Raw genomic sequence first — 69714 nt, 5'->3', positions numbered from 1 at the left:
TGTCTGTCTGTTGTGTGTGTGTGTCTGTCTGTCTGTCTGTCTGTCTGTGTGTCTGTGTCCATGTCCGTGTGTGTGTGTCTGTCTGTGTCTCTGTGTGTGTGTGCTTCTGTGTGTGTGTGTGTGTGTGTGTGTGTGCCTCTCTGTGTGTGTGTGTGTGTGTGTGTGTGTGTGCTTCTGTGTGTGTGTGTGTGTGTGTGTGATCAGAGGACTATGCGTCGGTGTGTAACCTGCCCAGGCGGGGGTCCGACAGCCTGAGGGAGCGGCCGGGGTACGAGTACGGCCCCCCGGACGGCCCCGAGGCGCCCTACCTACCCCCCTACTGGGACAACTACCAGCCCGTCCCCCCCGGGGGGGGCTACTACAGCCCCGACGGCCCCCCCCAGGGCGTCATCCCTCTCTTCACCGACGACTCCGCCAACGACTACGGCACCCGGGAGTACCACCACCACCGCGTCCCCGTCCACCGGCCCAGGGACTACCAGCCCCACCCCCTGGACCGCTACAACGGTACCGAACCAAATCTTATTTAGTTTAAGTTTATTTGTAAAGGGACAATGCATGTTAATGCAAAAATGTAAATAACCCAGATTTAGCCAGAAGGCTAATTTTCATCCCTAGTCCCTCGCCAAGTTATTAAAAAGGTGCCTAAAAAGACACAATAACATCACACAGAAAAATCATACATAGCAAAGGTAATACTGTAAATCAAGTCAAATCAAAGTTTATGGGGGGTTAATGAGGGGTTTATGGGGGGCATAGCACATCCCTCCTCTCTCTCTCACTCATCCTTCCTGTCAGTCACTACTGTCTCTGTCCCAATAAAAGCAGAATGCCCAAAAAACATATGTGACGGAAGCTGGTGAAAGGGGGAACAAGTCGGCAACCGACCAAATGTTCAATGACACACTTGCTAGAAAATGTTTAAATTGGAGCTGGCTTGCTAGTTAATCTTGTTTTGTGAGCCTGGTAACAGTGTAAAGTAGTGTTATAGTTAACTAGGTAGTAGTGGGATAATCATTACTTTTCAACGTTGACATTTATTTGCCGACTTGTTCCCCCTTTCACCAGCTGCTGTCACATGTTATGTATATTTATTTTTAATTTTTAAAAAGAACATGGTAACTAGCAGCAGAAACTCAACAACAACATCGGGCAGCCTCCATTGTATCCGTGACAACAATGCTGTGTAATCCACTGCAGCAGATCAGACTGTTCTCATGAATCCTAATCCTGTTTTTTTCTTCCGTCCAATCAGAGCGCTACGACGGTTTCGAGGGCCTTCGGGCGGAGGAGTGCGGCATCCTGAACGGCTGTGAGAACGGCCGCTGCGTGCGCGTGAGGGAGGGCTACACCTGCGACTGCTTCGACGGCTTCCAGCTCGACCTCACCAAGATGGCCTGCGTCGGTAGGTTCCCAGTACTCTCTCCCCATCCCTCCCTCTCTCTCCCCATCCCTCCCTCTCTCTCCCCATCCATCCCTCCCTCCCTCTTTCTCTCACCATCCCTCCCTCTCTCTCTCCATCCCTCCCTCTCTCTCTGCATCCCTCCCTCTCTCTCCCCCATCCCTCCCTCCCTCTCTCTCCCTATCCCTCCCTCCCTCTCTCTCCCCATCCCTCCCTCCCTCTCTCTCCATCCCTTCTTCCCTCTCTCCCCCCATCCCTCCCTCCCTCTCTCTCCCCATCCCCCCCTCCCTCTCTCTCTCCCCATCCCTCCCTCCCACATACTCTCAGTACATTTCCATTTTTGGCATTTAGCAGAAAGCGACTTACAACCTCCATAGCGACTTACAACAAATACATCATCTATCCATCCAGTCATAGCAGGAAAAAGTAATCTATGCTAGAGACCAGGGGTCATTGGCAGTTACAATGCTAGAAGATGATGGAAGAATTAAGATGTATTTGTTTTATTTACAGTAGAGAAACCGTACAGGGGGGGTAGAGGTGATGGAGAGGTTTCAGGAGGGACAGTTAAGGTGTAGCCTGAAGAGATGAGTCTTCAGTCTGCAGTGGAAGATAGGGAGTGTCTGCAGTCCTGACAGAAGATAGGTAGTGACTCTGCAGTCCTGACAGTAGATAGGTAGTGACTCTGCAGTCCTGACAGAAGATAGGTAGTGACTCTGCAGTCCTGACAGCAGATAGGTAGTGACTCTGCAGTCCTGACAGCAGATAGGTAGTGACTCTGCAGTCCTGACAGAAGATAGGTAGTGACTCTGCAGTTCTGACAGCAGATAGGTAGTGACTCTGCAGTCCTGACAGAAGATAGGTAGTGACTCTGCAGTCCTGACAGCAGATAGGTAGTGACTCTTTAGTCCTGACAGAAGATAGGTAGTGACTCTGCAGTCCTGACAGCAGATAGGTAGTGACTCTGCAGTCCTGACAGAAGATAGGTAGTGACTCTTTAGTCCTGACAGAAGATAGGTAGTGACTCTGCAGTCCTGACAGCAGATAGGTAGTGACTGCAGTCCTGACAGAAGATAGGTAGTGACTCTGCAGTCCTGACAGAAGATAGGTAGTAACTGCAGTCCTGGCAGCAGATAGGTAGTGACTCTGCAGTCCTGACAGAAGATAGGTAGTGACTCTGCAGTCCTGACAGCAGATAGGTAGTGACTCTGCAGTCCTGACAGAAGATAGGTAGAGACTCTGCAGTCCTGACAGAAGATAGGTAGTGACTCTGCAGTCCTGACAGAAGATAGGTAGTGACTCTGCAGTCCTGACAGCAGATAGGTAGTGACTCTGCAGTCCTGACAGAAGATAGGTAGTGACTCTACAGTCCTGACAGAAGATAGGTAGTGACTCTCCAGTCCTGACAGCAGATAGGTAGTGACTCTGCAGTCCTGACAGAAGATAGGTAGTGAATCTGCAGTCCTGACAGAAGATAGGTAGTGACTCTACAGTCCTGACAGAAGATAGGTAGTGACTCTGCAGTCCTGACAGCAGATAGGTAGTGACTCTACAGTCCTGACAGAAGATAGGTAGTGACTCTGCAGTCCTGACAGAAGATAGGTAGTGACTCTGCAGTCCTGACAGAAGATAGGTAGTGACTCTGCAGTCCTGACAGAAGATAGGTAGTGACTCTGCAGTCCTGACAGCAGATAGGTAGTGACTCTGCAGTCCTGACAGCAGATAGGTAGTGACTCTCCAGTCCTGACAGCAGATAGGTAGTGACTCTGCAGTCCTGACAGAAGATAGGTAGTGACTCTGCAGTCCTGACAGAAGATAGGTAGTGACTCTGCAGTCCTGACAGCAGTGGGCAGCTTGTTCCACCAGCGGGGCGCCAGGACAGTGAAAAGCCTTGACCAAGTAGGAGGTTCTCTCTCTCTCTCTCTCTCTCTCTCTCTCTCTCTCTCTCTCTCTCTCTCTCTCTCTCTCTCTCTCTCTCTCTCTCTCTCTCTCTCTCTCTCTCTCTCTCTCTCTCTCTCTCTCTCTCAGCATCCCGTCTCACCATAGACCACCCTCAGTCACACTCCCCTCTGGTTGGGATCCAAAAAACTGTTGTTTTGGGGGGAATTGTTTTCTTGGGCGGGAATTCATGGAAACAAACAAACAAACATGTACTGTACAGAACCTTTTGAACCTATTGACACGTTTCAAATTACGTGCCGATGTAATAGCGTGCGCCTTGATCATTAAAACATGAAGAACCATCTCCCAGGGTTAAGGTCTATGGAGACGGGTCTTGGGTTCACTTCAATGGGGTGCTGCAATTCATCACGCAATATCACTCAGCCCCGAAAGAAAGGCTTTCCATTTTCCCCCTTAAATTGGGAAACCGATCAAAGTGCTCTTCAACAACGTATTGTTTCTTAACCCCTCTGGTCTGAACTTGATGATATAGACACACCCTGCCAACAGCACACAGAAAGAAAGAAAGAGAGAACGAGAGAAAGAAAGGCCTTGGCTCACGGCCACACCATGTAGTTACACGGACAGTACAGGTTTTCGACGGGGGCGGCTGTGTTTGTTTAGTCGGAAAGCGAAACCCCCTTCGTCTCATAACGATGTGCCGGAGATTACAGTACCGCACAGGAATCTGTCCGCCGCCGCCGTGCAGAACTAGCAGGGCCTCTGAGGCCGACAGGCTCTCCACCACAACACAGGCGAGCGGAGAGGGATCTGACTCGGTGGTTCTAATTGGTTAAAACACTTGTGGGGTAGCGTCTCCCTCCAAGAGTCATATTATAAATACCGCCGGTCGTTTCCAGAGTGTAGAGATGACATAAACAGAGGAGGGGGTCATTTGAGTTTGACTAGCGGAGGAATTACAATCAGAACCCCCCCCCCTCATCCGCCCCCCCGCTGCCAAACCCGCACATAAAAACCACATCAGGGCCAGCAGCATCGAGAAGGGATATTTTAGTTGTTTTTTTAGATTACATTTAAACTTGTTTTTGAATGTAGGCGAAAATATATCTGACTGGTCTAATAATAATGTGGCTGTTATGGCCAGCGACTCCCAACTCCTGCGGTCAAGTTGTATCAATCACCAAACACCCGATATAGCAACAACGTGCTTCGTGAGTCGTACAGTCAATGGTGAGTGTTAAATATGTCCTGCTTTCCAGATTACAGAATGATATTGTATAACGTATAGCCTAAACAAAGAGAGGGAAAGAGAACAAGGGAGTGAGAGAGAGGGGGGGCGTGAGAGAGACAGAGAGAGGGAGAGAGAGAGAGAGAGAGAGAGAGAGAGAGAGAGAGAGAGAGCGCAGAGAGAGGGAAAGAGTGAGAGACAGAGAGAGAGGGAGAGTGAGAGACAGAGAGAGGGAGAGTGAGAGTGAGAGAGAGAGATAGAGAGACAGAGAGACAGGGAGAGAGAGAGAGGGGGAGAGTGGGAATGAAGAGGGATATTGTGAGAGGCAGAGCATGCTGCTGGCGGAGGAGAGAGCGTAAGTGATTTCAGTGATATGAATCATTGGTAAGCGTTACTTATTCTATCACACCACACATCCCCACTAAGCCACTCGGTCAGACTCGACATGGCAGAGGGCATCTGACAGGAACAGCTGCAGCAGCTGTGGAACCCCTCTCTCCCTCTCTCTCCCCCCCTCCCTCTCTCCCCCTTCTCTCCCTCTCTCCCCTCTCCCCCTCTCTCTCCCGCTCTCTCCCTCTCTCTCCCTCTCCCCCTCACTCTCTTCCTCTCTCCCCCTCTCGCTAACACTGCTGTGTCTGTCTCCCTTCCTTCCTTTTCCCGCAGACATAAACGAGTGTGAGGACCTCAACGACAAGGTCCCGCTGTGTAACAACGGCGTGTGCTCCAACACCGAGGGCTCCTACAAGTGCACCTGCCTGCCGGGCTTCGTGGCCTCCGCCAGGCCACACACCTGCATCCCAGAGCTCCCAGCGCCCCCAGTTCTCCCAGCGAGAGAGCCTGCCGGAGGCCCCAGGGAAGAGGCTGGGAACTGAGAGAGGGAAGGAAACTCTGACTGTTAGCGGGTTAGCGGAGCCTTCTGGCTCCTAGAACAAGCCCCCCCCCCGTCCCCGTCGTCGACCCGTGTCTCCCCTCCCTCCTCATCTTCACACTGCTCTACCCTTCTCCCTCCCCTTGGCCTGGCTGGCACTCCTCAACCTCCTCAAACTAAAAAACTCCACGTGTCGTCGTCGTCATCGTCGGCCCACACACACATGCACACACACTCATACACACACACACGTACCTATACAGTACTTACATCTTCATGTCTTTCATGTCTACCACCTACCACATATTCCTCCATATTGTACACAGGGGACCAGGAGCTGTGCGGAATGTATTCCCTGGGAGTTAGTAGTATTTTGCATTTTGCCTTAAAGGGATTTGTCTGAGGACTGATCTCCCATTCAGTAACCCCCCCCCCCCTCCGGGCAGTACCATTATGCATACAGTACCTTGTGTTTTTTCTTTCTTCTCCAATTTTCTTCTTCTTTTTTTTTTGTTGTTTCTTTTGATTTATTATTTATTTCATTTACATGACAAGACTCTGCAAAGTAAGAATGAGAACCGTTTCAGAGGGCATATATGATTTTTTTGTCTTGTTTGTCAGACCAATAGACATGCTAATGATGTGGGGGAAATAGTGTGAGTGTGTTTTGAAGATGGTGAACCCGCAGTACGCTGATAGTCATAAGCATGCAGCCGCTCCAGTATACTCATATTATAACAGGAAACTGCAAGGTCATGGACATTATTTTTGTTAAAACCACTTTGCTACAGAATACAGGGAAAGTCACTTTCAAACCACTTTTGATGTGATGATATTTGGGATTTTGGGATGAACGATAGTCATCATAATCTCTCCATATATTAGAAATGGACGTTATTGTTCTCCCAGGATTCCGTAACCAAGGAAACACATAAGTCAAGAAAAATATCTGTTGTGGTCACGTGAGGAGGCCTTTTACATGGACCAACGACCCCCTCCCTTTGTCAACGATAACATGGACTGCTGCCTTTCTGTGTATCTTAGCTGAACATTGCATCGAAATGCTATTGTACAGGCTTGAGATAGTCATTTGTGACAGCGGCAGCTGGTGAAACCGGGAACAAAGTCGGGAACCGACGGACCGTTCAGACTTTTATTCTGAAAAATGTAAATAAACGTCAACATTGGTGAAAATCAATGACACATTCGCTAGTCAAGCCAAAACATTGCTGCAATGCAGTGGATTCGGTGAGTAATCCCCACTACTCTACACTAACCATGTAGTAGTGGTAGATTACTCACCGAATCCATTCCATTGCAATGTTTTTGCTTGACTAGCGAGTGTGTCGACATTTATTTCAATTCTTCTGAATAAAAGTCTGAACATTTTGATTGGTTGGTGACTTGTTCCCGTTTTCACCAGCTGCTGTCACATTAGAACCCTGTCAGAATGGCCTCCTGTCAGTCAGTCCACAGCCAGAGGAGACACCCAGCTGAAGAGGATGCTCTGGTGGCAAGGCTGCGTCAAGACCAAGAACAGACAACTAGCAGGGTTCTGCCCATCTTACGCATGCTGTCTCAGTGAACTTTGACCTGTTGCCAGAGTGCCAAAAGTGAAACTAGGAGCATTGTCTATCTATGGGCATGGAGAGGCTTTAAATGTAAACTCACTGCACACTTTATGAGGAACACCTGTACATCTTCTCATTCATTCAGGTGGTGTAATGGTGTGGGGAATGTTTTCTTGGCACACTTTGTTATTGTTATTGGTATGATTGTTCATACCAATCAATCATCGCTTGAATGCCACAGCCTATTTGAGTATTGTTGCTGACCGTGTGCATCTCATGGCCACAATGTACCCATCTTCTAATGGCTGCTTCCAGCATGATAATGCACCATGTCACAAAGCAAAAGTCGTCTCAAACTGGTTTCATGAACATGACAATGAGTCCCAGTCACTGGATCTGAATCCAATAGAACACTTTGGGATGTGGTAGAAGGGGAGATTCACAGCTTGAAAGTGCATTTGAAAAGTCTGCAGGGATTGCGTGATGCAATCATGTCATCATGGATCAGAATCTCAAAGGAATGTTTCCAACATATTGTGGTGGAATCAATGCCGCAATGAATTGAGGCTGCTTTAGAGCGAAGGGAGGCCCTACCCAGTATTAGTGTAGTACCCCTGATAAAGTGTTCGGTGAGTGTACATGATGAGTTATGTGATGTTTTTGAATAGGGTCCATTACCCCTCTCCCACTTGGTCATGAACAGGCCAGATGTATGACAACAGCTTGAGATTATTAGACAGCACAGACTGTGTCCCACAGCTAAATTCTGATGTTTACAATCAACCACATTCACCACTGACTTCAGATCCCATGTTAGAACATTCCCATGTATGCATCTCTGAATGTGAGTAAAGGCTTTGTTGAAGAGGTTTGGGATATTTTGTACAGATCTAGTACTATGTATTAATTTTATGTCACATATACATATTCTAATAATGCATATAGTGCAACCAATATTTTTGTTTGACAAAAAGGAAAAAAAAAGTTATTCATTCAGCATTACAGTGTAGCTATGTAGATTTATATATTTCTGTAAAAATGTTTTTTTTTTAAATGAGAAAATGTATGAGAAAAGTGGTTTACACTGTACCAGAGAAAGTGTATGAGAAAGTGTATGTATCCTGCCCTGTGGAGCAGACATTGCAATGTAATTTTTTGGAAATGGCGGCACTGTTCTTAACATAGACCCAATGTGGAGCCGTTGATCCTTCGAGTTCAATACCAAGACGAATGCCTATTGAAATGCAAGCGACAGTGGTTGTACCTTAACAACTCTGTGCGTAAATATCAGGCTGTGATGGTGAAATAACCAACATTATGTGCCTTTGTCATTAAATCATTAAACTGGGATCAGCAGGTAATATTATTGACGTTTCACATTCAATAAACTGTACACTTTTTCTTTTTTTGCATTTCCAATCAAATAAGTATGTTATCCTCCTCCGCGTTCAGGTAACATAAAATGGCCACAGATCTGAGGTTCTCACCCCCCTGTGGTGAGAGAGATGTTGCCAAAACCCAAACATAATAAATATCTTACACATTTCCGGAGGATGTCTTGCTTTTAACGACCGATGCCCTTGACCTGCATTCAAAGAGATGAAACCTAATGTGCAGCTGTTGCCTAGGTGGCGCTGTAATGTTCACTGTACTCTATATTGTATGATTCATCCCACCGCATACCCAGATCAAGTCTTACATTGAGGTAAAACAAATGGTGAACATTTATTGGATACTATTTAAAGTTTTGTAAACCACAGCTGTTGTGGTAAAGAATGTGTATGCAGTGATCTATACAAATGTCATGTTCATTCCTTTTGTTTACCTCTTGGCTGTAGTCATTATCAGTCATCGAAATAAAATTTGAAAGTATCTGTTTCTTTGTCTCCTTTTGCTGTGAAATATGAATACACCATCATATCAACTTTTAACAACAGTAATTCACAATACCAATAACACAATATGACATTACATAGGCAAGGAAACTTGATAAGTAATATAATCAGTTATACCAACGCCTCTTTAAAGTATATTAACAAAAAAGTATGTTTATTATATACTTACTATATACTTATACTTATGTTGATGATAAGACATCTTAATGTAAGTGCCACACATAAATGCAACACAGACATCACAGGGACTTGAGCATTTGCTGATAGATTGCAACACCTACTAAACATCTCTAGTGCTCTAGCGCCACCTAGTGTTTTTATGGCGCTGAACACAGTGGAAAGCAGCCTTGTCCCAAACCTTCCCATTGGTAGATCGAGGGTGAGCCTGGGATTTTATTTGAATGACGGGAAATTGAGTCCATACACCTCGGTTGTGCATTCAATGGATTCCGCAGGGAACTCCTAATCCCAACAACCAGTTGGGATACATGACAAAGGTGGACAGTTAAACAGTGTCCTATGCTTTCGCAGATCTGGCAAAAATACACCCAGGCTAAAGGAGCAGTAGATAGGTAGGGTGAGACCACGTCCACATGGTTTGTAAACATGTGCAGATGATAGTCTGGAGATGAAATGCTGTTGATGTCGCCAGGACAGCACAGCAGTGCTTGTCAGGTAAATATAGATTATTTGGACTAAAATGACAGACAGACATCAAATGTGACTGTACTTGTTCTCATGCACTTCTTGGTCAAAACGAAGAGTTTTCTACAGCCATTATGTTTAAACACAATTCTGCCTTCACTGGCGCATAAGCAGGCTGGAAGCTGAGATGGGTTAGCTTGCTTGCTTGTATACAGTCAGTGTTATATTTACAATTCAGTGGTTCTGTTCTGTTACAATGTTTCCTAACATTGGCCCACTGATATACAATGTAACGGAGTATAAACGAGTTGTTGATGTTGCCTAGATTGTTGCAGCAGAATAGATCATGTCACCAAGAAACGAAGCCTACCGACAGTCAGATCCATTAGATAGCCTACAGTTTGTTTGTTTGTTTGTTAGGTACAGTTAGATCATTCAGATGAAATGTTATTGTCATTGGCATAGTACAAGTACAGTGACAACCCAATGCATTTGGCATCCAGCCAGATGGAAGCCATAGGTATGTACAGGCAGAAGCCAGGTATGTTACAGTAGGATGTGCAACAGTTATTCTTGCTTGGTAAAGGGACGGGATCACAGACGACAGAATCGTCTTGTCTGGACTTTATTCCAGTGTTAACTCATGGCAAAGAACGATGCTGTTGAACCAGGGACCAGAACAGAAGAACCATCCTCGACTCTACGAAGCCGGAGACCTGACCTGAATGCAGAGAAGAGGAGCTCCTCCAAGCCCTCAACCCGTCACCATGAGCTGTCTAAGGACGGTGACACACATCCAGACAGACCATCCTCGAACGGGACATCAGCGAAATGTGTTGGGGAGGTGGAAGTCCCTCCTTCAGGTCACCATGGGACACACAGCACCGGTCACCTCATGCTGGTGGTGTTGCTGTCATTTTCCACACGCTTTTATAAAATCATGGAGCCTCCTCATGTATGGTGAGTGATACTGTAGTCTCAGTACTGTCTTGTCAATTGACACAAGTGTTCAATTGTGCATTGCAGCTTGAAAGCAAGGGCACATGTGACATGGCCATATAGACCAGTGGTTCTCAAACCTCTCCTCGGGGACTCCCAGCCGCTCCACATATTTGATCTGTTCCACCACCACCAGCACACCTGATTCAACTAATCAAGTGCAAATCATAATTGCTTTGTACTTGATTAGTTGAATCAGGTGTGCTGGTGGTGGAACAGATCAAATATGTGGAGCGGCCGGTGGTCCCCAAGGAGAGGTTTGAGAACCACTGGTCTATATGGCCATGTCACATGTGCCCTTTCAAGCTGCAATGCACAATTGAACACTTGTGTCAATTGACAAGTCAATGAATGTGCAATGTAGACCCGATAATCAATCACACTGTTGTTGTACCTCACTTTTTTTCAGCTGGGATGAGACTCACTTCGGGAAGATGGGGAGCTACTACATTAACAGGACCTTCTTCTTTGATGTCCACCCACCTCTGGGCAAAGTAAGGCATAGCTTTACCTTCTCCATTACAAACATTAATATATTACATGTTTAACTTGTGCTTAATACTAAAGGATAAAGTAGAAGCCGCACACTCTCGTTCCTGATGCAAAAAGTGTATATTTATACGGTTTCGTCCGTAGCCTTTGTCAAGTCTTATAAACAAACTGGTGCATGTCAGCCATTAGTAACCATTAATGATAACTTTTTGCATCTGGAACGAGAGTGTGCGGCTTCTACTTTATCCTTTAGTATTCTGCCCCGTTGCCAGCACCTCGGCCAAATTTTCTGCGGTGTGCGTTCTCTACTTTTTCAATTAACTTGTGCTTAATACCAGTAGCCCTACCTGACCTGTACACCATCTCTCAACATGTTCCAACCGGTTCTGTTTTTTGATTATAGTATGCTGGATGTGACTGTGTGTGTGAGTTTGAGTTTGACATGAGTTTGACATTAAATGGACAGATGCTGCTCGGGAATGCAGCGCAGGAATGTTGCTCAGTAAAGTCAGTAATGTCAGTAATGTCAGTAATGTAGTGATGTCAGTAATGTAGTAACGCAATTAAAATGCACTTCTTGAGTCAAAACGGTGAGTTTTCTACAGCCATATTATGTTTTAAAAACACAATTCTTGCATTCACTTGCGCACAAGCAGGCTGAAAGCTGAGGTAAGAGTTAGCTTGCTTGTGACACGTACAGTGTTGTGTTTACAATTCCATGGTAAAGTTCTGTTACTAACATTGGCCTACTAATTATACTATGTAACGGAGTATGAATGAGTTCAAATGAGGTTGCTGCTCAATAATTTTCCTCAGGACAAACCTGCTCACCAGTAAAAAACCTGCTCACCTGACCTTATACCCAACCACCATGGTTGTGTTTGTGCTGGTGAATGAATTAGGTGCTGGTGAATCTTTCTGACTGGTATTTCCCCCCATGGCACTGAGAACTGCTAAGGTTGTGAAACGTCTCCTAAAGAAAAGTGACCTGGGTCCTTCAGTGCTAAACAATTTCAGGCCAATTTCAAACCTTTCAAGTAAAATTCTTGAGAAATTAGTATTTAAACAGCTAAATGATTACCTCAGTTTCAGCTGTATATATGAGTTAAGTTTCACTCTGGCGCTCGTCCTCACCACAGCAGTGAGACAGCACTAGTTAAAGCTGTAAACGAAGCGAGAGTGAACATAGATGACAGGAAATCTCTCAGTATTAGTACGTTTAGACATAAGTGCTGCTTTTGATTACAGTAGATCACAACATCCTTATTAACAGAACTACGGAAGCCTCTCTGGCTCAGTTTTAGATTGGTTTAGGACTTGATTGATGATTGATTGATTTTCTGATTGTACAGTGTTATTGCGGCTGGGTAGAAAAGTTCTCCTGATTATGATTTTGATCCTTTCCCCCCCCCGCTATGCCAGATGCTGATTGGTCTGGCTGGGTATATGAGCGGCTATGACGGTACCTTCCCCTTCCTTAAGCCAGGGGACAAATATGAGCACCACAACTACTGGGGCATGAGAGGAGTAAGTGTATTCTTTTGCCGTGAACCTTTTTTAAATGTGTTTTTAGGGCGTTTCTGCTTCATTGGGGTAGAGACAGTAGAGATTGACAGGAAGGATGGGTGAGAGAGAGGAGGATAGAGACAGTAGAGATTGACAGGAAGGACGGGTGAGAGAGAGGACAGACAGTAGAGATTGACAGGAAGGATGGGTGAGAGAGAGAGCAGGAATGACATGCAGGATAGGTCGATGGGCGGTATCCATGCATGTGGTGTGAGATGATGATGATGATGATGATGATGATGATGATGATGTTGACAACGATGACATTTTGTAGTTATGATATATATATATATATATAAATTCTTCCTTCTGTCACAACGACTGCCAACGGCCCCAGGCCAGGGCAGAGATGAAATGTTCCTGCTACGACTGGTGGATAGATGATTCACTTACCTGACACGTATTCACTCAGTCAAATGTATTTGTTGTAGGTTGCTTTGGATAAAGGCGTCTGCTAAAAGCCAAAAAATATAAATGTAAATGTACATTGTGAGATATGGATTGGCCATAGATTGTAGCTTATCGGCCAATACTGTACAGCAAATGGAACAGAGGGGTGTTTTACAATCTTGTATGAGAGTAAATGCTATTCCAAATAGAACTGATTTACATTTACATTTGAAATCTTTGGAATTTAGCAGATGCCTTATTCCAAAGCGACATACAATCGATGCATTTGACTAAGCAAGTGAATCATCAATTCACCAGTCGTAGCAGGAAGAGTAATCTAGCTCAGGCCAGGGACCATTGGCAGTCGTCGTGCTAGAAAAAGAAAGAAAGAATAATTAATTTTTTAACGTTTTTTTAGACACAGGAGAAACAGTACAAGGGGGGGAAGTAGAAATATTAGAAGACACAGTAGAGGGGGAATCAGGTGTCTCAGGAGGCACAGTGCTGGAGGGTAGTAGATGTATGTGTGTGATTTGACTGGTTTGTTTACCTGTTTGTCTACCCTGTGGCAGCTCTGCGCGGGGCTGGGCTCCTGTCTGCCCCCCTTCGCCTACCTCACTGTCCTGGAGCTGTCTCAGTCCCCGACCGCCGCTCTCATCAGCGCCGCCCTGCTGGTCTTTGGTGAGTATCTACCTACCAACACAGGAAACAGGGCCGGCCGCTGGCATAAACAGTCTATGCAATCTATGCAGTCTATGCAGTACAGAACCTGGACTCTTTTAAGACAGGCCTAAAAACCTTTTTATTCAAAAAGGCCTTTGACTGTTGAACCTGTGTTTATTCTTGTGATTTATGTAAGCAATTTACCATGAGAGGAAGGGGGTTGTGGAGACATTTACCACTGTACAGGGTTTTACAGGGTTTTACAGGGTTTTACCCTGTACAGTGGTAAATGTCTCCACAACCCCCGCCCTCGAATGGTCAATTGCTTTTCTACAACAGCCACCACATAATATAACAAATAAATACACAGTTGTAACATAAAATTCATTCTTATGATGTTTTTAGGCTGTTTTTGTTTTTAACTTATTGGGCCGGTTTCACAGACAAGGCTTAAGCCTAGTCCTGGACTAAATCACACTTTCAATGTAAAATCTCCATTGAAGATGCTTTTTAGTCCAGGATTAGGCTTAAGCCTTGTCTGTGAAACTGGCCCATTATGTTTTAGGGTGTTTTTTAACTCTGTAGCACTCTGAGATTCTTTTCAATGAAAAGTGCAATACAAATAAAATCATTATTATTATTATTATGCGGTTGTTTTGGGGCCACAGCCACCACACTTTTGCCGTCAAGCAACAACCCGTAAATCATCACCCCTGTCGATGAAACACCCGTCAATTAAAAAGTCTGCTTGTCTGTTTATGACAGTCTGTTTATGACTTGACTGACGTGTTGCGCAAAACACGTGTCTTCCCAAACACAAATTAGTTAACCACCCCCTCCATCATGTCCTCGCTGGGCAAACCAGCAGCCGCCGCAGAGGGCAGTTCATTTCGGTACGCTCCCGGACGGAGCGATATAAAAAAATAATTTATCCCGGCTGCACTAAGACTGTTCAATGGCAACTAAAGTAGTAGTCGGGGTCAAGGCTCCTGAATTTGTATTTATTATTTATTATAACCATCATCATCACTTTTTAGTATTTTAATATAATAACTATAGCCATCTTTTTATCCACTTTTCTATCATGATCTCACTGTTTTTTATATACTATACATGGCTGGCCCACAGTGGTGTGCCGTCAGGGCCAGCAAGGCCTTCTCTGCTGGCCTAAACATCATCAGAATATACATTTTATTTTATATATTTTTTCCACAAATATGTATTAATGATTCCCCATAGTCTATTCTCTTCATTTCATAGCTTTCCTCTTGGTTGCGCTGCTTCCAGTCTCCAATTGAGATTTGGAGGGCTGGCCTTTATGTTAGAGCTTTTATCCAATCAAAATGTGTTGCTAGGGGGCTCCCAAATCTGCCCGCCTTCACCACAGACGGTGCTGCGAATTCGACCTGTAACTTAACGTTGGAACGAGAAAACCTGTGGCGTTCCTAGTAAACCTACGTAGATGCGAGCAAAATCAACAACGGCGCCTGCTGGAAGGCTCAATCTGATGTCAGCACCCAGCACGTCTTTTGATTGGATACGCACTATTGAGATGCGTAGCAAGGTAATTTGCGTATCTTTATACCGTCTGCAATCAGCTACAATGGCGGAAGGGGGAGAAGAGGCAGATGTGGTGGCAGATCTTAAAACAACGCCATTTTCTAGAAGAACTTTCCAGGAAAAGATAGACATTATCAGAGAACGGCCAACCCCGACTCTTGCGAGCCTTTCTCAGCGGGGAAAAGGGTTTGTCCGGCACTTTCAGATCGCTAACTACCAGCGGTACCCCTGGCTCACAGGCTCCGAAAGGCACTGCAAATTGTACTGCTGGCAATGCCTGCTATTTGCAACAGATCGATCGGGTGTTTGGAGCCACACTGGTTTTGCAAACTTGAGTTGTCTAACCAAGGGAGCAACGAGACACCAAAGCACGAGACCATGGGGCAGCTTTACAGTTTGGCATGTGTGGCAGTGACCATCCCTGTGTCCACTGCTTCGGTCGAGCGGTCATTCTCGGCCTTAAAGCGAATTAAAACGTATGCCAGAAATGCTACTGGACAGACTCGGCTTTCAGCATTAGCTTCCATGTCAATTGAAAAGCACTTATTGATGGAGCTGAAGCGTACAGATAAACTCTACAACAGAGTAATTGAAGTATTCCTGAGGAAAGAAAGGAGGATGGATTTTGTTTTCAAATGAAGTTGTTTTGGTGAGTACAAAGCATTTTATTTTTTATTTTATTTGTATATATTTTTGTCATTTTATTTCGTTATTTCATTTTATTTTCGTTTCAATATTAACGAATTAATATATAGGTAATTAAAATTCATTTTATTTTCGTTTCAATATTAACGAATTAATATATAGGTAATTAAAATGACAAATATAGGCTTATAAAATAAATGTTTGATGCTTCTGTTGCAGGTTGCAAGAGATGTGGAGATTACGTGGGTGGCGCACGTGAATCAGCTGTGCAGTAAAAGTACTCAAGGAGACTTGTTGAATTGTTTTGTCACGTTTCTTGACGATAAAAGTGCCTTTTATTTAAAAGTTTTGACAGTATCCAAGCGAAGCGATCTTAAAGATCACACTCTTCATTGTAAATGCGGATTTATTGATTAAAAATGCTTCGGAAATATTAATATAACTCTGTTGTACTTGTCTGATTATGTTAAGGTGATGCAACGCCCGGTTATACTGTGTTTCTGTCTAGTTTCTAGAGCCATTGCGTCATAACGATGGTATTAAGAGGTAGAATAATTCAGGTAGGACTGTGTCGGACATCACTGAAGGCCTAGGTGTGAAATGCACCGCCCGCCACTGCTGGCCCAGTATTATTGTCTGTCCTTTATGTTGTGTTGTTATGTGTTGTTTTTAGAGAGTGGCGTGGCAAAATGAATTTCCCCACGGGGATAAATAAAGTATCATTGAATGACGCCACCTCACCCTCGTTATAGTAACTGGTTATTCTTGATGAACTTGAATGAATTCTTATGACAAGTTATTTTGTTGTTTGGCGTTAAGACTGTATTGTGTGTGTCCCACTTAATCGCTAAATTAATACTTACCTCCACCTGCTTTTTCCCCTACACTCACACACACACACACACACACACATACACACACTCACACACACTCACACTCACACTCGTACTCACACTCACACACACACACACACACACACACACACACACTCACTAACTCACTCACTCTCACATGCACACACACACGCACACACACACACACACACACACACACACACGCACGCACACGCACGCACACACACGCACTCACACGGCAGACACTGGCAGCATCACCCTGTCCCAGTACATCCTCCTGGACCCCATCCTGATGTTCTTCATCATGGGGGCGGTGCTGAGCATGGTCAAGTTCAACATGCAGAGGTACAGGTGAGGTGTCTCCACGGCAACGCCCACAGCCTGCTTGAATTCCCCTCTCTCTCTCTCACAATTAAAAACAAAAACAAAAAAATGTCTTACTTAGCTCGCCAACTAGTTCTGTCTCAAACTATGCCGTGTTGGGTCCTTGAAAGGTGCTTGAAAAGTGCTTGAAAGGTGCTTGAATTTGATGTTTCAGAAGGTGTGGGAAACCTGATCACTATTTTGCACTTCTGGTTAGAAGCTAAACTGCATTTCGTTGTCTGGTACTTGAACTCTGCAACGACAATAAAGTTTAATCCAATGTAAACATGTTGCCACAAACCTGCTTCTACATTTTTGATCAAGTCACATAATTGTGGTGTAGGTAGGTAGCCCTGTTGTCTGCGGTTGCCACTGATGACGAGCTATCATTGTGCAGGCCCTTCAGCGTGCCCTGGTGGCTGTGGCTGGTACTGACAGGGGTGAACCTGTCTGGGGCTCTGGGGGTGAAGTTCGTGGGGCTGTTTGTCATCCTGCTGGTGGGACTGAACACAGCCTGGGACCTGTGGAGGCTCCTGGGGGATCTGCACCTCTCTCTGGTATCTATCTATCTACCTACCTACCTACCTACCTATCTATCTATCTATCTATCTATCTACTTACCTACCTGTCTGTCTCTGTCTGTCTGTCCGTCTGTCTATCTTCTGTCTATCTGTCTACCTATCTATCAATCAAATCTCAATTAGTAAAGCGCTGCCCAGGTGATTGATTTACCAGATCTGACCAGTTGTACCTCCTCTCCTAGGTGGATGTTTGGAAGCACCTGGTTGCCCGGGTGTTTGTCCTGATCCTGCTCCCTCTGTTCCTCTACGTCACTGTGTTCGCTGTGCACTTTGTTGTCCTGAACAAAAGGTGTGTGTTAGCGGCCATGTCTCTTGTCACTGACTGTTTATGAAGTGAGTGAAATACATATATAACTGTACATCACTGTGTGATGTGAAATATCCTCTGGAACTGATATTAACTCTTTTTTCCATGTGTTTTGATCTTCTCTCTCTCTCTCTCCCTCTCTCTCTCCCTCTCTCTCCCTCTCTCTCCCTCTCTCTCCCTCTCTCTCTCTCTCCAGTGGGTCAGGAGACGGCTTCTTCAGCTCCGCCTTCCAGTCCCGTCTGATGGGAAACAACCTGTACAACGCCTCCATGCCTGAGTGTGAGCCCCCCCCGCCTCCCCCGTCAACACCCTCCATACGCACACACACACACACCCTGTCAACATCCTCCATACAGACACACACACACACACACCCCGTCAACATCCTCCATACAGACACACACACACACACACACACCCTGTCAACATCCTCCATACAGACACACACACACACACACACACACACACACACACACACACACCCTGTCAACATCCTCCATACAGACATACACACACACACACACACCCTGTCAACATCCTCCATACAGACACACACACACACACACCCTGTCAACATCCTCCATACAGACACACACACACACACACACACACACCCTGTCAACATCCTCCATACATACACACACACACACACACACACACACACCCTGTCAACATCCTCCATACAGACACACACATGTGAACCCCACGTCTACACCAACCTCCATACACATCCTCTTACCGCCTCTAGACGGCTGTAGCCTAGAGGTTAGAGAGGCCGGCTAGCAATCGGAAGGTCGCTGGTTCGATCCCCGCCTCAGGAGGGAGCTGCATGTGCCCTTGAGCAAGGCACTTAACCCCCAATTGATCCAGGGGCGCCGACTATGGCTGACACTGTGCCTAGAGCAAAAAATACCACATTCCAACAATTGGATTGACAGGTTGACGCTAGCAAGGCAAGCTGGCAAGTTGATTTACATGACAAGTTGACTGCACGGCAATAAAATATAATAAATCTTCTTTGTTTACACAATGGTGCGTTGACTTTCCGCTGCTCAGACATGAAGGGTATTCTAACGACTAAATGTAGAACCCAGCCACAAGGCTTCAGAGACCATCATGCACCAGGACTCCTTTGGCGCTTTTCCATTACAGGGCCAGGCCGGGCCAGCCCGGGCTGGCCTGCTTCTTTGGCGCTTTTCCATATGTCGGCCCGGGTCGCGTCAGGTCGGGTCGGGTCGCTTCTTTAGCTACCCTTCGATACCAGGGTCTACATTTTTAGATCCGGATCTTTTTGCCAGGCTGCGTGTGACGTGTGACGCTGCACACCGTTGATTGGTCAATGGAAATCGTCATCCCATGTTCATAGATTTCTTCACTAACCGCCATCTTGAAATACCACATTCGCTCTTGGAAAATGTCACTACAGTTTCTGTAATAGCTTATTAATAAAGATTAGAAAAATTATGCTGACCATCGTATTATCTTAGTTTAATGTCATTTCAATGAATCATAGAACTTTTATTTACAACAGGCATAACACAAAAATCGCTATTATGCACCGTCTTTGCCCGTGAATAACACCGGCTGTGGAGGTGGTACAAACACAATACTCCTTTGCTAACTTCACCATCGGTCTACGGTAATTTTGAGCCCTTAACCCTTTATAGGGCACTCATTGAAATACTTTGAAATTCTACATTTCAACCCTAGAGTGTTATTGGAGGACATAAGAAGACATTTTTACTTGAGTGAAATTTAAAAAAAAAAATATTTTTCATCTTCAAAATCAAGGTCAGCGAAGTTACCTAAAACGGTTATTTGCCCGATAAAGGGTTAACCACCGCGCTGACACCCAATTGGATTGACAGGTTGACGCTAGCAAGGCAAGCTGGCAAGTTGATTTACATGACAAGTTGACTGCACGGCAATAAAATATAATAAATCTTCTTTGTTTACACAATGGTGCGTTGACTTTCCGCTGCTCAGACATGAAGGGTATTCTAACGACTAAATGTAGAACCCAGCCACAAGGCTTCAGAGACCATCATGCACCAGGACTCCTTTGGCGCTTTTCCATTACAGGGCCAGGCCGGGCCAGCCCGGGCTGGCCTGCTTCTTTGGCGCTTTTCCATATGTCGGCCCGGGTCGCGTCAGGTCGGGTCGGGTCGCTTCTTTAGCTACCCTTCGATACCAGGGTCTACATTTTTAGATCCGGATCTTTTTGCCAGGCTGCGTGTGACGTGTGACGCTGCACACCGTTGATTGGTCAATGGAAATCGTCATCCCATGTTCATAGATTTCTTCACTAACCGCCATCTTGAAATACCACATTCGCTCTTGGAAAATGTCACTACAGTTTCTGTAATAGCTTATTAATAAAGATTAGAAAAATTATGCTGACCATCGTATTATCTTAGTTTAATGTCATTTCAATGAATCATAGAACTTTTATTTACAACAGGCATAACACAAAAATCGCTATTATGCACCGTCTTTGCCCGTGAATAACACCGGCTGTGGAGGTGGTACAAACACAATACTCCTTTGCTAACTTCACCATCGGTCTACGGTAATTTTGAGCCCTTAACCCTTTATAGGGCACTCATTGAAATACTTTGAAATTCTACATTTCAACCCTAGAGTGTTATTGGAGGACATAAGAAGACATTTTTACTTGAGTGAAATTTAAAAAAAAAAATATTTTTCATCTTCAAAATCAAGGTCAGCGAAGTTACCTAAAACGGTTATTTGCCCGATAAAGGGTTAACCACCGCGCTGACACCCAATTGGATTGACAGGTTGACGCTAGCAAGGCAAGCTGGCAAGTTGATTTACATGACAAGTTGACTGCACGGCAATAAAATATAATAAATCTTCTTTGTTTACACAATGGTGCGTTGACTTTCCGCTGCTCAGACATGAAGGGTATTCTAACGACAAAATGTAGAACCCAACCACAAGGCTTCAGAGACCATCATGCACCAGGACTCCTTGTCTTACTCTTATGGTGATCTAATAATGAATAATAATAATTATTATTAACTATGCCCCTCCCTCCCCCTCCCCCCCCCCCCCCCCCCTACAGACCTAGCATACGGCTCTACCGTCACAGTGAAGAACCTGCGCATCGCCGGCGGCTACCTCCACTCTCACTGGCACCTGTACCCAGAGGGCGTGGGCGCTAAGCAACAGCAGGTAAGCCACAGGTCTCACACGTGCCTTTTAACGACCTGAACACACCACCCCAACAATGTTCAGAGCCTCCAAACCCAGTGGGACCGGTTTACAGTGCATCGCTACGCCAGGACCTTACAGTAGGACCGGTTTACAGCATATCACTACGCCAGGACCTTACAGTAGGACCGGTTTACAGGATATCACTACGCCAGGACCTTACATTCACATTCACATTTGAGACATTTAGCAGATGTCTTTATCCAAAGCGACTTACAACAAGTACAATTTGTCTTAAGTAAGTAAGTAAGTAAGTAAAGCTTTATTTATATAGCACCTTTCATACAATAAATGCAGCTCAAAGTGCTTTACAACAGGGCTAAGAGCATGAAGTGAATATAATAAAACATAGCATAGAATGAATATAAAAGCAGGATATAAAAGCAGAATATAAAAGCAGGGGAAAACAGTAAAAGAAGAGGTAAAGATAAAATACAATAAATGGATCTGTAGCCCAACTTGGCTTTGTGGTACCAATGTTATCCCCCCACAGTCTGTGGAGTTAAAGACCATGTGCATTACTGTGTAGAAATATAAGAAATAAATAGATAAAACATTTAAAGTGCAGCAGCTGGCAAATGAGCAGTAGGCTAGGGATGCTCCGATCTGGATTTTTGGGGCCGATACCGATCACCGATTTTTTTCCTCAAGATCAACCGATACCGATTTTTTTTTAAATACATAACTGTAGGCCTACTGACTGGATAGCCTACATATTTTTTGCTTTTTAGACAAAAGTTTTGATCCATTAGGCACCAAGCAAACGCAGACCCATTTTTATGGCATAGTAAAGGTCTGGCCTATCACCCAGTTAGGGCCTGAAGCCCAAGTCAGTCGATATGGCTGTATAAAAGACATCATAAACGTGGCCTTCATGGTTTACATACTGTTACGTCCTCCTATGTTTTCTGTTCAGTTATCTGTCTTCCCCAGGAAAAAAAAAAAAAGGAATCGTTTTTTGCGATCGGCCATTTTTGCCGATCACCGATCGAGTCATTTGGAGTGAAATCGGCCGATTTAAATCGGTGGCCGATAAATCGGAGCATCCCTACAGTAGGCAGGTGCAGATGAGCTAGTTAAAGGAGTGCAATAGCTGGCAAATGAGCAGTGGGCAGGTGCAGATAAGCTAGTTGAAGGCTATATTAAAGAAGTGCGTTTTTAGTTTTCTTTTAAAAAATATTTAGTGTAAGTAAGTGGATCATCTATACATCAGTCAAATTAAAAACAAATCTATGCTAGGACCAGGGGCCATTACAATGCTAGAAGAAGAATTACTTTTTAATGTATTTGTATTTACAGTAGAGAAAACAAAACAATATAAAATCAATAGGGAGGAGGTAATCTGGGCGGCTGTGGCTCAGGAGATAAAGCCGGTGTCTAATGATAGCAAGGATAGCGGATCGATCCCCGGCCCCTCCTGTCCACGTGTCGACAATGTGTCCTTGGGCAAGACACTGAATCCCAATTGCTCGCAATGAGCGGGCTGGCGCCTTGCAAGGTAGCTTGCCGCTATTGGTGTGTGAATGTGTGAGTGAATGGGTGAATGAGAGGCCGTTAAGCACTTTGGAATAAGGCGCTATATAAGTGCAGTCCATTTACCATTACCATTTGTGTCACATTCTAATGCTTTGGCCCTCATGTTGGGATCCGATGTAATGATCAGACTTTTCTTTCGAAATATGTGAATACATTTCCGCGTTGTTGAAAATCAATGACACACTCGGTAGTCAACTAACGCAGCTTGTTTTGTGAGCCTGCTAACAATATCAAGTAGTGTTATAGTTAACTAGGTAGCAGTGGGGTTTACTCACCGAATCCATTTCGTTGCAGTATTTTGGATTGACTAGCGAGTTTGTGTTGTGATTCTCAACAACGTTGAAACGTAGTTCTGTGTTTCAAAAGAAAAGTCTGAACATTTTGATTGGTTGCCGACATGCGGACCAAATGACCAGACTGTGTCATATTTGTAAACTTACCCCCCACCCCCCCCTCCTCTGTTCCCCCAGGTCACGGCCTACCTCCATAAGGACTATAACAACCTGTGGCTGGTCCAGAGGCCTGGGGACCAGGATGGTGAGAGGCCAGCTGAACTCACAGAGCTTGATTACCAGACAGAAAGCCTGCATGTGCTGCATTTTTATTGTTTGATTGATTGTTTGTTTGTTTGTTTGTTTGTTTGTTTATTTGTTTTTCATTTGCTGTCCAGCTCAGACCGGAGCCCCTGAACTTGTCCGGCACGGTGACATCATTCGACTGGAGCACAAAGAGTAGGCGTTATACCCTCCTCTGTTTATGAATGAAAGCCATGATAACCAATCGGCATATGTCTGTTAAAACGATGTGTGGTCCCCCCCCCCTCCCCCCTTGCCCTTTTTAGGACGACCCGGAACCTCCACAGTCACCTACACGAGGCCCCCCTCACTAAAAAACACTTCCAGGTCACAGGATATGGCATTGTGAGTGAACACAGTGTTTTAAACTATATACATTTTGGTTATTGTTGTGTTAATGTGCTTAGCAAGTATTTGTGACGGTAGCTGGTGAAAGGGGGAACAAGTCGGCAACTGACCAAATGTTCAGACTTTTAATCAGAAAAAATGTAAATAAATTGGACTGGAAAATGTAAGCTCATTTGTGGGCGGTGACTTAATTTATTTCAAATGGCCTTTAAAAGAGCATTGATTCAAAACACATTGTTTGAAACTGAAACGTTGTTGAAAATCAACGACACACTCACTAGCCATTATATTGCAATTCAATGGATTCGGTGAGTTACATTTTTCAGAATAATAGTCTGAACATTTGGTAGGTTGCTGACTTGTTCGCCCTTTCACTAGCTACCGTCACATTTTGTCTCAACCTAAATGTTGACCTCTGACCCCTCCTGCCCTGGTGCTGTCAGAATGGAACAGGTGACCCCAACGACCTCTGGCAGGTGGAGGTCACCGGGGGTCGGAAGGGCGACCTCGTCAAGGTGTTACGCAGCAAAGTGCGCTTCCTGCACCGTGCCACCGGCTGCGTGCTGTATAACTCCGGCAAGGCGCTACCTAAGTGGTGAGAGAGAAGGACTGGGCTAGTCTCAACTAATAGTTCTCTCCTATATTGGTCTATCTTTAATTTGTATTTTTAGCTTATTTTATTCAGCCTATTATTCAATTGTCACTTTATGTTGTTGTTGTTGTTTGTGGTATGAGCTGCTGTAACGCCTGAATTTCCCTCTCGGGGATCAATAAAGTACCTGTCTATCTATCTATCTATCTATAGCTTTCTTGTCTTTAGATCTGCCTGGTTGTGTGTGACAGTAGGTGACAGTAGGTGTGTTGTGTCTAGGGGCTGGGAGCAGGTGGAGGTCACCTGTAGTCCGTACCTGAAGGAGAGCCCCAGTTCCCAGTGGAACATCGAGGATCACATAAATCCCAAGTGTACGTCTCCAATCTCTTCATTTGGTTTTACAGTACGCATGCCCCTTTCACCATTATCTCTGACTGTGTCTGTGTGTGTGTCTGTGTCTGTGTCTGTGTCTGTGTCTGTGTCTGTGTGTGTGTGTGTGTGTGTGTGTGTGTGTGTGTGTGTGTGTGTGTGTGTGTGTGTGTGTGTGTGTGTGTGTGTGTGTGTGTGTGTGTGTGTGTGTGTGTGTGTGTGTGTGTGTGTGTGTGTGTGTGTGTGTGTGTGTGTGTGTGTGTGTGTGTGTGTGTGTGTGTGTGTGTGTGTGTGTGTGTGTGTGTGTGTGTGTGTGTGTGTGTGTGTGTGTGTGTGTGTGTGTGTGTGTGTGTGTGTGTGTGTGTGTGTGTGTGTGTGTGTGTGTGTGTGTGTGTGTGTGTGTGTGTGTGTGTGTGTGTGTGTGTGTGTGTGTGTGTGTGTGTGTGTGTGTGTGTGTGTGTGTGTGTGTGTGTGTGTGTGTGTGTGTGTGTGTGTGTGTGTGTGTGTGTGTGTGTGTGTGTGTGTGTGTGTGTGTGTGTGTGTGTGTGTGTGTGTGTGTGTGTGTGTGTGTGTGTGTGTGTGTGTGTGTGTGTGTGTGTGTGTGTGTGTGTGTGTGTGTGTGTGTGTGTGTGTGTGTGTGTGTGTGTGTGTGTGTGTGTGTGTGTGTGTGTGTGTGTGTGTGTGTGTGTGTGTGTGTGTGTGTGTGTGTGTGTGTGTGTGTGTGTGTGTGTGTGTGTGTGTGTGTGTGTGTGTGTGTGTGTGTGTGTGTGTGTGTGTGTGTGTGTGTGTGTGTGTGTGTGTGTGTGTGTGTGTGTGTGTGTGTGTGTGTGTGTGTGTGTGTGTTAGTGCCCAACATTAGCCTGTCCCTGCTGAAGCCTCACTTCCTGGAGATCCTGCTGGAGTCCCACATCGTCATGATCAGGGTGAGACACACACACAGACACACACACAGACACACACACACACAGAGACACACACACACACAGAGACACACACACATACATACATACACACACACACACACACACACACACACACATACTCACACACACACACACACTCCACAAGCACATCCCATGCATACGGACTACATAAGTTTAAGCTCACAGTCACTTTACTACTGTCACTTGTGTCCTGTACTATTGGCACTTGTTATTGTTTTATGCCCAGTTTCTTATTGTCTACAAATTGCAAGATACTGCTAATTGTAAATACTCTTATTTGTCACTTATGTCCTGTACTATTGTCACTTTTTAAAATTATTTTGAATTATGCCTATTGCCTTATTGTCCGACATCTGCAATGTCAGGAACCGAAGCCTAAGAGTTTTACTCTCTTACACTTGTGTAATGTGACGTTACAATAAACTTAACAAGACATTTGAAACACACACAGAGTGATTGCCAAATGAATTAGGTTTTACTATTATGTATTGATTTCATTTAATTGTTCTCACAGGGCAACAGTGGTTTGAAGCCCAAAGAGAATGAGATGAACTCCAAACCTTGGCATTGGCCAATCAATTACCAGGTGGTTAACAACATTTTTTAGTACTCCAACTTATTTTCTGTGAGGTTTGACAATCCTGTTGACAAGGCGTGACAAGCTGTTCACTAACGACCTTTCTGTTGTTTCTGTAAAGGGACTGAGGTTCTCTGGGGTGAATGAGACAGACTACCGTGTGTACCTGTTAGGGAACCCAGTAAGTGTCTACTTTTCTTTTAATATGTTTTTAGGGCATTTCTGCTTTTTAAAAAAAATAAAAAATAATATTGGGATAGAGACAGTAGAGGTTGACAGGAAGGGAGGGAGAGAGGGGAGATGACATGCAGGATATGTCGATGGCCGGAATCGAACCAGGGATCTTGTAATGATCTGGCAGTGCCTTAGTGTGCTACAGCACTAAAGCGCCCGTCTCTGCCTTTCTGTCTACTTTCTGTGTCCTGTATCTGTCTCTAACACACAGAAAGTAGCTACCCTGTCCTGTATGTGGCTATGGCTTTTATTTTATTTTATTCATGCTAACGTTATCTATCTGTCTGTCTGTCTGTCTATGTATCTATCTGTCTGTCTGCCTGTCTGCCTGCCTACCTATCTGTCTGTCTTTATCTCCTCTCCAGGTGATCTGGTGGCTCAACCTGTTCTGTCTAGGCCTGTATGTACTCATGGTGTCCTTGGCCTCGCTGGCCCTCCAAAGAAAACTCCCACTGCAGCAGAAAACAAGAGGTAGGAAGATGCATGGTAGCAGACAGGCTTTCATTACTCAAAATGAAAAAATCTTCTGCTTTAGATTGAAGACCCATCTCTTCAGGCTACATCCCTCCTAAAGACCTGCTGATCCCCTCTAACCCCTGTAGAGTATATTTCTTCTAGCATTGTAGCTGTCAATGAGCCCCTGAGTTTTTGGCTTCGATGTAAACAAGACTATAACTACTTTGAGAGCTTGACTCTGCCGCTGCGGTGTGATGTGCTTGTTTCAGAGCACTGCTGCGTGCTGCGGACGGGGGGGGGGCTACTGCTGCTGGGCTGGGTGCTGCACTACGCCCCCTTCTACACCATGGGACGCATCCTGTACTACCACCACTACTTCCCTGCCATGCTCTTCAGCAGCATGCTAACAGGTAGTGTACTACACACATCCTCTACTACCACCACTACCTCCCTGCCATGCTAACAGGTAGTGTACTACACATATCCTCTACTACCACCACTACCTCCCTGCCATGCTAACAGGTAGAGTACTACACACATCCTCTACTACCACCACTACCTCCCTGCCATGCTAACAGGTAGAGTACTACACGCATCCTCTACTACCACCACTACCTCCCTGCCATGCTGACAGGTAGAGTACTACACGCATCCTCGGGGCGGCTGTGGTGCAGGAGGTAGAGCCGGCGTCTAATGATCACAAGGTCGGCAGATCTGCGGTTCGAACCCCCGGCTGGCCACATGTCGAGGTGTCCTTGGGCAAGACACTGAACCACCGCAGTCCATTTTTTCCATTTTACTACCACCACTACATCCCCTACTCTTCTCCTGTAAATAAATAAATACAAATAATAATAAAATAAAATAATATCGTAGATTACTTTTTCTTGCTATGACTGATGGATAGATGATTCACTTCACATAGACAAATGTATTCACTTACTTAGACAAATGTATTTGTCATAAGTTGCTTTGGATAAAGGTGTCTGCTAAATGCCTAAATGTTTTAATGTAAATGCCTCTTATCAGTAGTTATTCTTTGGTTGGAGATTTGTGTCGTTCAGAACCAGTATTCTAGAATGTTCTCTCTGTCTCAGGCATCACGTTGGACACCTTGCTGCAGGGGGCTAATCTGTGGCTCCGCCAACCCTATGGCCATTGGCTGCTCAGAGGGGGGCAGGCCCTGCTACTGTTGGCCATCCTCTACAGGTGAGCTGTCCGTCACGCCGTGAACTTCACCTGTGTTTCATTTAGTTCAATATTCTTTTTTCGGGGGGGGGGGGGTTTATTCGTTTATTTAAAAGGGACAATGGACAGTCATTGACTCTCCCTGAATTAGCTGGGTAGCTAAATTGCATCAGCAGTCCCTGGGCAGGTAAATCCACAGGGGAATTACGGTCTCAGATGTTAGAAACATTGAGTTTAAAACAGAACTACAGGAAATAAAAACATCACACTTAAACATAAAAATGTTTGGCTCTATGTGGTCAATGGTCACATGATTGGTTATCTATCAGCCATGATTTCAGTTTTGATTTGAAGCCGGTTAGGATAGAACATTGTTTGATAGCATCATAACATGATTAACCTTAACTGTCCCTCCTAAGGCCTCTTCATCCCCTCTACCCCCCTCTACAGTTTCTCTACTGTAAACAAGTAAATAATAATAATACAATTTAATGAATTAATCGTCTTCTACCATTATGACTTCTAATGGCCCCTAGCACAGATTACGTTTTCTTGTGATGACTGATGTCTAGATGATTCACTGACTTAGTCAAATGTATTTGTTGTAAGTCGCTTTGGATAAAGGTCGTCTGCTAAATGTCAAACATGTACGGTAAATGTAAATGTTTAGCTCATGGTCATGTTTGACTCTTGTCCTCTCGGCCCCTGCAGCTTCTACCTGTTCCACCCTCTCTCCTACGGTATGAGAGGTCCCCTGGCCCAGGACCCTGCCAGCGCCATGGCAACCCTCAAGTGGATGGACTCCTGGGAATTTTAAGAAGTCACTAAGAAGTATTGGTGGGCAATCAGTACAATAATCATGTCCGATAGAGTACATCGGAAGGACATTTTTTGTACATCAGTGACTTTTTAGACATGTATCTGTTTCTTACACACACATGTGAACTTCAGAGTATACAAAGTACTACAAAGTATTTTCATAATATGCGCAACTATGGATTGTTTACCCATTCATCAGGGTTCTCATTGTTCTCAAGTGTTTCTATCATCAGTGTATGCTGAATATTTCAGTGATTAGGTAGAGTTGAATCGTACAGTATTGAGTTGTAAAAAAATAAATGAATAAAAACTAGGACTAGACACTACAAACAAACTTACCCCCTTTGGAGTTCGGAGATACAGACTTGAAATACATGAGCTTTAGATTTAAGGACAGGTTTATGCTAGTGAGAAGGAATGCTAATGATGTCAACAAAAACTGCCTTAAACATGTGTTTTGTCTTTTCTTGACTGAGTTGCAATAATAATAATAATAATAATGATAATTATGCCTAGAGGATAGGTAAGTGCCTAGAGGAACTCTAAGTTCACATTTCATGTAACTGTTACTATTTAATTCTTATTTAATTGTCCGTTACATTATGATGTCATATCGACTGTTGATGATCTTCACTTGGTAGTGTACACAGTATTTCCCATTCATCCTGGGTGAGATACAATTGCTTTCTACTACGTTCTGTAATCTGTACTGGTTTTGTCTTTTGTTTAATAAAGAAAAGGGATTGTTACTTTTCACTGCATCTCCATCATTGTCCTAATTAAAATGGGTCGTTATTATGAGAATCTCACTTTCAGTGCTTGTGGGTCTCTGATGACCCTACTAACACAGACATTGTGAAATAAAGCAATTCAGTCTGTTTTTTTGTGGGCTGTCTAATTCGATTCAACAAGCCAAGCATGCAAATGTAAAACTGATCATGTTGAAAATGTTTATCTAAATATTAGACAAGAAATTTTCAGAAGTTTGCCAAACGTCATCCACAAATACAGAAATTCCTGAAAGACAGCATCACCGTCACCCAGTTCTATGATGTCTGGCACATGTAGAAAGGTATGTTACATGTTCAGTTCAGCCATGTTCATTTGCAGGGGAAATGCACAGAAACATGTGTTGACTGTATGGGTGATACAGTTTTTACCCACAAAAAGTGCATTGTAGCCATGGCCACATTGATTTGCACTTGCACTGCAACAGATCACTTGGTTTGTCCTTGTTTGGGTACAAATGTATAGAATTTTTTTCTATTTAATCTGAATTGTAGGAATTTCAAAGCTACTGGAGAAGATCTGCAAGATGAAGGACTGTGGAAAATTACAGAAGTGGATGTCTGGTATCAAAAAGCACATCTAATGACTGCGGCATCATCAACCACTCGTCGAGAAACAGAGGTTATTATTATTATTATTATTATTATTATTATTAAAACCTACTATAGCAGCGCCATCTGCTGGCAGGTTTTTGTAAGGCAGTCACTGATGACGAAACGTCAATCCTAGAGAACCAGCAACCCCATTGGCTGCATAACGTCACGTGCACAGATCTGAAGATGGCGTCTCCAAATGGAGGTAAATTCTAATTCCTCACTCCGTTGTCGGGTGTATAAAATCCGCATTTTAACATTACGACGGCCCTCCAAAACAGCCCTGTTTCAATACCTGTATTTGTTCGAACATTATGAGTTGGAGAAAAGTTACAATATTGTTTATTGAACGTCTAACGCCTATCCTAAGGCTATGCCTGTTGTTGGACATTGTTTTTGTTTGGCTAGTAACTGAGTAGCTTTGCAAAACAGCAAGCAAGCTGCAATGCTCGGCTGATACATACACACAAACTAGCTGCGAACATGTGTTAAACTTGTTGCAATCCCCCCACATAATGTTTCTATAAAACCAGTATTATTGTTTGCTATTTACTTACTTGCATGTAACATTATTCATCATGTTCATGCTGTGATATGGCACAGTAAGATAATGGATTATGGGTCTATGGGGCATGAAACTGATAGTCCCATCTGGCGTATAGTTATCAATCAATGTGTCAAACTGTATTCTGAGAGGATCTTATCATTAATATGAAGTCGAACTCATCATAATGTGTCTGGTGTTCAAGGAATGGCATGCCATGACATTACCATACCATGTGTCAACACCATAAACAATGGATAGCAAACATTGTGTCATTGTGTTTTGGTTATGATCAAGTTAAATGGTTTTGACTATACTAATACTGGTACTAATATTCATAGGTATATTCAGGTCATTGTAGTTCAAAATCAAGGTATTGTAAACATTGACTGGAAATATTGCAGAGTGCAGACAGCGGCTTTAATCCTGATGTTTTGTTGTTGTTGTTGTTGTTGTTGTTGTTTTACTTGTAAGGTGATGACTTTGAGTCCTCTCTGCTGAGTTTTGAGAAGCTGGATAGAGCGTCACCTGACCTGTGGCCAGAGCAGTGTAAGTTTGTCTCCAAGACACCAGGGGGGTATTCCATCAACGTCGCTAAAGGACAATCCAGGTTTATTTTTGAGAAGTCTCACGAGACATGTCAAAATAAGCCTGGTTTTTTATGACAAGTCTCGTGAGACTTATCAAAATATGCCTAGATTTTCCTTTAGTGACGTTGATGGAATACCCCCCAGGCTCACACACAAACCAGCCAGGGGCTGCTGTCACTTATTGTATTATTGTATTCCCTCATTCATCATCCGTCTGTTTGGCTCACACATGTTGTCTTCATTAACACAGTGCCTGGAGTTGCGGAATTCGCTGCGTCCTGTAAAAATGTGAGTTTATAATTCAGACGTCCATAGAATTTTCAACTGAATAGGCCTGAATAGGTAAGAGGAAAGGTGCATTGATGTTGTTTGTTTCTTGTCTTTGCAGCCTATCACAAATTCTCCGTCTAAATGGATGGCTGAACTGGAGAGTGAGGACATTGAGATGTTAAAAGGTAAAATGATATATAATATGAATAGGAACATAGTTAACCTAATATTGACTGATATATAAACGCAGAGGACCTAAAGAACAGAGCTTTAATAGGGGTAGTGGTGGTCTAGTGGATAGTGAGTTGGACTTGTGATCGGAAGGTTGTGAGTTCAAATCCCGCCTGAAGCCACACCACTACTAGTGTGCCCTTGGGTAAGGCACTTAGCCCTCAGTTACTCCAGGGGGAATGTCCCTGTAATTCGTAATTGTAAGTCGCTTTGGATAAAAGCGTCTGCTAGATGGCTAAATTAATTAAATTAGCTTAACTTACACCTGCTGTAATGTTCTCACAGAGCTGGGGAGTCTGACCACCGCCAACCTCATGGAGAAGGTCAAGGGCCTACAGAACCTGGCCTATCAGCTGGGCTTGGAGGAGTGTAAGTGAATTTTATTCAGAAATGCAAAGTATTTGTTGCTCACAAACAGGTGTCATAGGCTTTGGTGTGGTCAATGCAAGGTTCTGTAGTTATGTAGTTGAATTACAACAGTGGGCAACACAAAATGGGAGAAAACATTAAATACAATTAGGGGGGGGAGGGGATTACCTGAATCTGTGCAATGAAAACATTGTTATACTCTGTTTTCTCCTGCTTGTTCGTTCCATAAAGGTTTCCACATTTGTATCACTTTTTGTGGCATGTAAGTGTAAGCTGTCATTAAACTACCACTAGATGGCGCTGCTAGCCCTATGGCTATTTTCCTTCTGAACTGATATTATCTGCTTGAGTAAAGACGACACTTTTCACATTTTATGGGATTTCTCACAGCAAATCATAGACTCTCGTAGAACAGCCCTCCAGCCTCTATTAATAGTAATAATATAGCTGCTAGGCTAAGACGTTAACTATATGGCAGTAATTGATATATTGCTGTCAAACTATATTGAGAAGCCAGTTAAGTAGAGAACACCTAAGTTGAGAAAAAAAGTCCTTTATGAAGACTTTTTTCCATGGCTGCGAATGGTTAGAGAAGCCTGGTTATGTGGAGGCAGGTCTCACGGTAATACAACAAGTATTCAAAAATGCGGTGAATGTAAAATCTGGTTTGACAGATTCCCTCCATCCATTGTGACCTAATCCATAGAGTGTGGATTAGAGATATGTAGCTAAGTGCTGATATTTTTTCCCCAAAGAGGAAGCGCACCAGACGTAAACCAAAACACACCCCAGACGTCAGAGGGATTTGTTACTGAAAGCAAATACCTCTCAAATAATATTATATATATGTAATATACTTCCCAAACTGAAAGTATTGTTGAATTCAGCTTGCTGTTAGATATTATATTATACATTTATATAACATCGGCTGGCACTTTATCCTTTTATACTGGTTATTCAATTGTTTCCCACTATTGTTTTTATAACTGCACTCTGAGGTCCCTCTACCTTAAACCACAGAGGATTTAACCTCCATTCTCTGCTTAACACAGAATACTGTAATCTTGTATAATGGGGGGGGGGGGGGGGGGGGAGCAGCCCTTTGCCCCTGTTGTAAATCTACAGATGTATATGGGCCAGGTTGGGTCTGCAGAGGTGGGGGGGGGGCTGGGCTGGGTTGGGTGGTGGGGTGGGGTGGGGGCAGTACCTCTGTCCTGCCTCCCAGCGAGCTCACCGCTGATTTGTAAAATTCCATAAAGGCAGGATGATTAAAGTAGGCTGCTCCTGGATTACGCCAAACCTGATCTGTCAAGGCTCTGCCCCCGCTCCGAAAAATGAGAAATATTTTTTGGGGTTTAATGGCAACTTTTGAGTTGCTCAAGCCAAGCAAGCGACTGCTGGGGGAAATCGTTGGCTTAGAATATGCATCATGGGCTTGATGATAGCTTGAATAGGGGATGCGTCATACATCGCCTCAGAGTTCAACATTCACGTTCAGGATTCTCTGTAGAAACGACATGACAAGCAACGATGCCCCTGCCCAAACGTCCCACATAATGTAGGAATTATAAAAAGCACAGATTAGTGTAATTGACTTCTGCGTCGAAGATGAATAACATTATCTGCTTATTTCGGAAGCTCCTATTTACAGATCAGAGGAGGGCCTGGGTTGAGATAAAGACGTTAGCCTGAGAGCGTAACGAGAGCCGACGTTTGTCTCTTTAGCAACCATGTCATGCACCTCAACCTCCAGAACGGGAGCGCGCGGAGACACAATGACGGTTGTTATGGGTCTCCGAGCAGCCCCGTAATGGGGCACCTGTTTAATGTGCCTGCGGTTTAATTTTCTCATTTTCCTGGCTGTCAGGGGAGGCCCAGTAAATCTCAGCTACTTTTTCATCATGTCGGTGTTGCTGCTCGCGGTGCTCTTCAGCGCCCCGTAAACGGCCGACCGGCAGAGGAGAGAGAGAGAGAGAGAGAGAGAGAGAGAGAGAGAGAGAGAGAGAGAGAGAGAGGGCTGCACACGAACGATGGGGCAAGAGGGGACAGGATTTACTACCCCCGCCCCCTTTAAACATGTGGGCTATTAAAGCGGGAAGCTGGTTAATGGGTAGAGCACAATCAAGCAGTGAAAACACCCCCCCCGTCCCCTACCCCCCCGTCCCCCCCACCTCCGCTCCCCACGGGGGAAGGCAGGGGACAGGCCTGACCCCCCCCTCTTGTCCTGCTGGAAGGACACTGCTGCTTTCACCTCCTTTCAACCTTCAGAAGTCGCTGAAACACTACAATACACACACTTGCCTACATGGAATAACGGTCAATAAATGAGATACGAATTGAAGGAAATATCGTTACCTCATCGTTAAGGTATAGAATATGATTGGATGGATAGCCAAATGCAGTGTGCCTTCAGGGGGTTAGTACGGTGATTATATGGTGATTTATATCGGCTGGAGTGTGTGTGTGTGCGTGCGTGCGTGCATGCATGTGTGTGTGTGTCTCTGCATGCGTGAGTGTCTCTGTGTGTGCGTGAGTGCCTCTCTGTGCGTGCGTGAGTGCAAGGGATTGTGTGTGTATAAGATTATGCGTGTGTGTGATTATGTGTGCGTAGGACACATTTGTATGGGTGTGCTCGTCCCCTGGGAGTCCCCCCTACTGTCGCTCCTGCCAGCGTCCAGGTCCCTGAGGGAGGGGTTGCCGCGTGCCTGGTCCCCGGGCCCCAGCTGCTGCCCCGCCCCGTGATGAATGCCCCTGTCGCGGGCCGCCGAGCGTGGGCATCAGCTCCCCCCCCCGGTCCCCCCCAGCCCCCCCCCCCCGCCGGTCCCAGGGGAACTGTGACTACTCTGATAAGTGCTGTTATTGGAGGTAATTGAAAGGAGAGTGTTCCTGGGGGACTGACAGACAGGCCTCAGGCTGAGGGGAAGGGAGGGGGGCTTGCTGCTGCCTTGACACACTTGTGGGTTCCAGCTCCACACTTGTGGGGATCCCCACAATGCATCACTGACTGGCTGGCTGGCTGGCTGACTGGCTGGCTTGCTGGCTGGCTGACTGAGGGCGTCTCATAGTTGTGCTAAAGCAGGGTGTCCTCTCATAGTTGTCCTAAAGCAGAGTGTCCTCTCATAGTTGTCCTAAAGCAGAGTGTCTCATAGTTGTCCTAAAGCAGGGTGTCTCATAGTTGTCCTAAAGCAGAGTGTCTCATAGTTGTCCTAAAGCAGGGTGTCTCATAGTTGTCCTAAAGCAGAGTGTCTCATAGTTGTCCTAAAGCAGGGTGTCTCATAGTTGTCCTAAAGCAGGGTGTCTCATAGTTGTCCTAAAGCAGAGGGTCTCATAGTTGTCCTAAAGCAGAGTGTCTCATAGTTGTCCTAAAGCAGGGTGTCTCATAGTTGTCCTAAAGCGTGTCACACTCGCATGCCATACCATCGCATGTGCATCACAGATTCCTGGTTTGATTCCGGCCATCGACATATCCTGTATGTCATCCCCCGCCTCTCTCTCTCTCTCTCTCTCTCTCTCTCTCTCTCTCTCTCTCTCTCTCTCTCTCTCTCTCTCTCTCTCTCTCTCTCTCTCTCTCTCTCTCTCTCTCTCTCTCTCTCTCTATCTCTCTCTCTCTCTCTCACACACACACACACACACCCATCCTTCCTGTCAATCTCTACTGTCTCTATCCCAATAAAGCAGAAATGCCCTAAACAACATATAAATACAATTTCTAAAAAACCTGTCCTAAACTGAACTGTGCCACACCGTGGACGGCCTGGTAGACGCAGGCTGACCCCCCGCCGGCCTGCCTGTGTGGAGGTGAGGCTGAAGGTCACCCCTGCTCGAGCTCTGACAGCTCCTAATGGTCCCAGCCATTCACACACCGTCCTCCTCCTCCTCCTCCTCCTCCTCCTGGGATCAATCTCCGCCCCATTAGCGCCGCCGCTGCGCCGCTGAATATGATTGCATTCACTCTGCCCCTACTGTGCTAATGTGCCTGCATCAATCCATCACGGCCAGCCTTGGAGCAGGGGCAGGGTAGCAGGGTAGCAGGGGCTGGTAGCAGGGGCTGGTAGCAGGGGCTGGTGGCAGGGTAGCAGGGGCTGGTAGCAGGGGCTGGTAGCAGGGTAGCAGGGGCTGGTAGCAGGCGCTGAGAGCAGGGTAGCAGGGGCTAGGACAGGGCAGCCCCCCACACACCCCCTCCTCTTCCTCTTCCTCTTCTCCTGCCCTCCTCTCCTCTTCCTCTCCTTTCCCTCTCCTCTGCCCTCCTCTCCTCTTCCTCTCCTCTCCCCTCCTCTCTTCTCCTCCCATCCCCTCCTCTGCCCTCTTCTCCCCTTTTTTCATCTCCTCCTCTCCTCTCCTCATCTGCCCTCCTCTCCTCTCCTACTCTGCCCTCCTCCTCTCTCCTCTCCTCTCCTGTCCTCTCCTCTCTTCTCTTCCTCCTCTCCTGCCCTCCTCTCCTCTCTTCCTCTCCTCTCCTCCTCTGCCCTCTCTGCGGCTGGGTGTCTTTATGGTCTCATAGTGGAGACGAATAGCGTCGTCTGGAATTTGTGTGTCACGGTGCCATTAGGACCGGCGTGACAGGAAACTGAAACAGGAACTGAGTGTGTTGGAAGGGGTATGAATCGGCTTCTCTGCACTGCAAAGTATCGCCTGTTACATTTTTATTTTAGATATTTTTTTATTTTTTATTTTTTTATTTCACTTTCCGAGTCATCTTGGGTCCACGTCTCGAGACAGTCGTCCTGGGTAAAGCTTGTGTCGAATGGAAATGAGTCAAGTGTCTCTAAGTCATTTAGAAGTCTCAAACGGACGTTGTTTGGTTACCTCCGTTCCTTTTTGAAATGCAACTGTCACTAGTTCTGAACCAGTACTTCTAACAACGGACCTGTGGCTTGTCAAAGTCTCGCAATCCTATAGATTAGATTAGATTCAACTTTATTGTCATTGCAGAGTACAAGTACCAGACAACAAAATCCAGTTTTGCAGTTTCACTTTAGTGGCATACTTTAGGGACCAGACAAACCGTTATCCTGTAAACAAGCCAGCTGTGGTGTTGTGTCCTGTCTCTCTGTAACAGGACCAGTGTAGGAGGTGTGTAAGAGGGGGGGGGGGGGGGGAGGGAGGGAGGGAGGGAGGTATACACACCTCCTCAGCCGTGCCTGCCTGCCTGCCTGCCTCCCTGAGCAGATAGGAAATGACACCTCATTTCCATAAAGGCATTAGGAATTCATTGGATTTTCTTTCCCAGCTAATCATAGTGGCGGTGTAAAACCTTTTAGGCTTTTTTAATGAATGAATTTTGACTGATTGCCTATTAATAAGGACACCTCTTGAACAGGGATAGGCTGTGGCAGGGGTGGGGAGGTAAGATGTGTTTATTTGTGTGTGTGTGTGTGTGTGTGTGTGTGTGTGTGTGTGTGTGTGTGTGTGTGTGTGTGTGTGTGTGTGTGTGTGTGTGTGTGTGTGCGTGCGTGCGTGCGTGCGTGCGTGCGTGCGTGCGTGCGTGCGTGCGTGCGTGCGTGCGTGCGTGCGTGCGTGCGTGCGTGCGTGCGTGCGTGCGTGCGTGCGTGCGTGCGTGCGTGCGTGCGTGCGTGCGTGCGTGCGTGCGTGCTTGTCTGTATGTGTGTGTCTGTGCGTGTGTCTGAGTGTGTGTGTGCGTGCGTGTATGTGTGTGTGTGTCTGTGTGCGTGCATGTGTGCGTGCATGTGTCTGTGTCATGTGTGCGTGTGTGTGTCTGTGTCCGTCTGAGTGAGTGTGTGTGCGTGCGTGTGTGCGTGCGTGCGTCTGTGTGTGCGCCTGCGTGTGTGTGTCAGTGCACACAGCCAGACAGGGATGCAGTGGAGGGAATGAGAGGGAGGGCGGGGGGTGGGGGGGGGGGGCTCTCTGGGCCGAGACATAAAGAGGAGCCAGTGGCCCCCTGGGAAATCACAGGCCGTGTCTGCATCTTAAATATCCCTGTGAACTATCAATAAGTGGGTAATTGAATTTTGAACACAAACATGAGCGTCAGGCGTATGTGTTGCGAGGCAAGGGTGTCGTTGTGGGGGGGTGGGGTGGGGGCATGGGGGGGAGGGGGGTTGGATGTGTTGTGGTGGGAGTGGAGTGGAGTGGACTGAGTGTGTGCGTGTGTGTAAATGGATGGTGTGTGTGTGTGTGTCATCTCCTCCAACACCCCCCCCCCCAGTCCCAGGAGACGCGGGCAGTGAGAATGGATGTTAAATCCATTAAATAAAGCTTACAGCCGGTAATAGCTGAGTGGCACTGGGTGATGGGCAGCAGGGGTCAGATCAGTCTGCGCTGCTCTTAATGAAAGTCAACTGGGGCGGCCAGGGCAGGAGGGGCAGGAGGGGCAGGGGGGGGGGGGGGGCAGTCAGGGGGGCAGGGGGCTGGTGGGCAGGGGGGGCGGCGCTCTGCTTAACTCAGGTGGTCATCTGTCTGTGGGGCTAACCCAGGTGCTTTGGAGTGGTGTGTGTGTGGAACTGTGTGTGGGGGTGGGGGGGGGGTGAGTGTGTGTGTGTGTGTGTGTGTGTGTGTGTGTGTGTGTATGTGTGTGTGTGTGTGTGTGTTGGGGAACTGTGTGTGTGTGTGTGTGTGTGTGTGTGTGTTCGGGGTGTAGCCCCGTGATGATTACTCTCATACCGTACCCCCAGGGGAGTTGAGCTGGGTGGTGGTGGGGGGTTGGGCTGGGTGGTGGGGGCAGGGTAAGGTGACATCGACACCCATATCAGTCATCCTAATGGTAGGAAGGTGAGGTGACTGCTGCGCTGTGTTGGTTTTAGATTTCCATTTTTACGTTTTGAGAATGTTCCCCGGACTGGGCTGTTCAGATGAACACACCAGGGATGGACTGGGCTGTTCAGATGAACACACCAGGGACGACAACAGTGCCTCAGGACAGTAAGCGTTTAGTCTTCTGTTAGCTCTACACTCCCAACAGTTTGGATTTGAATTCAAACAATTACTACAGGAGGGTGGTCAAAATCTTTAATTCATTTGTGTGTTTTTTAAAAAGTGTTTTTTATTTCTTATCACACAGCTCCAAAAGTGTAAGTAATATATGAAGTAAAAAAGTATATAATGTCCAAATAAAGTATTCATGTTTAGTGTTTGCTCAACAATCCTTCCCACAATCCTGGACCTGCATGCAATAACTGCCTGAAGTCTGCGTCCAATTGACCTCATCAGCCTTGGATGTGAAGTCTTTTTGCCTAAAATCTTATCATGAAATGAAATGCATGTTCAGTTGGATTTAAATCAGAATTTCCCCCTTTTTGGCCCTGAAAAAATACCTTTTCTATGGCAGTATGTTGTGGGTTGTTGTCTTACTGTATGATAAAGCACCATCCAATTAATCTGGAGGCATTTGCTTGTACTCGAGCAGACGATATGTTACAGTATACTTCATGTGGACCCCAGGAAGAGTAGCTGATGCTTTGCATAATCCTAATAAATGATCCTAATAAAATAAAAATAAAATATACGTTCTGTCAGTAGTTACATCATCAATTAAGACAAGTTAGATGCATATGCAGCTATCCATGCCCAAACCATAGCACCCCCTTCCCCATGTTTCACAGATGAGGTGGTATGCTGTAAATCTTTGGCAGATACTTTTTCCTCCAACCTTTCCTCTTGCAATCACTCTGGTACATGGTAACTAGTTCGGCTGGTGACATATTCTCTGGACGGTCCTCTGACACATTCACGCCTACTTCCTGGAGAATGTTCCTGATATGTATGACAGTTGTTTTGGGGGTTTTCTTAATTATGGTGAGCATGCTTCGGTCATCCACTGTAGAAGTCTTCCTTGGCCTACCAGCTCGTTTGCAGTTCTGCTGAGCTCACCAGTGCTTTCTTTCTTTTTTAATGATCATGTTAGAAACTGTTGATGTTTTAAGGTTTAAGGTTTTGTTTCTGTTTCTGGTTGATTTGTCTGATATTTTACCCTCATAATGGCTTCCTTGACCTTCATTGTCTCTTTGGTCCTCATGTTGACAGACATCAACAGCAGACTCCAAAGACAAATCGTGAACTTAGAATTATAAGGTTCTATCTCCGTCTAGGGTAGTTCAGAGATATTGAGCGTCAACGTTTTTACATTCCATTATGTTTTGTGAGATGGAACCTTTGTATTTTATGAATTACTAACTCAAAAATGTCAACATTTAAAAAATAACACCACACAGGCATTAATAAACAAAACAAAATGGAGATAGAACCTTATAAGCCCGATAAGTCCGATACTTATAAGTCCGATACTGTTGGTGTCCTGAAATAGGGGGACTAGTATGTATAAAAAGTGTTGTAATTTCTGAATGGTAAAACCAATCTGAAAAAACATTGAATTAAAACAGAGAATCTTTACTTTAACATCGTAGCAATTATTTGATTTCAAATCCCAAAAGTTGGAGAGAGATATCAAACTTTATCAAGAAATGGAAAATAACAAATCAATTTTTAGCTTTTTGTCGTATTCAGTTTCCCTCATACTGTTTCAATATATAACCTACACCATTTAGCTGACGCTTTTATCCAAAGTGACTTACATTGCAGTGAGTGCATGCATTTTTCAGTATATACGGTCCCAGCGGGAATCGAACCCACAACCTCAGCGTTGTTAGCGCCATGCTCTACCAACTGAGCCACAGAGGATCACGTACCGTATCCGTGGCCAGCTCAGAGGACGTCCCTAACCAGCCAGAGCTAAGTGATAATTAGAGAGCAACGGATCAACAAGCCATAGAGATGGCCCTCACAATCCATAAGATGTCATTTACACCGCGTTCCAAATTATTATGCAAATTATATTTTTCTCAGATTTTCCTAAATAGTCGATGCAAATGGCAATCAGTATAATTTTCAAGTCATCAACCGTTAGAGTATAATTCAAATTTTATTGAACAAGCCTCCCAATGATAACAGTATTTGTTTTTTTAAATAAAAAACTCAAAATGCACTGTTCCAAATTATTATGCACAACAGAGTTTCAAAACATGTTATAGGTTGTAAAGAACTAAAAATGGTAATTTGATAAATGTAGGGTTAGGAGGTCATATTAGGAGGTCATATTTACTGAAATCAAAAGCTATTTCAAACAAAAACATCTTAACAGGCCAAGTAACATGTTAACATAGGACCCCTTCTTTGATATCACCTTCACAATTCTTGCATCCATTGAACTTGTGAGTTTTTGGACAGTTTCTGCTTGAATTTCTTTGCAGGATGTCAGAATAGCCTCCCAGAGCTGCTGTTTTGATGTGAACTGCCTCCCACCCTCATAGATATTTTGCTTGAGGATGCTCCAAAGGTTCTCAATAGGGTTGAGGTCAGGGGAAGATGGGGGCCACACCATGAGTTTCTCTCCTTTTATGCCTATAGCAGCCAATGACACAGAGGTATTCTTTGCAGCATGAGATGGTGCATTGTCATGCATGAAGATGATTTTGCTACGGAAGGCACGGTTCTTCTTTTTGTACCACGGAAGAAAGTGGACAGTCAGAAACTCTACATACTTTGCCGAGGTCATTTTCACACCTTCAGGGACCTTAAAAGGGCCTACCAGCTCTCTCCCCATGATTCCGGCCAAAAACATGACTCCGCCACCTCCTTGCTGACGTCGCAGCCTTGTTGGGACATGGTGGCCATCCACCAACCATCCACTACTCCATCCATCTGGACCATCCAGGGTTGCACCGGCACTCATCAGTAAACAAGACTGTTTGGAAATTAGTCTTCATGTATTTCTGAGCCCACTGCAACCATTTCTGCTTGTGAGGGGGTGGGGGGTTTTCTGCTTGGTTAGGGGTGGCCGAATAGTAGGTTTACGCACAACTGCAAACCTCTGGAGGATCCTACACCTTGAGGTTCGTGGGACTCCAGAGGCACCAGCGGCTTCAAATACCTGTTTGCTGCTTTGTAATGGCATTTTAGCGGCTGCTCTCCTAATCCGATGAATTTGTCTGGCAGAAACCTTCCTCTTTATGCCGTTATCTGCACGAACCCGTCTGTGCTCTGATTCAGCCACAAATCTCTTCACAGTACGATGATCACGCTTAAGTTTTCGTGAAATATCTAATGTTTTCATACCTTGTCCAAGGTATTGCACTATTTGACACTTTTCGGCAGAAGAGAGATCCTTTTTCTTTCCCATATTGCTTGAAACCTGCGGCCTGCTTAATAATGTGGAACGTCCTCCTTAAGTAGTTTTCCTTTGATTGGGCTCAATACCATCCATGAGTTAAATTGAAAAACAAAAAATACAATGTTTATGACACTTAAATGCAATTTGCATAATAATTTGGAACACGGTGTAGTGTGGATGACTGCTGTAACAAGTTCCTGATTAACTTAGTACAGAATTAGTAATTGACCTTTCTAATCAACTAAACAAATCTCTAACTCCCTCTAATCAGTATTGATCTCCCTTGGCTTCTGTCAAAGTGCGTGTGTGTGTGTGTGTGTGTGTGTGTGTGTGTGTGTGTGTGTGTGTGTGTGTGTGTGTGTGTGTGTGCGCGCGCGTCTGCGTGTGTGTGTGTGTGTCTCTTTAGGTGGTGGCTGGAGTCTGACGCTTACAATGCAAATGATGTGACTTTCTATCTGACAGAGGGGGAGGCTGAAGGGAGGGAGGCAGGCAGAGGGGAGGGAGGCAGAGGTGAGGCTGGGGGGGATACAGAGGGGGAGGCAGATCTGAACTCTAATTAATGAGTGGCTCCAAGGGGAGAGTGGTAGCGGAGTCTCAGGAGGGCTGGCACACTCCTGGCTGCTCTGGGGGGGGGGGGGGGGGGTTGGAAGGAGGGAGGGGGGGGTTGGAAGGAGGGAGGGATGGAAGGATAGAGGGAAGGAAGAATGGAGGAGTCTCAGGAGGGACAGTCCTGGCTGCTCTCCTCTGTTGTTTGGGGTATGGAGGAATGGAAGGATAGAGGCATGGAAGGATAGAGGGATGGAAGGGTGGAGGGATGGAAGGATAGAGGCATGGAAGAATGGAAGGATAGAGGGATGGAAGGGTGGAGGGATGGAAGGGTGGAGGGATGGAAGGATAGAGGGATAGAAGGGTGGAGGGATGGAAGCTTAGAGGGATGGAAGGGTGGAGGGATGGAAGGATAGAGGGATGGAAAGGTGGAGGGATGGAAGGATGGAAGGAGAGGGATGGAAGGAGAGGGATTGAAGGGTGGAGGGATGGAAGGAGAGTGATGGAAGGGTGGAGGGATGGGAGGGATGGAAGGATAGAGGGATGGAAGGGTGGAGGGATGGAAGGATAGAGGGGTGGAGGGATGGAAGGATAGAGGGATGGGAGGGATGGGGGCAAGGCTACCGCCGGGATCTTGAGTCTATCTACAGTATACATCTCAAGTAATGTCCTCATCTACAAGGGTACAGCAGCCATCTCTCATATCTTCATGTCTCGTATTCTTCATGCAAATTCTCTCCTCCTCCTCCATGCTCCAAAATGGCGGGTCCTTCTGATAATCAGACACTGTTGCGGTAGCCCTTTGCCTCACCCGTAATCTCTCCCTAATAGGAGAATGATATCTGTGGCAGCAGTAGATCCATCTCATCCTAATTCATTACGTTCCACCCGATTTTGACGGTTTCATTCCCTCTTAAAGACCGCGTCAAGCCCGGCCCAGGGAGGCCCTGATTATTTTGTTTAGTGTTATCCGGAGAGACAGCACCGCGCAGAATTAATCAATCCCAATCCAATTAGCATCATGTTTAACCTGATGATGGACACCTCAAGGTGAAGCGGCCGGCGATCATAACGGCGTTGTCATCGCACGCGGGGGCGGCGCAGCTAAATTACAATCTGCCGCAGTTTTTCATTAGCCGCCTTCGGTCGCGGTCGCAGTCACCGGGCGGAGAAGATGTCTTACCCTTTTGACACACTGGGCTGCAGACAGACAGACAGACAGACAGACAGATAGACTGGCAGACAGACAGACAGACAAGACAGACTGGCAGATTGACAGACTGACAGACAGGTTGGCAGACAGACAGACTGGCAGACAGACAGACAGACTGGCAGACAGACAGACAGACTGGCAGACAGACAGACAGAGAGACAGACTGGCAGAAAGACAGACTGGCAGACAGACAGACAAGACAGACAGACAACCAGACAGGCAGACATGCAGACTGACTGGCAGACTGACAGACAGACAGACTAGATTATATTCAACTTTACTGACAGACAGACAGACAGATTCGATTAGATTCAACTTTATTGTCATTGCAGAGTACAAGTACCAGACAACAAAATGCAGTTTAGCATCTAACCAGAAGTGCAAATAGTGATAACATGATATAAAAACATGACAGTGCTAGTCGATAGGTACAGTATGGCAAGTACGGTAGTTAGAGGTATACAGTTATGAGCTATGTACAGTTAAGGTAGTTTATGTACAAAATGTAATGTACAGATGTATAAAAGAGGCTATATCAAAGGAGGTGTGTGCAATGTGCGATACTACGGTATGTGCGAAGGTAGTATCGTAAACAGCAGTAGTGCAAAGGGTAAAGAGCGGTCACATGATGTCACAGGTATCTCCTGGAACATGTCCCTGTCTATTATCTTCCGTGTGGTCTGTAATCGCCAGCCTCCCCTCAGTCCTGTGTGTTGTTGGTTCCTGAGAGCCCGATCCTCTTATTACCTGGAACAAAGAACAATTACTGTACCTGGATGAGCTCTCTCCAGGGCTTCACCCCGGAGCTGCAGGGAACGTCCCCGCAGTCGCTGTCGTGGCACAAAACGTCTGTTGTTGTTGACTGAAAACCTGCCGCGATATTCTCACCGAATGACAAAAGGCCCCTCAGACGGAGCCAATCTGTTGTTGAGCTTCTGGGGTTGGCAGGGATCCAGCGACACGGAGGTACAGACCTTGTTTTTGGTAGATCCCACCCCGACAGTGGGATCTACAGTGCAGTGGGAACATTTCAAGACCGCTCCTACTTCCTATCCTCATGGGTTTATGCTGAAAGTTGTATTTGATCAGCGCCGTCCACACAAATGTGTTCCGTCTCCAAAAGGTTAATAGTGTAGTTGAGTGCGAAAGGCGAGTTAGTGAGGAGAAAAGTAGACACAGTCATAATTCCTGAATCATGAGGTGCTTTATGGATTTATTAGTTTTGCAATAGAGATCTGCTGCATCTCTGAAACTCTCTCTCTCTCTCACACACACACACACACACACACACACACACATCCACAGTCATCAGAGATCTGCTGCATCTCTGAAACTCTCTCTCTCTCTCTCTCTCACTCTCACACACACACACACACACACACACACACACACACACACACAGTCATGCTTGGATACCTGTATCTGTCTGCCTTGAGACAACAATCACAAAGGGTGTCTCTTCGGTAGCTAGTCTGCTTCTTATCTTACGTTGTTTTCCATGTCCAGAATGAACAGATGTTTGTATAAATTACCTCCCTGTTTGACATTTCACAAATTAAAGACATGCTTTGCATTGCTAAGCGGCAGCTCTGAAGTGTGGGACTGAGTCTTGAGATGGAGAGCCTGTAGTTTGTTTCAGTAAAAAGAAAAAAAACGCCTCAGATTCTGTGTACCCAGATGCTTACGTACTGTAGCATACATTTTTAGTCAGGTTGTAATGTCAAGCAAGACTTCCAAGCTTGAGAAATAGATGCTGTTGTACAATTGATATTCAAGACAAGTAATGTGATATTTTGTTCATTTTCCAGCCCGGGAAATGACTAGAGGAAAGTTCCTGAACATCTTGGAGAGACCAAAGAAGTAAGGACTTTGGGTCTCCTGTGACTTCTGACGACTAACGACATGGACTGAAGTGAGATGAGAAGATGAGTCAGTCAGACCCTTCAGCCTTTATGAAATATGCTCATACCAACCACCACCACCATGAAGATGGCTCAGACACATGCCTTTATGAATATGCTCATACCAACCACCACCACCACCATGAAGATGAGTCAGACCCTTGCCTTTATGAATATGCTCATACCAACCACCACCATGAAGTCCTGAGACTTTGCATTTCCATAGTGACACTGGGGCAGAAGGTAGTCCTCCCACTCGCTGCAGAGTTCTTCTCTGAAGAGTCAACGGACCGCCACACTTTTGACCCTAATTTGTACATCTCTGTTTGTCTACAAAGACACGTTCCATTTACTTACTTTTTATATAATGATTTGAGTTGCTTGAAATTCCCTGTCTAGCTTGTTAGGACTGTTTTAAGTGAGTTTATTTTCTGTATTTATTCAGATTTTATTTCTTTATTTACATTCTTGCAATTTTGTCCAAGAAAAGTGTGTAATAAAGTCTTAAAATGAAAAACCAAAAGTGAAACACTGATTCTGAAGAGGTAAAACTGAATTATTTGTTGAATGTATTGACATCCACAAAACTATCCAGTATTGTTTTTTTCCTCTTCTATGTTTGACATTTAATTATAATTTTTTGTGCGCATGTTTGTTTGAACTTCACTATGGGGTCTATGGGTCTATATAGTTTTTGTTTTTGAAGGAACATAATTGGCATTTGACCGTTTTTGATGAGCAATTGTTTTTCTAGGGGATGCACAAACTTTTAATTAGGGCAATAACTTCATGCCTGTGCCGCTCCATAGAGCGCTACACACCTCCCTGGGCGAGGACACGTAAGGAGCTCTGACATGGCAGTCCTCCCGTCCCCCCGTCCCCCGCCAGTACAAGGCCATTTTTCCATCTAATGAGGATTGGAAGTAGAGGCCCTACACAAAACATTGCGTAAAAATAATATTGCTCATTGTCGTCCCCGTTAATGAAAGTTGACATAATTACTAAGACCATTTCTTTTCTAATTAGCACACGTCCAGCCACGGCGGGGCTGGCGGCTGGGCAGAAAGGGGAATCAGACAGGCATGCTGAAGGGGAAACAAAAAAGAAGTCCGTCCGACATAATTAGGTGAGACAACGCCTCTGAGTGTTCTCGGCTGGAGATGTCGCAGGGGCTCCGCCGGCCGCGCTGGCGAGGCCTGCTCGCTCTCTCCGCAAGTTACACATCTCCATGGGCCGCTAATAAGCCCCTAATTGTCTTTCCGATTCACACGGACAGAGGAGGAGGCCGCCACTGCCCAAGTGGCTGCACCCCACCTCCACCACCCACCCCACCCTCCCCGTCTCCGGCACAGAGCCTCAGCTTCACCTCTCTCAGGAAAAAATGTATTATTATTTATATAATTTTCCCTCCTTTTTCCCAGACAGTGTGTGTTTTCCTGTGTGTGCAGGAGTCTCCTGTGATAGGGAAGGTTGGGTGGAGGGGGGCAGGTGGAGGGAGGGGGGTGGGGAGGGGATGGAAGGAAGTACAGCATGGCCTGATGAGCAGGAATGTAAGCTGAGGGAAAGTAAACTTTTTTTTTTTTTCTCCCACTGCATGCAACATGGAGGACTTCCATGTACAGGCCCTATCATCCCCTGGTTACTTGTTTACACATTAGGTCCCTACTTTGCACTACTTTTGAGTGAAGTGTTTCGTGTCATAATATTGTCACTACTACAGCACAGGTAGATGGGTTCTATTTCCATGATATGATACTAGGAAGGCTTGGAAAGGTTGACTGTTAACCCCGGAGTGTTAGGACTGAGTGTTGTACGCTGGGGTTTACGTAGCCCGTGACTGGGTTGACTGGTTACCCACTTGTTGATATTGAGTGATGTACGTAGATCAGTCTACTAAAGCGTCGGCGACACAGTAAGTGACCTGACGTCCCCAATATGGTGCGATCACTGGTGTCTGCTCGTCATCCGAGGCCCTCCGGCCCTTTCCAGACATGCTCCTAAGGAACGGGGTCATTCCCCATGGAGGGGGTCGTCTAGATAGAGAGGGGGGGAGGGAAACTCCATCCGTCAACAATGCATTGCCCTGACCCCACGGAGCCTCACCCCCCTGACAAATGTCAATCCGATGTGTCCTCAGGCCTTTAATTAGCTGTCAATTAGTGCAAATTAATCAACTCCTCGCCTAATTAAGCAATGCCGGCGGGCAGCTCCCAAACACGCCATTGTGGAGGGGCCATGAGAAAACTGGAGCTAGCAAACTCACTTTGCGTCAGGGACATCACGCCCTTGGCAGTGCTTTGGGCTGGGGCTGAGAGCAGGAGAGGAAGGAAGAAAAAAACGAAAAGCAGAAAAAAGAGGAGCCTCTCTTGCAGTGTTTTAGTTTTCCCCTGACTCTGCACAAGATGTGTGCTGTCATCAACCTGTAGGTCGCCTCCATGTTTCAACACAGAGAGAGAGAGAGAGGGAGAGAGTGAGAGAGAGTGAGAGAGAGAGAGTGAGAGAGAGAGAGAGAGAGAGAGAGAGAGAGAGAGAGAGAGAGAGAGAGAGAGAGAGAGAGAGAGAGAGAGAGAGAGAGAGAGAGAGAGAGAGAGAGAGAGAGAGAGAGAGAGAGAGAGGGGCTTGATTCAGCAACCAGAACAGACTGAATCACAAAAACAGCTTCGATTTCCCCCTCGCTGCTGTCTGATTAGAGCACAGAAACGCTGCCTCTCAGTCATTGTATCTGCATAGTACGGGGCGATGCAGCTGTGCTCGGTGTGTGTGTGACGATCGGTGATCCTTCATTTTGATTGCATAGTATGAAATATCAAGTTCTAGCAATCTGCGGGGGCCGGGCCTAATGCATAGTTATGTTACTGATACAACCCCCCATTCGCCACGGCCCATTATCTAGTGACCTTCCTGGGAAGTGAAAGTTCTTTACCTATTCATTATCGCAAATAGATGTCAAGGTTTTTCCAATCAAAGTGAAGGCAGACCCCATTGGTATTCATTGGCGGGGTGGGCGGTTCTTGTTTGCAACATTTTTAGATATATCTGGTGAGATGGAGAGTGACTTGCTGCAGTCATCTAAGTATCCTCTGGGTTTGTTAAGGTCAGGATTGCACTACTGTGAAGAAGTCATGGTGGTTGGGATGAAAATGGGATAATGATGCTTACAGGTGATCTCATCTCATCTGTTATGTTCTCCCTCATCTTTTGGAAGCACTGTCCATTCCCAGATGATCCATCTCCTGGCCTCCACTTCAATGGGGGATCTCTTAACCCCCCAGGCTTGAGGACAATCTCCATGATTTCAACCTTACATTATAGGCCTACGACAACTCTGACAACAAGATGTGGAACGAGGGAAAAATGTGTGGACGAGCACATTTTTGCAACAGCTGTTTCCCTTTTAATCTGCAGCCTTCAGATGTTGTGGTCTTTGATGGGCAACCCAATCTACACGAATGACTGAACTAAATCTTCCGTTAATCTAGAGCCTTATTAGACATCATCTCCTCTGCATGTAAATCAGGGCGCCGTCATTTTCATATGGAGATCGATTATTAAAAGTCACGCCGAAGGGGAGAGAGAGAGAGAGAGTTTCTCTACCAAAACAATAAACTACAAAGGCGCAATAGATTAGACCAGAAGTGGTGGTGGAGTGAGGGCAGAGGACCCTGCCTGTAATTGACAAGTCATCCTGACGCACACTTCTTATGTGAATAGATGGCTTTATCTCGACTGGGGAGATGCGTCATTAGCATATCCTGATAACATTGATTTCTTCATTACCCCTAATGAAATTTCCACTTAATAGCCTCTAATTAGGTTCAACTGGTGATCGAATAATTGCTGCAGTAATATGTTTCCTCCCTCTTAATCAGTGGCTCACATTTTAACAGTTCGGGTGTAAGGTACGACTTTGCAAAGGAAATCTGGCATGTTGTAAGTTCGTGTCATAAGTTGTTAAGGTTTTGTGTTTCATTTAGGCTACTCCCATACAGCTGTGGATCAGATCTGGGCATGATCAATATGTTCTGTAGACTACATATGGTAGTCATGGTGATTGGACTGAACAAATTGGAGAAAGAACACACAGAAACACTGTTGTAGTGTAGATCTATGTCAAATTAGTTATTTGGGCTAATTTGATCAACCAGGCTACCCCAGCGTTTTCAGCGCGCCAGTGGCGCACAGGACTTATTATATCGCCACATTTATTTATGCGTCGCATATGGCACTTTGATAAGATTGGTGTTAGTTTCGTCTGCATCGGAGATTTTTAAAACTCATTATCATAAATTATCTCGGTGTAATTATCTGTCCAGATGTCCAAATTGTGGACACAAATGATCTCCAAACGAAACCACCCCATCCTTCATGTAGGCCTAGTGATCGACGATAAGTCATCTCTTCTCACATGAAAAGACATCAAAAATAACCCAGGAAAAACTGTGTTAGGATGAGTGTTTCAATCATAAAGACAAGACAGAAACGTGTCTAGGCCTATAGACGAATCTATAGGCTAGATGTTATTTATTTTGTGTGCCTGGCCCACGAGTGCGTGGGATTGGCCTATAAAAGGAGATGGAAAGTTAGAGAAGGACGTGGGTGTTAAAGAGGGGTGAATGATCTTACAGTTAGAACGGGCCTGTAGGCTACAGCAGCTAAAACAACTATAAGTCGAGGTGGGGTGAGAGGGAATAATGACAATAACATAACAATAATAGTCTAAATATATCTGGGTTATATCAAATAAATGTCATCAAGAGCAATATGATACACTGCATAAACTTTTGATTCAATATATTAAAACTAAATTCACCCCCCCAAAACATGGGGAAATAAATGTTTTCATCGTCCAAACTAAAAGCAATGTTGTCCATAGAAATAGGCTACATCAAAGCTTGTAGGTAAAATTGCTTTGCAAGCACTGGATATTAAATTATTAATTGTGGGGGGGGGGGGGGGGGGGGAGAACCATTAAAGACAATTATGTAATCCGCAAAACATTCGATTAAATGGCAATGCCTTATTACATCGCAATGCCTGATATAAATGGCCATCTTTAATAATTATATTCTCGCCTACTGATTTATTAATATGTCCATCGATATCAGGCTCCGCGTGACATGATTTCAGATGTTAACCTGATAGCCTACAAGATCTCAATTGCATGCTTAATTTTGCAAACGATCAAAATACCACCCTCATGCTGTTTTCCTTATAGCCTATCTTAATAAAATGTTAATTTGACAGAATAATGTCTAATAAACACTCATCGGCGGCCCGCTTTTTAAATTATTATTGTTATTTTTTAACTATTATTATTCAATTTCTCATGTAAAATGTCGCTCTATTTTTTTCTAATCTGTCATTTGCTGATGTGAGATTAGCAGTTTGGAGACCGACCGAGGCAGAGATGTAGCGTCCTGCTGTCGTTTTGTAAGGGCTTTGATTTTCGTGTGATTTCCATCTGTAGCATCTGGAGATCAATTATACATTCATGTGAGGCACGGGATGGACAAGGAGATCACAGAGCTGGATATAGCCGCTGGAAGCTGTCTGGAATAGGCTGTTCAGTGAGCAGGCTAATACAGCAAGGCCGCTATGATATTGAAATTGGTAACTGCAGATTGGGCCGGATTCAAATCGGCCTACTCAAATTAGGCCTATAATCCACATGACATTTCTTTCTAATAATTGCAATGTTTTCGTTTTTAACAACGATGTGCATTCGAAAAGAATATGGAAATAACAGAAGGCTATTTATCAGGCAGAAGAAAAGGCTACATGTTCCATGCTGTTGCCTAATTCATTCGCAATAAATATAGGCCACCCTAAACCATGATCTTCAAATCAGTCCTCTTGTTTCGCTCTTTCTGTTTTAATCCGCGGACGTGGGGGTTATCCGTGACTGGTTTCAGTAGCCTTTTTGAATCTGTTTATATGAATAAATGCGTTCCCGGGAGTGTGTAATGCACCCATGGGCTGCGTTCGTAAACACGCTCTGAGAGCCCCGGAGCGCACACTGGGTTCAACGTCATGAAGGAACCAAGTAATTTGATTGGACAAGAGGCATTCTATGAGTGCTGATTAGATTTTCCAGAGCGAATTTACGAACACAGCCATGATCCGCAGGAATTCCGAATAGCTTCCTCGCAAGCTGATTGGCTGCTGAGGTCTGACTCCTGTTGGGATGAACCTGTTGGATAAAAGGACCATTTTCTAGAGGGATCTCGTGTTTCATAGTGGATCGTGCACTGGGGACCGACCTTGTGAGAGACGATAAAATAGGGAATACTATAAGACACCACCATCATGACAGGTAAACAAGGAGCTCCTGTCTTATCGGAAACTTTAAACGTGTCGAAAAGCACCTCTCTCGGTGCGCACGGAGGGAATAGCACCACCCACCACCACCAGCAGTCGAAGAGCAGCGCCACACACCCGCCCAGATGCACGGGCTTCGGGATCCAGGAGATACTCGGGCTGAATAAAGAGCCGCCCTTGGCCCCAAGGCGCGCCCTGGAGTGTCTGCCGGCTGGGGCGCACCTGCTTGCCGCCAGGTCAATGCTTGGTCCCGCTGGTGTGGGAGTTGGCATGGGATTAATCGGTCCTGGAGGAATTCCGTCCTTCTACAGCCAGCCAGCGTTTTTTGAAGTCCTGTCGGACGCACAGAACGTCCACCTGCAGCCCCACAACAGAGCCGTGGGGCCTCTGGACATCAGCCAGTCCGCAAGTTCAGGTGCAATACGATTTCAAGATTGATATCAAGATTATTTATTGGTTATAATGTAGGTATATAGGGGTGGATGTATTGGTAAAAATATATCATATATATTATAATATTACAAGTTCAGGTGCAATACGATTTCAAGATTGATCAATATTATGTATTGGTTATAATGTAGGTATAGGGGTGAATGTATTGGTAAAATATTATATTTAGGCTAAGTAATAATAGTAACAATACGTCTATTATTTATATTATTGTTATTATTATTTGGCAGGTTTTGTTGTTTGTTATGTTGATTTTATGCTAATGTTGCCAGCATGTGCCTGTTGCCAGCATGTGCATGTGCCTGAACCTATAATCAAAATTAAGACAAAATAGGCCATTTGAAGCTGAACTGTAAAAGCATTAACTGTTCTACAGCTATTAACGGTACTTGTACTTATGTTATATAATGTTACGCCCTCTATTAATAATAGTAACGACATTGTAGCCTAATAGTCTATGTTAATATTGTTCCAAAATAAGACATTTATCCATGTTGCAAATGGTCAATATTTTGCACACAGAGAGAGGTCCTACTCACAATTTAATAACAGGAAATTGCACTATTGTTGGATATGATCTTAATCCCTCTCATACATGGCTTTCATGTTTTTGTCACTTGTTTGATACTGACAGACTCAGAGGATGTGTCATCCAGTGAACGAAAACTGTCAAAGTCTTCAGTCAGCCAGAGCAAAAAACGGAAGAAGAGGCGCCATCGGTAAGCATGGCAGAACCGTTACATTCCACCACGTGACTATGTAAAGTTGTTTATTATCATGCCTTGATAACTGTTTTTATTTATTTATTTATTTTACATTTTTTATTAATCTTTATTGTACAACGAATTGTATTTCTTATACTGTAAATGCGTCCTTTGTAAAAAAAAATATATATATATATATATATATATAATAATAATAATTTGCAGCTATAATTCTCATTAGTATTTGCCACTATCATATTTCGTATTATTCAATAACATTTAATGTTATTATTGAGATTACACAGACATATCACTATGCAATAGGTCTAATGCAACGCATTTCGGACCCCAGGAAGAATAGCCCACATACATTCTAACATACAGTAATATGAGTCTGACTTCTTTAACATTAATTTTGTAATAAAATAACAACGTATCTTTTCATTATGCCATAGCGTAGCCTACATGTCCATATTCGTTTGGGGGTGTAAAGGTATTATGTATACGGTGTTGTTATTCATTAGGCTGATAGCCTGCATCTAAAATATAGCGTTTTGATATATCACAAACATTTCACAATATAGCCTTATACAAATAGAGTAATTAGGTTGATATGACAAACACACACATGTTTATTCGCCATATAGACTTATATAGCTTGCAGAAATGTGCTATACATGAGAGTAATGTATTAGACTATTTATTCATTCCAACGTTTTGTAGATTATAATTTTTTCTTTCATTAATCCGCTGCAAGTATCTATTCAGGTGTTAAACTTAAAAGTTCACTGGCAAACACAATTGCCAATATTTTAACCTGGGATGAATTGAAAAAGGAAGTGTTAATGAAATAACACAGAGCTCTCCTATTCAAATATACATACGTTAATGTGGCTTATTTGACCTGTTTTGCGTGTTTTACAGAACCATATTCACATCTTTCCAGCTGGAGGAGTTGGAGAAGGCCTTTAACGAGGCCCACTACCCTGACGTGTACGCGCGAGAGATGCTAGCTATGAAGACCGAGCTGCCGGAGGACAGAATACAGGTCATAAATGTGGCTTTTTACCAAGAGTGATAGTTTCAGAATCGAAATATGCTTTTATTAGATTTATTTGTATCCCTTCATTTCATGCAAGAAAACGGGTTCGACTGTGCATGGTATTTTTGTGTAGGATTAGTTTTAGTTTTTTTAATCTCAGAGTTGTTATGACATCCTCAGGTCATTTGGCATCTGCAGTGTGCTCTGATTCTGATGTTCAGATTGTAGGTTGGTTGTTGCTATTGTCTATTCAGTCATTATCGGCTTGAAATGCTCAAGAACTAATGACTGTTGTCATGCTTTATTCCATTGTTAGTTATCATAGACTATTTTTAGTAAAAAAAACAATTTAAAAAAAGGCCAAATAGAAAGTCAATGTTTTATAATATATGTGTTAATCATTTGTAAATTAACACATTGCATTATATTGTATAGGCTACAAGATACACAAGTGTGTGTGTGTGTATATATATATATATATATATATATATATATATATATGATTTAAATATGATTGTCTGTGAATGCATTCAGTGTTGAACTGCAATAGACAGAAAAAGTTGTTTGACTCAACGTGTCACTTCTGTCCTTACCTGGAATTGAAATGCACCCAATGCAGCACGAAACACTTGAATAATAATTTAAAAGCAGAATGATTGACATAATGGGCCTACTCTTCTTGCACACTCTGCACTTGACGAAATAGTTAGCCCCTTAATGTTTTTCGGAGGAAGCAAGTGAGCCCCACGTAAATCGATCAACGACGCCTCTTTCCCCAGTCTGAACAAAGACAGCTATAGCAGCATCCCCGCCAGAGCAGATCGTCTCTCATCAGCAGCAGTTTGCATGTGAAACAATTTGTTCTCGGAGAGGAGCGCTAACGACCTAATCAAGCTCTCAAGGCGGAGGAAGATTGCAGAGTGACCCGGACCATCCATCTGCCCGAACGCCTTTTAATTTCGTTCTCATTACTGTGCTCTCCTTATAAATAATAAGGAAAATAAATAAATAAATTCCATTCCTAAATAAAATTAACACCCCAATTTTCCTCATCCAGTGTAATTAGTTAAATCAGACGAGCTCGCCTCCTTCAGGAGTTCAAATGAAATAACTACATTGAATTTATTACCACGGGTCAATAAGCGCTGGTCCCCCGAGTCCCGCTCGTTTAATTTCCCGTGATATTTGCCAGCCTGTCCACCATCGATTGGGCTTGAAATGAACTTATTTTTCAATCAGCCTCGGCGTGCCCTAGGGGTCGCCTCTCCTCGCAGCTTCCCCCTCGGTTTCCTTTGAGAGCAAGCGAAGCAATTTCTCAAAAAAAAAAAGAAAAAAAAAAGAGAGTCTTGTATGGAATAAGAGCTATCATCAGAATTACCAGAAAATGGGTTGAAAACCGGTTTTGATCATTTTCGATGTAATGTCTGGTCTTCCTCTATGTGCGAGTCGTCCCTCTTATGTTGTTGCACTCCACACACACCTGTCAGAGGTGGCCAGGTAGGCTGTTTAACTGCCCTGTGTTGTGCTATGAAATCAATTTGGCCTCTTGCGGAGGTGACAGATAGCTTAGGACCCCAACCAGTAGTCATGGAGTCCCACACTTTGCAGTGCGGGTTGGTGAAGTAACTTGATGTGTCGGTGACTATCCATCCACCCTACTACCACAGGCTGGGGGAGATGGGGCCAGGAGCCACAGATCATTCACAACTGCTGCAGTCTGTCTGTATGGGAAATCAATATGCTGAATCAAACCACATCCTATTTTTTTTTTTATCTTATATGATGCCTGTCACATGAGCCCTAGTATCGAGATCAGAGTGTCAGAGTGCAGAGGAAATGCAAAATGACAAAACTAAAATAAATAAGAAAACAGGGGACGGGACAACTTGTGTGTTGCCAGTGGGGCAGTTTAGTCAGTTGAGGTTGGGTCAGTTGACCTACTGCGGTGAATTATATTGCTGGCTTGAGTGCTGATCAGTGTTACATTACATTTACATTAGGCCTTTAAATTCCCTAGGGAACATAGGCCATCGATGAAACCCTTCCATCCTCTCCCTTCTTGTGCTCTCCGATCCAGTTGTTGCCATGACAGCCCTTCCGCCTCCATTTCTTGTTCTTGTAGTTCTTCTCCAGGTGGTTCTAGGTCTTCCTCTCTTCCTCCTGCCTTGCGGGTTCCATGTTAGAGCCAGCTGCTTTGCGATTGATTTGTTTTGTCTTCTGAGTTTGTGGCCTATCCAGTTCCATTTTCACCTCCTGATTTGGATGTCTATTGTTTCTTGTTTGACAAAACAAAAAACGTCTTCTAAAAAAACCTTCTAGCATGACGACTGCCAATGGCCCCAGGCCTGAGCATAGATTACTTTTCCTGCTACGACTGGTGGATAGATGATTCACTTACTTAGTCAAACGTATTGATTGTAAGTCGCTTTGGAATAAGGCGTCTGCTAAATGCCAAAAATGTAAATGTAAATGTGAAGATTTCCCACAGGTTGGTGTTTGAGATGGTGTTGCTCAGTGGTCAGTGTCACCAACCAACTGCCATATCTCCATGGTTACAGGTGTGGTTCCAGAACCGGCGGGCCAAGTGGAGGAAGAGGGAGAAGTGCTGGGGCCGGAGCAGTGTGATGGCGGAGTACGGCCTGTACGGAGCCATGGTGCGCCACTCCATCCCCCTGCCTGAGTCCATCCTCAAGTCTGCCAAGGATGGCATCATGGACTCCTGTGCCCCGTGGCTGCTCGGTATGAGCCCAGTAACGCATTTCTAACGAGGCTTCATGCACGCTTTCATGCATGCGTCACGCATGCTTTCCATGCATGCTCTTTTATCCACTTAAACCCATGTTCATACACACTCTCACCATTTCTCTTTTCTCTCGTGTTGACGCTGAGCTTTTTGAAATTGTTGTATGCCTACTGATTTCTATTGGGTCCATTTTGTCCGTTTTGAGAAGGGTAGTCAAGCTAATAATAATAAAAAACCTCAATGACTATTGTATTGCCTAGGCTAGTGAAGAAAAACTGCTCAGCAAATATTGTCATGGAAAGTCCACACCACCACTCATTCATCCTCAATTTGACCTCAGTTTTCCTGTTGTAGCTAAACCTAAATCGGACCTATCTCTGTGTTTACTATTTTCAGTACAAGATGGCTTTCCAATCAGCAGACGCTTTTCTAAATCCGAATACCCACCATTCTTTTCAGGGATGCACAAAAAGTCCATGGAGACGCCCGTCGCCCAGCCGACAGACAGGAAGTCAGACGTCGCCCAGCCTCCGGCCGCTCAGAGGGCAGAGGAGGGGTGCGAGGCGGAGGAAAAGAGGGCAGAGGGCAAGTCAGCCATTTCTAAAGAGGAACTGAGGGAGAACAGCATCGCTGCACTCAGGGCGAAAGCGCAGGAGCACAGCGCCAAAGTGCTGGGGACAGTTTCGTGCGAGAGGCCGCCGGAGAGCAACAAAATGGCAACAGAGGATAAATCCAGTGGTCCTTTGTGTCCAGAGGAGGAGGAGGCAGATAGTCTGTAGAGGTTTCTTTTTCGCTTCCCAAGGACTTTTTTCTTTTTCCCCAGTAAAAGACATTTATTTGCCCTGACTGTGCTCCATCCTACGGGCTTGCCTAGATTGATCAGTATTCAGTGTCCTCTGAGAGGTTTTCACATGTTAAAAAGTCATCCTAGATCTTTACTATACTGCTTTAAAAACTGACCTGCTTGTCTTCCATTTTGAAGAGATGAGAAACTGAATTGGTCCCACATCCTATTGACCAATCAGAGGAAAACACCAATGCACTTTTTGTCTTACTTACCTCCTTTGACATTCATACAAATATTGTTGCTTACGTATTGATGAAATTGTCATCGTTTGATATGGGTGTTTAGATTCCATACAGATGAATATTGCTGACAACCCTTATAACCAGAAGATACCCACCTAAAGAATGTTTCTCACTCTGTGAATACTCATGGACCACTAATTTAGTGTGTACATGTGTTTGCTAGGATGAGCCAATTAAGACGTTCGATGAGACATAAGTAGACAGTCATTGAGCCAATAAAGTGTATATTTAATTCACGGCGTCCATTCTTTGTGTCTTTGCTGACTGTGTTTCTTGTAAAGTTGTTTTAGAAGGGTAAGGTATGTCAGCAATCTGTCTCTTTAAGAGGAACACAGTATACTTTGTCTTATATTGTTCTTATGCTGTAAATAATGGAAATAAAGATAGCTCACTAAGACACTGTTTATGTAGTCTTGAAAATGTTTGTGTTTTCGTTTCATAATCTGTATAATATGCAATACAAAGTATTAAAAAGAGACCCGATTTTTAGTCAGTCTTGCTTGTCTATTATTTTGTGTACAGTATTTTCTGCCTCTCAACTCAAGTGGGGCAATCTATTGTATCTGTATATGAATTCATGGCCAGGTAAGCATGCAAGAGTTTGGTTGTAGAGAAGCTACAACTGCGGCTGTAGTTCAGGAGGTAGAGCTGGTGTCTAATGATCTTAAGGTCGGCAGATCGGTGGTTCGAACCCCGGCTGGCCACAAGTTGAGGTGTCCATGGACAAGACACTGAACCCCAAATTGCTCCCAATGACCGGTGCCTTGCCTGGTAGCTTTTTCCGCCATTGGTGTGTGAATGTGTGTGAGTGGGTGAATGCGAGGCTTTTGTAAAGCGCTTTGGAATAAAGTGCTATATAAGTCAGTCCATTTACCATTTAGAAGCTGTAGTAATACAATCCTCTCTATGGTCTCTATTTTCTGTCTATTCCTCTGTCCACTAGGCCTATATCTATGTGTCTATTCCTCTGTCCACTAGGCCTATATCTATGTGTCTATTTCTCTGTCCACTAGGCCTATATCTATGTGTCTATTCCTCGGTCCACTAGGCCTATATCTATGTGTCTATTTCTCTGTCCACTAGGCCTATATCTATGTGTCTATTCCTCGGTCCACTAGGCCTATATCTATCAGACAGGCTAGTGACCAAACTACTAGACCTGGGTCTATCACACTCTATATGTGCGTGGATCAAGGACTTCCTGACCGACCGCCCCCAGAGGGTGCGGGTGGGCCCACACACCTCCACAGCCCTCAGCCTCAGCACTGGGTCCCCCCAGGGCTGCATGCTAAGCCCCATCCTCTACAACCTTTACACCCACGACTTCACCCCCGTCCACCCCAGCAACTACATCGTAAAGTTTGCAGACGACACCACCGTGGTGGGATGTATCTCGGGGGGGGACGAGGCGGCGTACAGGGATGAGGTAGAGCAACTGAGCAAGCTGTGCAAGGTTAACAACCTGCTGCTAAACAAGTCAAAGACCCAGGAATTCATCGTAGACTTCAGGAGGAAAAAGTCCGAGATCCAGCCCCTACTCATCGACGGAGAGAGCGTGGAGAGAGTCTCAACCCTCCGATTCCTGGGACATCACATGCGGGATGACCTGGCCTGGAAGGACAACACAAAAGGCACCATCAAGAGGGCACAACAGCGGCTATACACCCTGAGATGCCTCAGGAAAGAACACAACAAGCAGGAGATACTGGTGGCCTTCTACCGCGGCGCAGTGTAGAGCATCCTCACCTACGGCATCTGCAACTGGTTCTACAGCTGCACAACAGCGGAGAGAAACGCGCTACAGAGAGTCGTGAGAACAGCACAGAAGATCACCGGCGCCCCCCTCCCCTCTCTGGAAGAGCTGTACAACACACGCTGTCTCAGGAAGGCCTCCAAGATCTCCAGGGACCCGACCCACCCTGGGCACGTACACTTTATCAGGCTGCCCTCGAAAAGGAGGTACAGGACCCCGGCCGCTAAGACAAACAGACTGAAGAACTGCTTCTACCACAGGGCCGTCAAGGCCCTGAACACAGCAAAGGCCTAAGTTCTGGGCCCAGGACAGTCTGGACGGATTGTATGGCAGCTAGTGCTGAGGCACAAACATGTACATTTCAAGCCTGCAAACTGTGACACTTTAAATAACGTGAAAAAATACTTTTGTGCAATATGACAACCCTAGTTGACTATCTGTGCAGTATAGTACAGTGGATTGTGTACATAGCCTTTATTTATGTAAACCAGCTCCTTACCTTCTTGTGATTTTATTCTTTTTCTAAAAGTGTTTCTTTTTTTTTTCCCTTTCCTAACACCAGGGGAGCCACCCCTCCTAAATTTCGTTGTTTGGTACCTGTACTGTAGCAATGACAATAAAGTCCATTCATTCATGTGGTAAAATGTTTATTATGGTCCTCCTCAATCAAACTCCAAGACTCAGAAAACAGGGGGGTATTCCATCAACGTCGCTAAAGGGAAATTTTATATTTAAGTTTCGCAAGATTTATACAAAAATCCGGGTTTATTTTGATAAATCTCGCGAGATTTAAGCCTGGATAAAATAAACCTTGGATTTTACTTTAGCGACACTGATGGAACACCCCCCAGGTGTGTCCTATAGCTCCATGGTAGTTTGTAGTCTTGTCATTCCTGGTGTCTCCAGAGCTGCGTGGCTGGGATGTCCCCCAGGCTGGCGTGTGCAGCAGTGTGTGCTGACTGTAATCTGTCGCAGTTGAGAGACTTCAATCCATCAGATTATACTATGCGGCCAGTGCATAGCGGACATATGGGAGAGCTAGTGAAAGCACTCCAGATGAGGTGCATTACAGCCTGCTCTGATACATACAGTACTTTGTCAAGCGAGAGTAATGCTGTTTTATCCTTTCATTTTTAATGTTTACACCACTTATCCTTCTCAGTCTTTTAATAGGTTCTGCCCATATTGGTAGCTGTAAAGTTATGGAAATGTACAGCACATTTCAGCAGTTCACGTTAGGGGTCAACTTGATGCAAGAAAGGAGGACTTCTTAGAGGATCCATCAGATTACCACTTAAATCAGATTCACTTTTTGACAGGGAATTAGACAGTTCAATGATACAGATGCCAAGAATCCATGCCTTGTTTTATAATCTGTAGATTCTCACATTTTGTCTAGCTTCTCCCTTTTAAGATGAACCATTCTCAAATTAGACAGAGAACATTTCCATCAGTATTCCTCTCCATGTTCACAGACTGGATGCTTCACAGATTTGAATCATCATGTCAGAGAACGGGGGAAAAGGTTGCTAATTACTTTGTTGACAAAGACAAGTTTTAATATAATTAAAGATTCTCAGGAAATGGAAATGTGAGTGGAGGCTCAATGGTAACATTCCATATGAGAATATCACTGATTTGTATTTCATTTTTTTAAGTTGAGCAGCGTGACCGCTTTACTGCAAATTATATTATGACTAATAGCTTGATATAGGGGTTACAGCTGGCTTAGCACTAATCTCCTATAGAGTAACTCTCTTCATCCAGAACCACCAGCATATCTCCCCCTGGATCTCTGATACCTGCCAGTAGCGATTATCGTTGGCCCATAAGGCCAGCGCCACCGCTATCATTAGATTTACACACTTAATTCAACTCTAATTTGATTCAATTTACTTAGCATCAGTGTAATCAATTAATTGACATCTGGTGTGATAATTGCCTGCCTTGTAACAGTGGCTGAGTAGGCATTCCGGTTAGATTCCAGTTCACATTGATGTAGCCTATTTGTAGCAAAGTCTCAAGCTTTGGAATATCGCCATCCACTTTGTTTTCAGTTTGGTTGAGTCTTAAAGGATCAAATTTCAGAGGGATGAAATTAAACTGATCGTCCGTCCTAAATATCAAAACAAGAGAAAGAACCAAACCGATAAAAGTTGTTATTCTATCAGTCCAACATATGCTGTTTGCACTAGCTTGTTTTGAGAGGATTTTAGTTTGTAAGGAACTTTAAACAGCTTTGTTGTTGAGTGAGCTATTGGGACCAAATTGCGTAACCGAGTGCGGTGGGTACATGGAATCCTTTAATGCTGACTATAAGACCAGCAGAGCCTATGCTGAACTGGGCCCTATAGCCACCATTGCTAGACCCCCCAAATTCAATTATTGGGGGCTAAGACATATGCAAAGTGAAGATTATTCATCTAAGTGCAAAGCTATTTAATCCTCGGAAAGTGGAATGGATGCTTATGAGAGATCAGATTGGGTGATGAGAAAGCTGTTTAGCTACATTGGAGAAGAGGTAATTCAAAATATCCCTTGTGATGGACAGATGGCCTGTTGAAGACATGACAATCTGAAGCTCTCTAAAAAAAACTGAGATCAGAAGGTTTTATGTAGGCCTAAATGCCACACAAACATGCCACATCTCTCTTTGGCCGAGAAATATGAGAAATATGTCATATTTAGACATCTGAAATATGATTGTATTGCTCAAATAAAGCATCAACATGCTTTCTTTAGGCCACAGCTCTCCACAGTCGGTGGGTCATTATGCATGTCAATAAGCCATCTCCTGCCCACCTTCTCTTTCTCATTCACTCAGCATAAGTGGAAAAACAGGAGAACGCAGACATTAAGAAGCACACCGTACCTCTCCATATCAGAGGAGAAATGGTGGTGCTCAGTTGGTAGAGCACGGTGCTAACAACGCTTAGCTTGTGGGTTCATTATGCTGGGACCATACATGCTGAAACATTTATGCACTCACTGCAATGTAAGTCGCTTTGAATAAAAGCGTCAGCTAAAAGGCATATATTATATTATAGAAATTCACACCTTGATTATGTCCATCACTGGCTGTTAAATAAGCCAGATACATTTCAGATACCTACCTCCAGCCATCAGCCATCAGTGGATAAGGCCAACAGCACACTTAAGGTGGCAACGAGAGCTACATTAACAATTTAAGAAGTTTGATACATACGTACATTCATTGTACAAACGTAATTACCAATAATCTTGTCACAAGGTGGGACAGTGGGAATCTGTAAAATGATTACTTCATCTATGGATGATATTTGTCCAACAGCAGATAAAGTACAACAGTAAACATATAGTAGGCTGGTCTATCTATCTCTGATGCCTTGTCACATTACAGTTTATGCAGTTAAATGTAATGTTACTCTGCCCTCTGCTGGACACACTGAGGGATGTGTTCTGAAAAGGAGCTGGGGAAATGAGATCCTTGGAGAGATGGTGGCGTTGGCCACAAGGTGGTAATCTTGAGCTTTAGATAGAATTCAAAGGAGAAAATAGCATCCCTGACATAATAAATGACCACACTTAAAGCTCTAGCCAGCTCAGTGGCCTTGCGGTTAGAGTGTTCGCCCTGAGATTGGGAGGTCGTGAGATCGATCCCCGACAGAGTCGTACCAAAGACAAGAAAAATGCCTCCCTGCTTGGCACTCAGCATTAAGGGTTGGATTGGGGGTAAGACCCTGTGACATACCAGAATCATGTCCAGAGGGGTGTACTTGTACATCAAGCCGCCTCACACTACAGAAACAGGAAATAGGCTCTTGCCCCCTAAGCTTTAACCACCGCGCGGAATTCAGTTCGAAATTCCAAAAGACAACATCCCCCTTTTAATAATAGGCTATAACCATGAATTGGACTTGCAGTGTCGTACATTAGTTGTGTTTCTGCATGCGTGCACCACGTGCTAGTGTACTGTCTGGACGATACGCAGGACGCACTGAAGGTATGGAGGGGAGGAGGGAGGGGAGGGGGGAGGGAGGGAGGGGAGGGGGGAGGGAGGGAGGGAGGGGAGGAGGGAGGGAGGGAGGGGAACAGGGAGTACCACGTCAGACTGTACTCTCTGGACGACACGCAGGACGCACTGAAGGTATGGAGGGGAGGAGGGAGGGGAGGGGGGAGGGAGGGAGGGGAGGGGGGAGGGAGGGAGGGAGGGGAGGAGGGAGGGAGGGGAACAGGGAGTACCACGTCAGACTGTACTCTCTGGACGACACGCAGGACGCACTGAAGGTAGGGGGGAGGGTGGGAGGGTGGGAGTACCACGTCAGAGTGTACTGTCTGGACGATACGAAGGATGCATGTTCTTAACTCGTTATCATACAACATCTCAATTAAAATATTGTTTCCTGTCATCCCAATGACTAGGGACCCGGGGTGGCTGTGGCTCAGGAGGTAGAGCCGGCATCTAATAATCGCAGGTTCGGCGGTTCAATCCCTGGCTGGCCATGTGTCGATCTCTGGCTGTCATGGGCAAGACACTGAACCACAAATTGCACCCAATGAGCGGGGCCGGCGCCTTGCATGGTAGCTTGCCGCATTGGTGTGTGAATGTGTGTGTGAATGGGTGAATGAGAGGCCATTGTCAAGCACTTTGGAAAAAAATGGCTATATACGTGCAGTCCATTTTAACACTGACCTGGGTGTTACATTTTAATGGAGGTTGGAGATAATTAGAGTTGAGGTTTTCCGGGGTCGTGGAGATTCCATCACCAGGGTCCAGTTGTTCAAAACGTTTTAAATCTGCGTCAGAATGATCCTTTTGCTATCCAGGATCAGATCTATCTGGCTGATTTTGAGTCGTATAGGGGGAAATCAGCCAGCTTGATCTGATCCTGGTTAGCAAAAAAATTATCAGGATCATTTTGATCCAGATTAAAAAGTTTGGAACAACTGGGCCCTGGGTTTTGGCCAGACAAGGAGACAGATAACAGATAAATCAGATAAACAACCCTGTGTCACGCTGGAGAAACCCTGAATACAGACGCAGCCTACGCTTTATTACATTCCATATTTCCATATGTTCCATTCACTGCATTTAATATCCTGTTTGTTGCCAACAAAAACACTTCACTTCATTTCTGAAAATATATATTTAGCCTGTCCGTGCTTTCATTAAAGCCTGGGTGTCGGCAGATAGATTATATAAGGTGACAGAAACATTTTATGAAGAAACATTTTATGAAGGAAAACAAATTCAGGCTCAGCTGGTAGAGCATGGAGCTAACAATGCTTAGGTTGTGGGTAAATGGTAAATGGACTGACTGATATAGCGCCTTATCCCAAAGCGCTTTACAATGGCCACTCATTCACACATTCACACACACACATTCACACACCAATGGCGGCAAGCTACCATGCATGCCTGCTCATTGGGAGCAATTTGGGGTTCAGTGTCTTGCCCAAGGACACTTCGACATCTGACCAGCCGGGGCTCGAACTGCCGAACTGCCAACCTTGCGATCATTAGACGCCGGCTCTACCTCCTGCGCCACAGACGCCCCAATCGGAATCAGGGGTTCGATTCCTGCAGGGACAAACTAAAACATGTATGCACTATGTAAGCCACTGTGGCATAAAAGCATCAGCTAAATGGCATATATTATTATATTATATAATGGCACGTTTCCTCAAGTCCTGCTGCTTCCCCTCTCTATGTATACAAACAAATCAAACAAATCAGCCTCTGAAATGTTTAGGCCATGATGCTGACAACACATTTATGTGCACCGACACACTCAATCAATAATGTCTATGTACAGTTCCCTGGATGAACCCTTTCTGTCACAATATGGAAATTAGACAATACAATAGTATTGATAGTATATATAATACAGTGGTTATCTGTGAGTGGTGGGCTGGTGTGTCCCTATATAACCTCCATTGTTAAAACACAACTCTGCTGGTCAGAAGAACCTCTATAACTCTTGCTTTGGCCTGGCCTGGCCTGGACTGGCCACTACTTAAATCATGAAACTATCGTTTCCAGTTAGGAGTTGACAGCATGGCCTAGAAAGATTTAGGAAGTATGGCAATACACCAACAATCCCTCCTTTCCCTCCTCCCCAAACCCTCAGAGTTTGGTCTTCTTTAGCAGGCCATCTGTGGGCAGTTTCGGTTGCCAAATGTCGTCATCTATCTGCATAGACAAACAGATTGATCTAGTTCTAGTTTACTTCACCAATAATATACCTTATCAGACTTTCTCACTCAAAACACGGGTGTTTGTTCACAAGTGCGAGCCAACCTCCTTATTCCCTAAAACCTTCTTCTTCTCCAAGCCCTGGGATATGTGCTAATTCAAACACAGAGGTAGTTATCGCCAGCTATCGTATCCTTCTATGTGTTATCTCTCTGCTGCATAACACTCCACAGCTGGCACCAGAGCTGGGGGAGCGTTCAAAAGTGCCGTGTCCAGTCTCTGCTTATCATGGAAGGAAAAGGGGGGGGAAAGAAGCAAAGAGCTGATGAACAGTGTTTCCTTGTTGCCTGGGAGAGATAAGTGAAGCCCAAGATGTGCTGGGAGTCTGTTATCGGCTCAGAGAGTGTCGCTGGCTAGAGCCGTCACCGTGGAGAGGACCATGGTGCTGTGCGATGAAGGTGTGAGGGCAGATAAGGCTGCGAGGTTCAGAGATGTGCCTGACTCTGAAGTGATGCTGTGGCACCAGATGGAGGGAGAGAGAAGGAGAGAGAGAGAGAAGGAGAGAGAGAGAGAGGGAGGGGGGGGGGGAGTGAGAGTCTGAGCTCTATTAAAACAACTAGAGCGCTATCCTGCAGGATATCTTCATTTCTTGGTGTTTTCAGAGAAGAGTAGGCCTACTTGGGAATACTGATCGGCTGCCAAACCATTGATAATTCTAGAATTGTATATTTCAGTTAAAGAGAATAATGACATTTTATAGAGATCTTTTTTAGAGATTGCCCTAAAATACAGTATGCCACTGGGAAAATGAAATACAGTATACATCGCATTAAACACTTGTATAAGAGAAGCATCTCTGGACAAACATAAAATAGCATTAGAGTGTCTAATATACACAACATTGAGATCCAATTTGGGACGCCTCACAGCTAAGCAGGGTGTATTCTCATACTGTAAGATGACACAGCACTTCATAAGAAAAAAACACAATTTGCGCTCATTAATTTTTAGACTGTTCTTGACCTCAAAACCAATTTGCTTTTGATGATGAGGTGAACATGAAAGCAATTAACATTGTACGGGGAAAAACTTTGCCAGCGTGTAAATATAGCAAGCTTTTGAAATCTAATGAGATGAGGTCTATTTGATGAACACAACAAGCTAACACGCTGTTGATACAAGCTGTGCAGATTTGCAGGCAAGTGTGAAATGTACTCATAGCAAAAGAGGATGCCATTTGTAAAGCAGTGTGTTGGCCATGTACAGGGCATTTCGACAGGTATTCAATCAATCTAATGATGGCACACTGGAACTGTGATTGTATAAACAAATTGACAAATGCTTCTCATTAATGACTGTTTTTCCTGTCAGTCCGCCCATTTCAGCTCTGTATCCATTTTGTGCTATTCCATCCATCATTTCTTCAGGTTATTTGAAAAGTGTTGACATCTTTCGATTGGGGATTTGTTGTTGTTGTTGTTGTTGTTGCTCAAATCAAAATACTGGGGGTTATTCCATCAACGTCGCTAAAGGAAAATCTAGGCTTATTTCGACAAGTCTCGTGAGACTTATCAAAATAAGGCTAGATTTTCCTTTAGCGACATTGATGGAATACCCCTCTGTACTGTTAAATCCTCTTCAATAAATAGATTCTGCAGATTCATTCTCCTCCAAAGTCTAGGAAATAGTATTTTTAGGATATTTCTTTTTAAGAAATTTATTATTTACAGGGTTCAAATTCATCCTGGCAAGCGTTTACTACGGTCTACTCCCGAGGGAGTTGGGTAGGATGACTCATAAGGTGGTGGTCTGAGGCTGAGCTCTGGATGCTGGGCGCGTGGACAAAGCTTCCTCCTCTATTGTGCACACGCGCCTTCCTATTGTGCACCGCACACCGACAAAAACTCATTTACACACTCGAGTGAGCCCATGTCATTACCCACACAGCTTCCATTGACGAGAGTAGCTCCCTACCCCTGATGCCCTCTGTGGTGTGAAGCTATCAAAACAGAGGTGAGGCCCCCCCCCCCACCACCACCACCACCCCTCCTCCTCCACCCCCTCTTCTCTGCGATGACTAAATGGTTAAGATACCACTGTGGTGTGCCAGGAGGTGGTTGGTGTTGATCCTTCCACTGAACCCCTGATGTGTTTTCCCTTTCCCGATACTCTGTGGAAATCCGTGGGATTTCGTTTCTTATCCTGAGTTGGACATAATATCCTCTGGAATTCTTTTTTTGCGTGTTACATATAATTATGTGTCTCCTTGTGAACAGCCGTGGTCAGAGAGCTCACCCCGGGTTCCTGGTAAGTAACTAATTGGCTCCTCAGGTGCCTTCGGGTCCAACACGGCCCACATACCCGTCCTACTCAGGGCAGTACATGCTGTACATTCAGACTAGTTTACCCAATCACTAGGCGACCTTAAGGCTTTTAATTTTTATTGAATTTTATATGAGGACGCCATTTTTCACAGATTTGTATTTATTTTTTTATCTCATGTTTTATGTAAAGCACTGTAGAGTCTACAGCGTAGTATGTGCTATACAAATAAATGTGCCTTGGCTTGCCTTCACCCCCTAGATTAGGTGATTGGGGAAAGAAGCAGAAGTATCATGGGGAATACTTACGCGGATTATTCTTATGAGGAAAGAAGCAGTAATGGGAGGGGGGGGGGTCTTTCTTGTTGTTACAGGCCCCTCTGTGATTGCTCAAACTTCAATTTGAATTGAATGAAGTATTTCAACATGCTCCCCATATTCTTACAGTATACATGCAGTGAGTAGTGGTGTAATATAAAATGATTCTGCAGTAGGAACGTTATTTGATAGAGGATATTGGTTTGTATCAAGAATAAGCAGAAATATGCTGAAATATCCCTGAAATCTTAAATAGATGTTATAATAGAGTATCAAAAATATATTCTTACAGTAGGCTACCCTTCACCCTGTTTGTAATAATAAAAAAATAACATAAATAAAAGATGCCATAATACTGAGTTAGGCTATACCTTTATGTGTACACTGGAAATGGAAACACAAGCATTTTTTGATAGGTAGCGTGAATTGATAGACTCTGCTATCCATTTGCTCTACGGTAGCATAAGGCAGCATAAACTGGCAGAACACCGACTCTGGGCCAGGAAAACTGGTTCCATTAGGGATTATCGTGACCAGCGACCAATCGATAGCCAGCTTAGTCGATGCTAGGTAGCTAGCTATATTTACCTAGCGTAGCGAGCTAACTTACATAGCCTAAGCACTTTGAGCTGCAACGTTTGCAGGAAAAGTGCTATACAAATAAACTTTATTATTATTAATATGGGTTTGCTGACCTCTATACAAAATGGACCCTGGCTATGGTCTGTGATGTAACAATGACCAAAGTTAGAATTCTTCTAAAACATTCCCCACATCACATCCAGTCATTAAGGATGTCACCATGTGATGACATAACAATGTAGAACAT

At 44.7% G+C, this 69714-nt stretch overlaps 4 protein-coding genes across 4 annotated transcripts in view; all 4 read left to right on the top strand.

Annotated features, from left to right (window-relative positions):
* LOC308175811 (latent-transforming growth factor beta-binding protein 2-like) overlaps nucleotides 1-5404 on the top strand; it is a gene marked incomplete at both ends in the record, with an annotated part of 112336 nt that extends 106932 nt beyond the window's left edge. Inside the window, 3 exon segments of the mRNA XM_080550367.1 lie at nucleotides 205-507; nucleotides 1256-1405; nucleotides 5196-5404. Coding sequence (XP_080406493.1) covers nucleotides 205-507; nucleotides 1256-1405; nucleotides 5196-5404 — 662 coding nt within the window.
* Nucleotides 5405-9512: 4108 nt separating this feature from the next.
* On the top strand, nucleotides 9513-29488 carry pomt2 (protein-O-mannosyltransferase 2). The gene is made up of 22 exons (XM_080534417.1): nucleotides 9513-9541; nucleotides 10146-10471; nucleotides 10920-11004; nucleotides 12425-12529; nucleotides 13531-13639; nucleotides 16923-17031; nucleotides 17441-17600; nucleotides 17807-17913; nucleotides 18128-18210; nucleotides 21017-21126; nucleotides 23172-23238; nucleotides 23372-23432; nucleotides 23543-23621; nucleotides 24068-24219; nucleotides 24496-24587; nucleotides 25432-25508; nucleotides 26044-26115; nucleotides 26228-26287; nucleotides 26706-26811; nucleotides 27066-27206; nucleotides 27894-28005; nucleotides 28696-29488. Exons 2-22 carry the CDS (start codon nucleotides 10155-10157, stop codon nucleotides 28799-28801), a joined length of 2310 nt encoding a protein of 769 aa, XP_080390543.1. The 5' UTR covers nucleotides 9513-9541; nucleotides 10146-10154; the 3' UTR covers nucleotides 28802-29488.
* An 853-nt stretch (nucleotides 29489-30341) lies between these two features.
* On the top strand, nucleotides 30342-46391 carry lin52 (lin-52 DREAM MuvB core complex component). Its single transcript, XM_080535658.1, has 6 exons — nucleotides 30342-30390; nucleotides 31204-31278; nucleotides 31570-31607; nucleotides 31708-31774; nucleotides 32106-32189; nucleotides 45880-46391. The coding sequence occupies exons 1-6, from the start codon at nucleotides 30372-30374 to the stop codon at nucleotides 45933-45935; spliced, it is 339 nt and encodes a 112-aa protein (XP_080391784.1). The 5' UTR covers nucleotides 30342-30371; the 3' UTR covers nucleotides 45936-46391.
* A 5887-nt stretch (nucleotides 46392-52278) lies between these two features.
* Nucleotides 52279-58008, top strand: vsx2 (visual system homeobox 2; the record flags this gene model as incomplete). The annotated part of the gene is made up of 5 exons (XM_080550359.1): nucleotides 52279-52705; nucleotides 53375-53459; nucleotides 54369-54492; nucleotides 57045-57225; nucleotides 57689-58008. The coding sequence occupies 5 exons, from the start codon at nucleotides 52279-52281 to the stop codon at nucleotides 58006-58008; spliced, it is 1137 nt and encodes a 378-aa protein (XP_080406485.1).
* Nucleotides 58009-69714: the final 11706 nt, after the last annotated feature.

The sequence above is a fragment of the Nansenia antarctica genome (genome assembly GCF_963989245.1).
Source record: "Nansenia antarctica genome assembly, chromosome: 1".
NCBI classification, from domain to species: Eukaryota; Metazoa; Chordata; class Actinopteri; order Argentiniformes; family Microstomatidae; genus Nansenia; species Nansenia antarctica.
Note: the sequence above shows the minus strand (reverse complement) of the source record. Positions and strands in the feature narration are given on the sequence as shown.

Excerpts from the sequence above, each read along its gene's own strand:
- pomt2 (XM_080534417.1), top strand. The coding sequence starts at position 10,155 with ATGGCAAAGAACGATGCTGTTGAACCAGGGACCAGAACAGAAGAACCA. Across the intron at positions 23,239-23,371 it reads GAGGCCTGGGGACCAGGATG|CTCAGACCGGAGCCCCTGAA; the intron begins GTGAGAGGCCAG and ends TTTGCTGTCCAG. Across the intron at positions 27,207-27,893 it reads CTTCAGCAGCATGCTAACAG|GCATCACGTTGGACACCTTG; the intron begins GTAGTGTACTAC and ends TCTCTGTCTCAG.
- lin52 (XM_080535658.1), top strand. Across the intron at positions 31,608-31,707 it reads TCGCTGCGTCCTGTAAAAAT|CCTATCACAAATTCTCCGTC; the intron begins GTGAGTTTATAA and ends TTGTCTTTGCAG. Across the intron at positions 31,775-32,105 it reads GGACATTGAGATGTTAAAAG|AGCTGGGGAGTCTGACCACC; the intron begins GTAAAATGATAT and ends ATGTTCTCACAG.